The sequence below is a fragment of the Sciurus carolinensis genome, chromosome 16 (assembly GCF_902686445.1).
Source record: "Sciurus carolinensis chromosome 16, mSciCar1.2, whole genome shotgun sequence".
Taxonomy (NCBI): Eukaryota; Metazoa; Chordata; class Mammalia; order Rodentia; family Sciuridae; genus Sciurus; species Sciurus carolinensis.
This window is the reverse complement of record NC_062228.1, coordinates 13,503,507-13,575,595: the sequence shown is the minus strand read 5'-3', so window position 1 is coordinate 13,575,595 and position 72,089 is coordinate 13,503,507. Positions and strand designations below refer to the sequence as shown.

Genomic DNA, 72,089 nt, shown 5'->3' with positions numbered 1-72,089 from the left:
TAGCAGGACAATTCGCCAGTTAGAGGACAGCGCTTCCTTACCTAGCCAGAGGGAACTTGTGCTGGGTTAAAATCCCTGATAGGAGCTAGCAGGAGGGCTCTCCCGGAGGGTACCTTGTCACCCCTCTTGGGAGATGGGAAGTGTGGGATGAGGCTCTTGACAAACCTTTCCAGAACTCGGTCACACCAGGGCGGGTGCGGAGCCATGTGCACTACCGACAGCTTGGCGTGTGGTTTTCTTTCTCCGGGTCCAAACGTCACACTGCCGATACAAAATTCATTGCAAAGATTCTCTCCATTTCCTCTCTGGCTGCTTCTCTTTCGCAGGCTCTGTGAAGATTTCCATAGTTACCACATTTTCTGTGTGGAGTCAGCTCCGACCGCCAGCCGCCTGTCGTAATTCCATGCTGCCCTTCCCTCTCCTTGGGTGTCTCTCCACACTTCCGATTCCAGTCGTGTTAGAACAATGGCTTGATGCTGGCTGAGTGACTTTCAACTCCATCCCCACCCTACTATTGCAGGAACCTACCTGCTTAACTAGGCCAGACCTTTCCAATAAATTCCCTATGTTTTAAAGGTTCTTTTTACTTGACCTTCAACATGGACTTTCTGAGAGCTAGACTCTGCCCTGTCTCCATTTAGCTATTCAAGCAGGTTTTACATCTTTTTAAAAGTGACATTCATAAAGTGGGGAGGTCACTGGAGGGCTAGGGCCATGCAAAGACTGTGAGCCAGGGAGGACACCGCCTCCTGCCTTGGAACACAGGCCGACTGCTGACAACACCTGAACCTACGGGGGAGAGGTGACCTTGGGCCAGAAACAAAGGGCTAAGCCCTGGAAGCTTGCTTCCTAGTTCCCTGCAACGACATCACAACTCACCCTGGGCAGCGCAAGAGAGCAGAAAACAAAGGCTCATTTGGCATCTCTGATATCATCTTTGGAAGTGAATAAGACAAATAACTTAAAAGGGGCAGGGGAGATCGATGACGCTGCTAACTTGAGACCGTCCGTATGAGAGACTCTGATTTATCAGCCTTCATAGAAGCTGATAAGCTCCCGAAATGAGTGTTCTGTGATCGGAGGCTGTACCTTCTGGTCGTCTGTGTTGCTCTCCTGATTGGGGGGTGGGGCGAGGTGACCATGATGGGGACGGAAAATACACACTCTGATTTCATTATTCACTGATCCGTGGGGTTTGCCTTATTATGATGGGGACGTTGGTTGTGGCATTCCAAGGGGTAGCCGAAGCTGGCAGGAATTATATTGCAGAACAGGTTTGGGGAAGGGGAGGGGAAAAATACAACTCTTGCTGACAGTGGAGACCTGTGGTGTTTTATGGGTGTTATCATGAAGTCTGTGTTCCTTGTGTCGGCGGATGGAGCCAGAGACTCCGCGCAGCCATTCGGAAAGGAGGAGGGCAGTTCTCCCCAGGGCAGGGGGACGTGCGGGATCCAGCAGGGAGAGGGAAGCTATTATTAAAAATAAGAATAAGAAAATAGAGCTGTGAAGTGGGTGAGTAGCCGGACTGAATATTGGTGTGAACAGTGTCTGAGCACCGGCTGGGGCTGCCTGAGTAAGATTAAAATCTGCAGGGAAATTTTGTTCCTTAGTACTGGCAGAAATTAGGAATAAATTCAATTGCATTCTGCACAATAGCTGGAAGCGATTGAGGTTAAGTGGCCTCGCTCTCTGATGTGTTAGTATTACTGAGCACTCTCTGCTCACGTGACTTGGTGCGATCTGCTCTTGGAACATGTCGCCATGGCAACTGATGATTTCTATTACAGTACATTCAAGTTCACATTCTAGGCCTGTCATACGCTTGGAAATTTCCAGTTAAAATATTTATTTATGAAAAAGGCAAAAAAAAGGGGGGGGGAAGGAAAGGAAAAGTCACCCCCAGACTCTTTCAGGGATAGAAAACAAAAAGATGCCGCTGATGCAGAATGATTTATCTGCAGACAAGGAGAGAATGATGCATTTTCTCTTAGCTATTGCCACCAAACAAAAAATTTCCCATGGGGTGGTCAACTCTGCTGGGGAGGGGGCACGTTGAAATCTTACCTACCGTGGTTTGGTGTGCAGGCATGATCTCAGACTGAATGCAGAGCGACAGAAGTGGCCTAGAAAAGCTGCAGATCAGAGTTTCCATTTGACTCTCGAGGAAGGTTCTGCAGCACTTTATCTTAGTCAGCCCTCAGTTGGAAAAGAGTCACCCTCCCCTCTCATCTCTGAAGAAGGGGGAAAGGGATTTTTCATGGGGCGGGTCCATATTCTGGGGTCCCCAAGGATTCTCAAGGCTAACTCCAGGAAAAGTGGAGGGCAAATTGGGACAGGATGGCAGACTGCTGTCACGGAAGGCAAAGCCTAGCTGCGTGACAGAGTTCCACGTGGCTTTTTATGTACTTCTTCCAGGTGCTGCCATGGGGCCCCAGAGAGACCAGCTCTTTTAGGAAGGCTTATTTATACATGCCCACTGGCTTCTCCCTGGAGAAAGACAACCACAGGTTAAAATAAACCCTTCCTGAGAAAGGAATTGTTATTTCTTAGCCATGCACTATACAGGGATATGTTGCTAACAAGGCCTTCATATACTTTTTCCCCTTAGTCCAGCATTTTAATATGTTAATAAAAGATTCCCTAATGCTTCCTCTATCAGAAGCTTCCAGGTGGCTACAGTGACCCTACGTGCCCAATTACCTGCCAAGGGCATCCCCCGACTCACAAATGGTTCTCTGACTATTAAAATCTCCAGGATCTCTTTTGCACTGTGTCTCTGCTGAGTCTGATTGGAATCATGCTATCTCATAGCTAGAACCCACTTTGTATAGTGGGACAGTGTTTCCTGAACTTTCCTAACCATAAGAGCCACTGGGCTGATGGTTTAAACTATATATTTGAAAGTGTACCTCAGACCAACTCAGTCAGAACCTCCAGATTGGAAGCCCAATAATCTGTTTTCTTACAATCAAGCAAATTTAACTAGCACAGCACTTGGGTTGTGGAGCCTACCAGCAATATTAGAGCTATTTTTCAAAAATTATCATGCTGATATCCTCATTTCTCTTTATAAGGAACTGGAAAATTCCTAACTATTATTGATGTAAAATGAGACAGAAATAATGGGACACTATTTTTAAAAATGTAAATAAGGGGTTGATAGAAAAAAAAAAAAAGAAAGGGGTTGACGATTGTGGTTCTAGAGATTCCTATATTGAAAGCATGGATGAATTCAGTCCTGTTAATATCAATGTATTATCTATACCACCGAATAATCATCTCCTGCATAAGAAAATAATTTCTTAAACTCAGATTAACCAATGTGCCGATCCAGCCTTCTCCAAGACATGAGGACTGTGCATCTAGAATGGATATGATTGATTAGCTGCGGGACTGAATTTCAGGGTTAAATTTTTAGCCCCACTCAGCATCTTTGTCCGTGAGGATTTACAAGACAGGTGTTATGTTTACAGATTGCTGACGGCGCATGGAAGAGGCATAGGAGAGGCAGCATCAAAGATGGCAGCATGAAAGTCAGGAGCCTGGCCAGAGACACGTCTGTTCTGTGTTCAGCAAGGAAAACACCAAGCAGAGAAGAAACCCTGTTCCCTGTGCTCAGTCTCCCTATGCTACTAGCACAAGTGCATGATGCTTGGACATGCAGCTCTTTTGAGGGACTCTAGATAAAGCCTTTCATGTCAGTACCCTTCAAATTAGTCTTTCTCCCATGTCTGGGGCATGAGGTGGGGCTTTGGGGACTTTCACTTGTTCTGTTGATGCAAAGGTGCAAGCAGCCATGTTAGGTGAACTGGGGGTCACTTAGAGAAATTAGAGCAACCACTGACTATCATTGCTTCACACACATACACACACACACACACACACCACTGTAAGCTCTAAGAGAATACGAGATTGATTTAACCTACTCTTCTAGAGTCCAGAGAGTCCAGAATTCTCTATCTGGAAGTTGTTTCTTCAGATGCTAGAGCGGATTATAGACCTGCAGGCCCTATTCAGTCAGGGAAAGACAGGACCCCAAGCCAGGATGACTCTGGCCAAGCCCAGCTGAGGCTGCTGCCTTTGTGTGGGGCAGCAGCATCACCTAGTGATGCAGTGGTTTAAGTACAGCTCTTTTCCTACGAACCATGCAATTTGATTAAACTGTAAGAAGATCAATTATCCATATTAATGAATGAGAGGAGTAGTAGCATTACAATCCCAAACTGGAGGCGACCCCCAATCCATTTCATTTAGCCTAGAAGGCACCCTGTGACCATATCACATTTGGGGTTTCCATAAAGTCACATGAAAGCATGTGTGGCTGAGCTTACACCAGGCAGAATGGATGGGGAGGCAGGAGAGGTTAGCAAGGTTAAAAGGAGGCTGGGCTCTTATGTCAGTTCAGGTCCTCCAAGAAGCAGATGCTGAGGCAGCATCAGAAGTGCAGGAGATTCAGTGAGAGATAAAGCAGAGAGGGATCAGGGTAGGCAGGGAGAGCCTTCATTCTGCCGTGCAGGTCTGACATCTGTCAAAAAGAGAGGGGGAAGGAAGGAGATGAGGCAGGAAGAGCCTCAAACTGCGGCGCAGCTCAGAGAACAGAGGGGCCGTCCCCACAGGGCAATCTGGTGCACAGAGCACCAGTGGAGAAGTCCTGCACTGGTGGAAGGGGTAGGCCCTGGTCCCAATGTTGTGCCTGGTCGTAGACCAAGCTGTCCTGAGACATTGGAGGACAGAGGCTAACTGCACCTCTGGTGGCAGTTCTCTCGAGGGAGACCAGAAGAGCATGCTTCCAGGTCGCTGTAGGCTTGAGGGCAGCTGTCCCTGGAGCACAGGTTTACCTGCAGGTCCCCACGTGTGCATGCTAGGAAAGGGAACGCTGGATCAATGCCTCTCGGTTGATGAGTGTGACTCTAGCATCCTTCTCTGATTTCATTAACTAATGGGAGCCAGAAAGAGGACGCACCGAGCACCATTTACCCGTCTTGCCTTCTAAACTGCAAGCTCTCTGCCTTCCACGGTGTGTTCTCTGCCCAGGAAACCAAGCTCAACGTCAACAAGCAGGAACGCCAACGGCACTTATGCGTCTTTGTGGAGGACACATTTGGGTCTGAAAATGTCTGTATCCTGCCCAAGGCATGAGCAGTGACCTCACATCTCTACCGATTCTCTCCTGCCCATAAATGGTCTTTGATACTATTGACCATGAGACACCGCTGCCCAGGTGAGATGACCTGATCGCTGTCTTTGAAAACATTAAGGAGCTTGCTCAAGTTCAAGGATTTTTAGAAACCCAATTTAGGTGAATTAAGAAACCCAGATAGCACTACAGGCAAGGGCACAAAGTTTTCAAATCACAGTTAAGCCACAAAGGCCCAGGATGTCTTGAATGAAAAACGCAAGGAGCTGCTTGACAAAGAACCTCGCGAAGATCTAAGGGTGGAAGAAAGCCCACTGCGGAAACAGAGAGAGAATGAGGACGAGCAAAAAAGTAAACGCACCAAGTCTTTCTAAGGCTTGTCAAGGAAAGAAAGAGAAGAGCAGAAGAGGAAGGAGATGTTAACCCCGCCTGGGAGGTGAGAACCAAGCGCAGGGAGGAGGCGTGGGCAAATAAGAAGGGGAGAGAAATTAACGCTGCTTCTGAGAAGTAGAGACACCAACTGCTCTTTTAAATTGGTCTTTCACAAGAAAAATAAAGACAGGGAGCATAGATAATTAGGATGTAATGAAGCCCTTTAAACACAGAAGTTGAAGTAAACCAGGTAAGCGCATCCTTGAAATCATGGCACACTAGGTAAAGCGTCGGGTCCAGGTAATGCACATTCCCCAACCTTAAGGGAATTTGTTAATGAACTTGACAAACTACTGGCCATTATTTTCAAAGGCTCCACGACACCACGTTCCCTTTCCTAGCATGAAAATATTGGATGAGTTCTTTACCAAATAAAGTGACTTTGGTAATTAGTATACCTGCCAAGACACACCCTCCTCCCCATGCCCTCATTGGGATGTTGGAATGGCAAATGGAATGAGAAATATTAAAACACCTGGAGGAAATCACAGGTGAGCAGGGAGCTGGCCATGGTACACGGGCTGCCTGCAGATGGACCAGAACCCAGGCAGAGGAGATGAGCCTTGAGTTCGTGTTCAGGGGAATGCGACTGGTGTTGCATATTTATATTTCTGTTTTTTTAGGCTGATATGAAATCAGTTTGCATCCCCAGAGAGCACAGCAAGGGAGAAAAAGTCTTTGGAGTAGGTATCAATCTATAACATCGTGCTTTCCAAAGATGATCCACGGATGGATAATGGAGTATAGGCAGCCTCAGACACCTCCAGGCATCCCGTTTAATAAATAGACAAGTTATTCTTTATCAGAATAAGTTACACACTATTCTTGTAGAAAAACAAAAAATATACCCAGGCAATGATAATCACAGTCATCTAAAATCCATCCGCTGCTTATAAAATTTGGTGTATTTGCATCTGTAACTTTTCCCATGAATATAAATATAGAGGTTATTTTTATACAAATCAGACGGTCCTAAAATAGCGTGGTTCATATGCATATTATATAACTGGTTCTTTCCTACTGACTATGACATACACATCCTTTCATTTTAAATTGCTGCATAGTTATTTCACCAACAACCTTTGGACATTTTGATTATTTCTCCCTTTTTCCTTCTTGCTACTTTCAGTAACTCTGCTGGTAGCATCCTTAAACAAACATCTTCATTTACCTATCCTTTTCTTCCCTTAGAATAAAATCCTGTAGGGGGAATTGCTGAGCCAATTATACTTTTGGGGGGACTTTTGTTCCATATTGCTAAATTACTTTCAAGAAAGAAAGCAATTAACACTCCACAAACAATAAATGAAACTGCAGTCTCCTCATATGCACACCAACTGGATTTAATATATTTTTTAATCTTTCAATACAGGAACATTTTTAACACCCTACAGATAGAATAAAAAACCTGAGGAAATGTGTATATTTTCTATACTGGTCTTAAAGTAGTCAAGGGAAGTGTGTGTGTGTGTGTGTGTCTCCCTCCTCCCCTTCAGGGTATACTTACATATTCAATAAAAGTATTTTTTCACTGGATAAATAATAAACACGAAATTCAGAATGGTGGTTACCTCTGAGGGGAGAGCAAGGGTCAGAGAAATGCAGAGTGGGGACACTTGGGTGCCACAATACCAGTAATGTTGGTTCTTAGAGGATCACACCTCCGTGTTACTGTCCTGCTTCATAACTCGCCTATGTTATAAGCATCTGCATGGATCAGCTTCTTAGAGGGGATTATGAATTGTACACTCAGTACTTAGCAAATTTCATTTCCTAGCACATCAAAGAGTGTTCCAATGTCCCCAAAGAGCATAAGCGGTTTTTTGCTGCTAAAACCAGGCCTGATGCCTTAATGTCTGGGTGCCTGCCATTGAGAAAACAGTACAGAGCCTCTCTAGAGAGTTCCACAAGCCCCCAGAGAAGGGGCTGGGCCCCCAGACCTCAAGTGGAGAATTCTTCCCCTCTGGAGAATCAGGAAGGGAGAGAAATGAATCAGAATGTACCATAGATGCAACTTCTAGAGAAATTCCCTAAGGTTCCTGACTGTGACCTTGCCATTCTCAGTTCCTCTTCTAAAAATAGATCCCCAATTCTGGTAAACTATTAGAGGAAAATAGCCTATTTTTAAAGGAGAGGTCCTAAATAGCTAAATCATTTTGCTTAAGCAATGAGCCAAGTCGCTTCTAATGAGGTTGTAGCATTACTGGAAATAAAAGATATATTTAAATAAATAGTCCATACATTACCCAAATAAATCACTTGAAAGATATTCTCCAATGTTTTAAATGTATTTTTAGTGGCATGTGCCTGACCTTTCAGGAAGAAGAAAGATAACACTGGAACATTTGGAGAATAAACATTTATCCAAATTAGTAGTCAAGACACTAGTAAAATTGTTTTACATTTTCTTAACACCTTTATCTATCTCCTATGCCTCAGAAATCATTTGGGTTTTTTTTTTTCCCCCTACCTTTAATAAAATAGAGAATCTGTCTGTACAGTGGCAGAATGTGAGGGCAGAAACTTTTCTGATGACCCAGTGAGAAATCCCCTAATGGTCCTATTACTCAGGGCCCGGGGCGGGATGGATATGTGTATTCGCCACATTTCCTAAAATGACTCACAAGGCTATAAAATTTTAGTTTTTTTATGACTGTGTTTCCAAGTACTTTAAAATCAGTGCCATATTCTTGTTTTATAATATTCACAATAAAAATGTAAATAAGACCCATTTATTCAACAAATGCGCTAAGAACCTGCGCCTGCCTGGTAATCTGTGGGGGGTGCACGGGGCACCCTCAGACCCCGCAGCCTGGGGTGTCTTAGGAGGGCCCTGCGTTGGGTCTGGGTGGGAACCTTGGTATGCCAGCCCCACTGCCTGAAAGAAATAACAAGTGCATTATCATTATGATTAATTATTATTATTATTACTTATTATGCTCCAGAGATGCTAAGGTCGGAGGTCAGAGGACGGAATTCCGTGCCCGGTGCTCCACCGCCCGCGCCCCACCTCTCAGCCCTGCCTCCGCGTCTCTGCCTCACCCGGCAGCGCTGCCCTCTTCCTTCCCCCGTTTCGCTCCCTCTCTTTCCCTTTCCTTCCTCTGTCTCCCCGCAGCCCTGTACCGGCAGCTCCCAGGAACACAGCCACACCACTCCGCCTCCCAGCAGCTCCTCAGCCCTGGCCCACCACCCTGTGATCATGGCCTCTGATCAGGAGTGGCCTCTGATCTCCCCAGGGAGGGCGTCCTTCTCCTCCTCTCCGTCAGCAGCGGCTCTGGGTCCTGCCTCCACGCTGCCCTACCCTTGTCGAGGCCCCTCCTCGGGTTTCTCTTCTGTGGGCTCCTTGTGTGGCTCTTTGCCGGCTCCCCTTTCTCTGCCATCCCTCCAGGCTTGGCCACACTCCCAAGGTGCTCCCGCTTGTCCCTCTGCTCCGACCCCTGGGGTTCTCCTCATCAGTTACACTTAGTCACTCCTCGGTGCCTTTGGATGAGCTGGTCCCTGTGCCTGCAATGCTGTCCCTGATGTCTTCCTCTTACTCCTTTTCCTTTTCTCCATCTTCCTGAATTCCACTCATCTTTCAGGACCTGGCTTAAAGGGAACAGATAGTGACTGAGGCCATAGACTCTAGAGACAGATGGTGTGTGGTCAAATCCAGACTCTGCATTGATGAACTGTGTGACCTTGGGTGAGTTACTTAACCTCTCTGTGGCTTAGTTTCCTCAACGATAGAATGAAGATGATAACAGTATCCGTCTCTGGAGGTTGGCAGAATTAATGAGTCAATATTTGTAAAGACCATGAAGTGGCACCTGGCTTATTATAAATACTTCATATGTTTAAGGAAAAAAGTCAACATTAGAAGTGTTTTCCAAGGGCCCAAGCTTCTGATCACCTCTTACTAGCCCATTACTATACTTTTTTACGAGTGTCTCCCGTGCACACTTTGAGCTCCATTGCTCAGGGACCCTGTTCCCGCCACCACTGTATCCCAGCCTGGCAGAAGGTAGCTCTCAGCAAATGTTTGCTGAGCAAGTGGGAAATCATAAGGGCTGAGTTTTCCATGACGAATTAGAGATCGTGGGTCTAGAATTTCCTCAGGAGGTATCTTGGCAGGAGATGAGGTTGGGGTACTGTTAGTCACCAGCGCTTTCCATTCCCAGTAAACTGAGAGGGTGTCAGGAGCCCTGCCAGTGCCAAGCCCAATTAATCCAGACCAGAATGGCAGGCACGTGTCACATCAGTTGAGTTTTATTTTCCATCCTCCGTACCTGTTTCCTTTTCCCTGTGTGTTAATAAGCTTCATATTTAAAACATGAAAAGCCAATAAAACATGAAAACCACAAATCAACAGTGCTGTGTTCAAGAATATCCTATTTAATCAAAACACCTTCCCAAGCAACGCACTCAGTTCATCCACCAGGTGCCAGGTGGCAGAGGGTGTTTTTAAAAGGGCATGTCGGGGGAGCACGCCACAGAGGAGAGCTGTGTTCCCGGCGGCTCACAATGCCGTATAGGGTTAGAACATGGTCCCCCTCCTAGGCAAGCATCTTCAGAAACCAAAGATGTCCCCATACCCCATGAATGTATCTGTACCTTTAATTAGCCCAGTCGCGCAGATAACTCGCTGGAGTCTCTCACCTCTTTTGCTCCTTTCAACTAATCTCTGAACGCTTCATTTTCTCTAGGAAGCTTTCACTGCATAACAAGCGGTAATGAAACGACCAATATTAACCCATTGTTAGATTAAACAAAGTACACCATTGGCTGATGGTGGAGTCTCTGATATCGGGGTTTGAAATGGGTCCTAGCCTATGATGAAAACATTTGGTATTTGCCTAATGAGACCAATCTTGTACCTACGAAGGGAAAAAAAAGACATTGTATTAAAACATTGCGTGTTAACGACGGCACGTTCAGCACCTCGGCTCCAACCGCGTCTGCGGGTTAGGCAGGTTTCTCGGTGTTAGATGCTGCAGTCCGACCCATATTCTCAGCGAGGTGTCTGATTGGCTACTCCCCAAATATAACTTAAATTGGCTTAAAATAGAACAATCACATGCTAACCCGGTAGCATTAGCAACTCTATTAACAGCCAATTTCACATCCACACCAGAGGGAGTAAAAGGTAATTTGCTCATTATCAACACCCTCCGGCAGTGGAAGGAAATGACTGTTCATCAAAAAGTATTTTCCAACATAACAATAGCAGCACCCATATGTAACCACCTCCCTCTCCCTTCCCTGCCACCACCTGATCACTGAGGAACAGCCATGAGGAAAAAGGCTTCCAGAGAGTAAACCACCCTTCATCTCTTCTTGACCTTCAGGGTTACAAGGGAATTTTGGCAAAAGAAATGCGACAGGGCACAGGGTACATCCTAGTACAATAGGAATTGCTTAGACCGAGAAGGTTTGCAAGTCCCGACTGCTTGACTAGTACTTCCAACTACTTTAACCCAACCAGGTGAATACAGTTGGTTCTTGGAGCCCAATGTAGTAGTCCTCATATGTAAACTCACCCAGTGATTAAAGAAAAAGAGCCATTCCAAAGGACTGTATTATCCCAATGATGATTTAAATCTCACTCACCAGTCGTTTTCATTTAGTTAATAGTTCTGCAAAAATTAAGTTCCTTTGTTTCCTTGCTTTTATTCAGTGCTTAATAAGCTTCCACAGGATGTGCTTATCTATTTGGGTATAATAGTATACTACTATAGTGACAAGTGAAAGAAATTGATTTATTGCATGTTACTCTGATCAATTAGCTGTTTTTCTTCTTTTTTTTGGGGGGGGGGGGTGTACTGAGGATTGAACCCAGGGGCACTTTACCACTAAGTCACACACCCTCAGCTATTTTAAATTTTTTATTTGGAGACAGGGTTTCACTAAGTTCCTCAATTGTCCAGGCTGGCCTTGAATTTGCACTCCTCCTGCCTCAGCCCACAGAGTCTCTGGCATTATAAGCAAGTGCCACTGCACCCAACTGACTGAAGCAACATTTTTTTTTTTCTTTTTTTGGTACTGGGATTGAACCCAGTGGCACTTTACCTCTGAGTTACATCCCCAGACCTTTCTTATTTTAAATTTTGAGCCAGGGTCTCACTAAATTGCTTAGGGCCTCACTAAATTGTTGAGATTGGCCTCAAACTTGTGATCCTCCTGTCTCTGCCTCTGTTGTCACTAGGATTACAGGCAGACACCACTGTGCCCATCCTGAAGCAACTTTTGATGTATCTTTCCCAAGTTCAAAAACCTTTCAGGGCTCCCTATTACCTCTAGACAAATTCCACACTCCAAATCCTAGTACCTAAGGTTCTTCCTAGTCCTGCCTCTCCTACTCTTCTAGCTCCAGTTGATTTCTCTTGTTTATCTACCTTTGAAAAGAAAGCATGCTGGTCATGTAGACTAAGAGCATTCCAGTTTCTGTGACGATTTCTTACTATACATTGGTTCATTGGTTCTTCATTCTTTCAATAAGTATGATTGGGTATCTATCTCCTATAGCCAGATACTTATCTATTCATTTGAGATAAGATGGTAAATGAGAAAGATACAATCCCTTCATCTGTGGCGTCTACAGTCTAGAGGGAAGCACAGAGGAGTGTGCCCAAAGATGACGAGAGTGTGATGGCTGCCAAGGAATGGAGGTTCAGGGAGGATGGGACGATGGCTTGGAAGAAGAACCCAGGCCTGGGGAGCCAGAGGTGACTTTGTAGAGGAAATGATATTTCCCCTGAGTCCTTGAGGGATCAGCTGGAGTTAGCCTAGAGACGTGGGGAGAGGGGCAGGGTGGTGCATGCAGCTGAAGCAGCACAGGCCAGAGACTGGGGTGTGTTCTAAACACCAAGCGCTGTTCAGTAGAGCTGTGGTAGGGCGCGTGAAGAAGGTCAGGAGGAGGGCCAGAAAAGAGCACGTAGACGAAGGAAGACCAATGCACCATTTTACCTGAACTTCATCTGAACTTTATTACTGAAAAGTAAACAAGGATTGACATGATCATTTCCTGGCTGCTGGAAGAATAGGTATGGCTTTGGGGATGAAGAGAGCCAATAAGAGATTTATTTAGAAGATACAATTGGCAGGACTTAGTGAGTGATGGAATGAACGTACTGGGGGTTGAAAAGAGAGAAATCAAGATGGCACTCAGATTTATGGACTTGAACACACAGCGTGGGAGTGGGTGCCTTTCAGTGAGGGAGCATGCGTAGTGGTTATGGGTACCACTCCAGAGTTGGGCTGCCTGGGTTTCAACCCCTGTTTTATCACCTACTACTGTCAAGTCCTGGACCTCCTAGTGTTTCTCATCAATGATAAAAATAACCAGAGTGCCTGTATCATGGATGAGTCAGTTAATAGTGATGTGTTCAGAATATGCCTGATACACAATAAATGTTATGTGTTTGTTAAATAAATAAGTGACGCAGGAGGAGAAACAGGCTTAGAGAAGAGGATTATGGATTTAGTTTTAGAGGTTGAAGTGCAGAAATCTGAAACAATCTAGTATAGCCATCTCGAAGGCAGTTGTGTCTACACATCAGGAACTCCAGGTTTTTTCTTAGGGGACCCATCCTCATTTGAATGGTAACTGATATCAAGACTGTGCACACAGTGGGCCAGAGAGGGTATAAAATGAGAAAGGGGAGGACAAGACAAGGAGAGAAACTTTGAGACCATTTGATGACAATAGGTACTTGCCGAGGAGACTGCAGAGCAGTCAAAAAAAAAAAAAAAAAAACAGGAGGAAAACAGGGAAAGGGTCTCAGGAACCAAGGACAGTGTTTCTAAGAGGAGGAAGTGTTTTTAGAAAATTATTCTAAAAGTAGTCACTGATGTCAAGTTTGCTAAATACAATAAAAACCAAAAAGAGCCCACGGGATCTGACAATAAAAATTTGATCCTGAACTATCAGAGGTTTCCAGGTGAGGTGGGAAGCAGTTGGTGGAGAAACCATCAAGAAAAAGCAAGTGTAGACAAGTCATTCATGAACACAAGTGGTGAGAAGAGGGGAGGTGTTGTGGTTTAGATGTGAGCTGTCCCCCAAAATCTCACTTGTGAGACAATGCAAGGTTTGGAGGAGAAAATATTGAGTTAGAGCCTTAACCTAATCAGTAAATTAATACCTGATGGGGTTAACTGAGTGGTAACTGGAGGCAGGTGGGGTGTGGCTGGAGGAAGTGGTTCATTGGAGGCGTGGCTGTGACACAGGAAGAGAAACAGGCTTAGAGATGGATTTAGTTTTAGAGGTTGTTTGTATATTTTGTATCTAGAGAGTGGAGTCTCTTGCTGCTTCCTGATCATCGCGTGAGCTGCTTCCCTCTGCCACACTCTTCCGCCATGCTGTTCCTGCCTCACCTGGAGCCCTGAGGAATGAAGCTGCTGTCTATGGACAGACAGCACTGAAACTGTGAGTTCCCAAATAAATTGTTCCTTCTCTACAATTGTTCTGGTTGGGTCTTTTAGTCACAGCAACAAAAAAGTTGACTAAAACAGGAGGGGAGAAGAGAGGAGATGAGAGCAAGGAGCAGGAAGAGGTCAAAAAGAATTTCTTAATGCATAAGAGAAGACACTTGAGCATATTTCACTACTGTTATGAATTGAATTGTGTCTCCCCAAATTCACATATCAAAGTCCTAACCCTCAGTACCTGAGAATGACCTTATCTGGAAATGGGCCATTGCCACCACAATTAATTAAGATGAGATCATACTGGGGTAGGCTAGTCCCCCATTCTATATGACTGATGTCCTTACAAAAGGCAAAATTTGGACACAGGCGGGCACACAGGGAAAATGCCATGTAAACACAAAGGCAAAGACAAGAGTGATGGGCAGAGGCAGCAAATAAGGCCAAACTTTTTCAGCAAATCACCACACGCCAGGGGAGACCACACCAGACTCTGTCTCAGCCCATAGACGGAACCACGCCTGCTGACACCCTGATCACAACCTCTGCAGCTCTGAGACGATAAACTTCTGTTGTTAAGTCCCCTGCTTTGTTACAGCATCCCTAGGAAATGAATCCAATTGCTAATGAGACTTTCCACCATTTACCTTATGCATCAGGGTCCAGGCTGGTGATTTGTGGAATGTCTCACAAAGGGGTGGGCATGCAGCCTTGACCACCTCCAGCTCCCAGGGGCCAGAGGAGAACAGAGTTGAAATGCCTAACGGAGCAACGGCACAGAGAGGCCCCTGGGAGAGGCAGTCTCAGTCACTCCTGGGGACTGCCGGGCAGGAGCGGAGGGCACACATGCAAAGGGCTGCAGTTCTCCCTCCCCCGACCTCCTGCTGGTGCTCTGCTTGGCCACAACAGAGGCCAGTGGGCAAGAAAGCTGCAGGACAGAGTCCACCTCAGGGGCACAGAGCTGAGGACAGAACGGGGATGTGAGGAGCCATTGCAAACCCAGCCAATGCCTTTTCACATTTGGAACTCATGAATACATTACACATTCAACTGTTTAAACTTTAGAAATGATAAGAAGAACCATTCGAGGGGGCGGGGCTACCAGTTACCAGGCAGCCCTGGGCAAGGCTGCCTACAGGAAGCAAGTGGGCTGTTATCTCTGGTGCCAATATTCTCCTAGTTATAGTTGTCATTGTACACTTCTGCCCTTGGCTAATGCACATTGGGTTTCAGTATTTATGAATTTCTGAATAAATTAATAGTTTTAGTCTCGTTTTCTCTTTTTCCATCATTGGAAATAGCCATTGAGAGGGACATTTCCTGCTCTCACCTACGGTCCTGACTTTTGAAGTGACTAAAGGGCATCTCCCTTTCTCCTATGCTAGAGATACACCAGTGACCATGAGGAGAAAAGGTCTGATTTGAAGTATGGGCTCATATCCAAGACGAGCTTTTGTGCAATCAGTGAGAACCACTTCTTTTATCCATAATTATAAACTGTATTTAAGTACACCTATACTAAAGACCATATATTAATAAAGCTAACAAGATGTTAACATGCTAGCCTTTTAATATACCAGAGTTAGCCAGTGCTTTGTTTCAAATAAAATTGCAATTCATTTCAGAAGTTATCAGGACTATCATTGATAAGAATAACAGCTCATTTATAGTGAAGGCTAGTATTTACATGTTCGTACCACTTCACCTTTGGGTGTTGCAACTTCGAAGAATCTTTTAACCCCATGAAGGAGGACCAGCCACGTGATAGTCTTTTGAATCCCTGGCCTGGTTTTTCCCAAATGAAATCAGGGATCTTCTTTAAAACATCCCACTCTAAAGGTCTTGAGCTTCTCATTCCATAGCCACAGTTTTCGTCTATTGGTTCACCAGTTCTTGTAACAAAAAGTTCAAATTTGGAAATCAGGCTAATCCTTGTGAATATCTGCACACTGTATTTTTTTATATATCTGGTGAAAAAAAAGGACACAATAAAAGATAGAATTTTTCATAATGTAAGAAGGCTGCTCATGGGCAAATCATTTGAAGAAAATCAGAATTGAGTTTTGACCTAATTTCTTTCTCATATGAATAATGGGATTAAGGAGATGAGCAAAAACAGGCCTCACAGAACATCCAGGGTGGCAAAGGAGGAAATCAGGTAGGTCAGAGAAATAATAGGTAATTCAGAGATGCAGGGTTCAGAATCTTCCTAGGAGGAGGTATTTGGAAGTTGGACAGAATCCTGGGAGGAAAACTTGGGAAGCAATGAGAAAATGAGATAGGTAAGAATTTTACATTATGTGCACACATCGAAAAGCAATCCACCAAGTGGAGAGGAAGGGAGGAGATCCCACGGTCCACGCTGTCTTCCAATAAAACACCCACTTCCGTGATGGTCAGTAATTCTTGTAGAGTATTTATAATTCTTTTTTTAAAAAAGTCACACCCGGATGCCACGATGCACAGAAATCTTTTTGTTTCTTCCATTCATTTTGGGGACAGAAATTCCCTTTGAAGTCTCCTTGTTATCAGGAACCACGGGAGCACAGGGACGTCCTCTCTGGTCACCACCTGTGCAGTTGATGCGCTCTGAGTTACAAAGCACGGGACGGCTGCCGCCTTCAGTCAATCCGTTTAGCCGAAGGCCTCTGATTTGTTCACATTTACTACAACACAGACAGAGGGAAGGAGGATTTTTTTTTTTTTTTTTACTATTGATCTGGTGCTTTAAGAGGGGAAAAAATCTCCTTGGCTGTCTAAACACTATCGATCCCTGCTTGGGAGTCGCAGCAGAAGTGTAGAAAGGGCGTGGATGAATTGAAATTTCATTTCCGACAACTTGTTCCTGTTATTTTTACCCTTTTGGATGGGGAGAAACACGTTGCCGCGGCTGCAGTCAATGTGGTCGATAGCTCCACTGAGAAACTCAACACGGCTTCTGCCAGAGGTTTGGCAATGAGACATGATGTTGGATTTAGAGTGTATGAAACTGAAGGACGCTGCTGAAACGCAGGAGGTCTTAACACCAACCAGTGGCAAAACAAGTGGCTTTGGGCTCAAGATGGCCTACAGGAGCCTGGGCTTTGGAGAAAAAAAAGGATTACGGAGAATAATAACACTGGCATTGGGGAAGGGGGCCCTGGGTGTTGCCAGTGCATGGCTTTCTGACTCTTGGCTGGCTTTCTGTAACAATCAAGGATGAGAGGGCTCATCAGAGCTGTTTTAGGCCTCAGAGAAGAGCATCGTGTTGAGCATTTACAGGAAGTTGCTCACGAGCCCTCTGGGAAAGGACACATGCAGAGCCTGGAGCTGCAGGTCAGTAGGGAACTAGAGGCAGCCACCAGGTATGCAAGGGTACGCACACATCTGCGGCCCGCGGCCTGGGGAAGCGCTCGAGCCCTTAAGCTCACGGACTAGGAGATGTGGTTTGGTGCCAGCAGCACCAGCTTTGTTCTTTTATTAGATGTTCAAAGAATACAGGAGAGAACCAGGCTCCTTCTTAATGGCGACATCTGGCATTTATGTAGCCGTGCACCTTTGATCCTGAAAGATCCCAAAGCTCTTTACAACCTGCTGCCGTGTTAATGGCCACAGCAGCAATCTTAGAGCAAACGTGGCCACGGAGCCCCCAAAACAGTCCCCCTTCTCAGTTTTTTGCAGTGTACACAGTTCATCCTTCTGGAAGGGAAAATTGTAGTTTGGATCCCAAATACTCCTTTTGTTCGTCTTTTTTTTTTTTTTTCAAAGTTTGTTCAGGATTGCTCTTTTTTTTTTTTTCTTTTAACAGAAAGTATTCAATAACTGTTCTTAATAAACAGTACTTCATTTACATTTCCAATTCTTTTCTCGGCCCATTTCTGCCCCATCCATCCCATTGCAGAGAGAGATGGAAATGTTCTCTCCTGGGAGCCAAGAATCTGCATTGCCGATGAGGTTGCAAATTCAGACACAATAAACAGAATTAAGAAAAACTGAGCTGGCATTTGACAGAAATTGTAAAATGACACTCAGAAATGTTGCTCTTGTGGAAATTACTGATATTAAAATATAAATCAGTGTCTTGTGTTTCCCGTAGCACCAGGGGCTCTATTAGGTTATGCAGTTTGATTGCTGAGCTGAACGCAGGAGACTTGGCAGTTCAGTGCTGAAGTTATCACAAAGTATTTAACCCTTGCACTGCTGGAGAACAGGCACCTAGGAGGATGCCCGTTGGTACTATGGCCTCCAAAAGACCTTGACTTTTTACTGAACTCTTTGAAACCAGGAGAAGTCTTCAAAGATGAGGAGAGAAGATTTTTAAAAACTGGAAAATTCTTTCTCAAAACAAGAGTTTTGTTGCACAGTGTGAGGCAGAAGGCAGCTAAGAGCAGCTCAAAAAGCAAAATCCACCCTCCAAAAGGCAAAGAAGAAAAGCCCACTAAAAATGTTAAAATATTGCACATGGTATGCATATGTTATTTATTTAATTCTCATTATAACCCTGTGAAGTATTTTTATTGCAATTGTTTCCAAGTGAGGAGACTGAGACTCCAAAAACTTAACTTGTCCACTGTCACATGATTTGAACCAAAATGTGATCCCTGGCTCCATGAAGAAGTGGCTGGGACAGGAAAATGCTAGATTAGCCTGGAGGACGCTGTGGGGCCAGGAAGTGTGGAAGTGTTCCAAAAAGGATAGGGGCTATGGAAGGGCCCAGGAACCAATGTGACAGAGCTCCAACAGCCAACGTCGGGACAACTGGGCAACCATAGGAAGACTAGTATTACATTATAACCAATGTTAACATGGATATCCACGAGGTCATACCAATATGAACAAATAATTAAATGGGGAGAAGGAGCAACTCTTCCTTCCAGAAGAATTTCCATGAACAAATGTAGAAGGAATAAGAGAAATAGGAAATTTTCATTGGAATGTCATCGTAATAATTTTTGCAGGCAAAATCCACCTTGATAATAGCAGGTGAAAATTCAAGGAAAAACAGTGTATTTGTATATTCTTAAAGTATCTCCCCTCAAAGTATTTATTAATCATAATGGGGAAATAGGAACTTTATAGTAGATGAACCCAGTGGACACCAAATAACCAGTGACTCTAGGTTAACATCATCAGTGACAAAGATATATTGACATCAGGTATCCCCTGCTATGATTCACTAAGCGCGCGTAGTTGATATACCTGCCCCAAATGCACAGCATGAGGAAACAGAAGGCTCATCCAAATTGAAAGTCATCCTTTTAAGACAACTGACCACTGTTCTTCAACACTATTCTTCAACACTGTCCAGGTTATGGAAGACAAGGAAAACCTGAAGAACCAATCACAGTTTGGAGGAATCTAAAGAGACAAAGAGCAACAAAGTGCATTGTGGGATCCTGGATTGGATCCTAGAGCAGATAAAAAGGACATCAACAATAAAACTGGTAGCATTATTCTAATAGAGTCTGTCATTTTTTTTTTAATAGTTTTGGATCAAAAACTTAGTTCTGTTCCCTGTACTTTTATGAAAGATGCTAACACTGGGGAAACTAGAAAAGGGATATATAAGAATTCTCTGTACTATCTTTGCAACTTTTCTGGAAATCTAAAATTATTTCCAAAAGTTCTATATGTTCCTGTTATTTCACCTGAGCAGACACTGCTGAAGAGAAAAGCAAATCAATGACATCCTTAGTAAAGGCCAAGAGTTAGTCCATACCAAAATCAGATTTCCCAAAATGTACCATCTATTGTGCATTTTGCAGCTAGTGGGAGTGCTAGAAATGAAGAGTGAATTGTAAAGAGGTCTCTTTGAGGGTACTTTGTCCATTTGCATAAAATTTATCTGCATGAAACAGAAAGAACAAAATAACAGTGACTTAAATGAGATAGAAAAGTATTCTGGGTTGGACTTGGTAGTTCTACATTGTTGGGGCCCGAGCTCCTTCCATCTCTATGAGCATCAACTTGTGTTCCAAATGGTTTCTGAAGCACCAGGCATTAAATTAGCACTGCAGGCAATTAGGAAGGAGGAAAGGAACCAAAATTTGTGCATCACACCTCTTTAAGATTTCCTTAGAAAAGTCCTTACATCTCCCTGGCCAAAACTTCAACGTAGCCATACCTAGCTGCAAGAGGAGCTGAAGGTGTAGACACTCCACTATATTCAGGGTTCTGTTACTAAGGAAGGTAAGAGGATGGATATCAGAGCAGGCTGTTAGCAACCTCTGTGAATGGTACCAAAAGGGAGAGCCCAGGAAGAGATTTTCGCATAGGACAGTGAGTCTAATAAATCCTGGAACTCCTTTTTGGCTCCTCCAGGCCCCTCATTTCTTCTATCATCCCAAAGTCTTTTGGGGGGGACTCAACCAGCCCTACTTTCTCTCCAGAAGCACATCAGTCCTGGGGTTGGACTGTGACCCAGTTGGTGCCTTCAGTATCAAGTTCCTATTCCCTGTCACTATACAGGATCCCAGACCCTCCTTCTACGTCCCCCATCAGTCAGGCCCCACAAGACCAAGGAATTTTTTTTTTTCAGAGACTGGTTGGAATCCAAATAGGTGAACTCTCTTCATGCCAGGCTCTGGACTCTATAGCTCCACTCGCACATCCAAAGTAGAAAAAAAAAATGTATTCTACCAGGAGCATCTTAATCCATCCATGGTGCTCACCTATCTTTAAAAATAAAGGAAATGTTGAAGATCTTCTCATCATTTCAATAATTCAGAGTGCTGGGATTCATCACACTTTTTGTTGGTAGGAAGTAGAACATTGAAGAAAACTCCGAAACCTGCCATAGGTAAATCTATGTTTTGATTAGCCTCTGAGGATAGCTTCAACTTTAAACTTAATAACATCTCTTTCCCTGAAAACCCTGAAACTGTTTTAGATGAGGAAAAACAGATGCTTGATATTCTTCTATCCAGATCCAAAAGGAAAAGGAATAGCCCATGTTGTTGGACGACCAGTCCACTGTCCACCCAGGCAGTTACCATTCCCTGGGGAGACAGTCACCAATCCACGGTGGTGGGCTTTGCGGAACCCGCCGTGCTTCTAATCCTGACCTGCTCAGCTTGGGTTTCACTGAACTTGTTCTGCACCCTTTATCCTTCCTCACCCCAAGACTAAACAAAGACCCTCTGAGTTAGGAAAAAGAAGGGATTGAGGGATTGAAATATAAGCAAGAGAATTAGACCCTGGTGAGATCTCTAACATGCAGCAAAAGCAGAGGAAAATGTTATGTGCTACGTAGGCTTAGCAACCCAGGGGCAGAGGCACCTTGATCAACATCAAGAGAGTGAGCAAGATCCTTGCATTCTGTCTACTTTCCAAGGCAAAGCATAGAATTTTGGCGGGACAAGTGTAAGAGGAGAGGCCCTGAGAATGTGCATGTGCATGCCCGATCACACCAGGAGCGGGGAAAGATGACTTCCTAGAGGGAGAGAGGATCCGCTGAACCAAGGCTCAGGTAGGGAGAAGATGTCTCCCTAGTGGAAAAAAATTCAGCTCTGACTTATTTTACTTAGGAAAATCCAGTATATTTTCATTCAAATATTGGAACCTTTGTCTTCCACTTTTCCTTTGAAATGCTCTTGAGCCTTGCATTGGTAGCGCCATAGTGGATGAAGCCATTACAGTCTAGAAGATCCTCTGTGTGAGTGTGTGTGTGTGTTTGGATAAGATTTGACTTAGGAAGCATCTGCTGATTATCCAGTGGGTCTGCTGCAGAGAGATATCTTCTCAAGGATACATTTGTTTCATTACAACTTCCGTATAATTGTTTTAAGTTTAAAGTTCCTACTGAAGAAAGACGTCCATCATGTTATAACACTGAATTGGTAAGCCTTAGAGCTAGGACAGACCTTAAAGGTCAGTTTCCAGAGGCAGAAAAAAAGGCTCAGAGAGATGAAGACCTTCCCAAAGACACTCTTCAAACTGAGTACCGCAGGTGTAGAAGCTGCACCAGGGTCCTGTTAGGGTTCCCTTCTGCCACTCTATTTTCAGTCTTCTCACTTGCCTAGTGTGAAATTAGTTTGTGACACTTGGCAATATTTTCTTGAAGGACAAAGGAAGTTAGGCATGGTCACGTGATTTCTTTTGGCCAGTGAAATGTGAGCGGCAGTGAAGTGTTTCACTTCCACTTTAAGAACCAGTATGTAATTCACCAAGTTCCCTTTTGGCTGCCATGGCAACAGGTCACATATTAGATAATAGAAGTTCCACCAGCTGAGGACAATGAGGAGCAGAGAGGGACAATGTGGTACAGAGCCCTAGATGACTCATAAAGGACATGACATGAGTGAAAAATCAACCTTCATAGCTTTAAGCCACTGGGATTTGGGGGTTGTTTGTTACTGCGACATCACCTAGCCTATCCCTATCAGGTAAGCCTGATCTACATCATTACTCCCATAATGCATCTCTGTGCATGGAGACCTAGGAGGGTCCACAATACAGAAAATCAGAATACAACTCCATAACACATTCCAAATTCCATGGATCACCAGCATTCTTTCTTCCTCTTGGCTTATATTAAGGGTGGGGGATGTGGTTCATTACAAAGAATGAGTATTTTGATAGCTTCTCATTCTTGGAAGTATTCTGCAGGTAAGTGCCTGGTGAAAATTTTCTCTAGTTCTAGAGTTTAAAATAGTGAATTCGATTATTTTAATACGTTTAGTGCATTATGACCTCAAATGCATCATCCTGTACTTACACATACATGTGCAAAAATCTTTGGTTTCCTTGGAGGCTTTTTATCTAGATAATTCTCAACGCTTTACAAAGTTTCCTGACTTCATAAGCACCAGCATTATGGCAAGTTGATGCTTCAAAAACCTCACATCATCAGACATTTCAGATCAATAGTTATAAAATGAATGGGAGATCTTTGTGGAGTAGGGGAGAGCCTTGTGACCTTGAGTAAGTCACTTAGTCTCTCTGGGCCTCAGCTTCCTCCTCTATAAAATGAGGGGAGAGTAGAAGTACTTGTCTCCAGAATTCTTGTGAGAATGAAGTTGGGTCATGCACATCCTGTCTGGTTCATAATTAAGTACACAATGTCAACTCCATCTGAGCCTTAAGAATACTTAGAAATCTAGAAAATAAGTTAAATTCAGCGTTTTTGCTTCCCAAGAAGGGTGAATTCGGAAACTATTTGGTCCACCGAGTGATGATTTTTCTGGGAAAAGATATAAAAAACATGGTCCTGCCTCCCCTGGTGAAGGTTTTTAACACATTTTTGAAAACACAAACAGATGGGTAGGAAAGTAAGTACAGCTAACAGTTTAGGAAAATTTTTCCAAACCCCCTGCTGAGGGCATAGATCCAGCTGAAAAATTGTTAAAGGGTTAGACTCATTTATACTTTTTCCATCTTAAACACTTGGACTTTTCCAGGTTTATAACAAAGCTCAGAAAATGCTAAAGCTTAAAGGAGAATTGAGTGCTGCCAAGGAACTGAAAGATGAGGTAAGGCTCCTAAACTTGTCCACTCACATGGAGTTGAAACTGAGTTACAAGGGACTTCTTTTCTTTTTAAGTCTCATGACTCAAATTCCAGGGATAAGCATCACAAAATATCACAGACAGAAATGAACCGCCAAGTGTAGAGTTTAAGAGCTCAGACTAGAGCTAGGTGGGTCTGGGTTCGCATCTCATTACAGAATGATTTGTGGATGTGACTTTCTCTGAACTTCCTTTGCTTCATCCAGAAAATATGAGTGAAAAGCACCTATTTCAAAGGCTTGCTAGCAGGGTCATGAGATATGATGTGAAAACAGCACTTAATAAGTATTTATTATGGTTGCTAACATTCTTTTTTATCTGGAATGATATGGAAACAGGGTGCTATGATTTGTCTAACATTTTGATCAAACTGTATGTGTATTTCCTGACTTTTTCCAGAAAGGATTGTAGGGGGCTATTTTGGTTAGTACAGTAGTATTCCACATGACTTAGGTTTTAACCCTCCTACCAAGAGGTGAGCAACTCCTGCCCCTTGCCTACTGGATTAGGAACCACAAGGGATTTGCTGACAGTTTTGCAGGAAACCAGGATCTGGTGTGAATTTTCTAGAAGTCCATTCCTTCATTTCACTGATCTCTCTTGGAACACCTTTACCATGCTAGGCATTTTCCTAGGAGCTGGGGAGAGAGAGGAGAACAGCATAAAGACCCCTGCTCTCATGGAGCTTACCTTCTAATGGAATGACGGATATGATGGTAAAATGATGTTTGCCCAAGTGCCAACTAAAGTCAGCCCACCTTCCAAAGGTGGCCCATCTCCACCATACATCATGTGCAATCTAAACTACATAGTTAGACAGAGTGCCAATGCTAAAAAGAATTTAGAGTCCAACAAAATATTCTTATTCTTCACTATATGAACATAATTTGTTCCAAAATTCTTGCTCACAGGCAAAACCTTGTATGAGTATCCATTAATTTCCATCATATGTAATGTGAAATCTGTGATGTTTCCATAAATGTGAAAGTAACTTGGAAATCTGGTGATATCAAAATCAGTTTTGAAATTACTGTAGATAACTATAAACTCTATCATTACACAAGTAAAATGTAATGATTCCTGAAGCATGATTAGTTTTAAAGGTTCCCAGTACAGTAAAGCATGTTCTCTCCATAAATTGAAATCTGTTGAATAGCTGTGGTCTTAGTGATAGTTTAAAAAGAAATGGTTTTCCATTGTTTATTGAAGATTTGTCCTTATCTCAAATAATTTCTCAAAGATGATAACCCTTACAGTGTTGTTGGTTAACTCAAAAATTACTCTGGAAACTGTTCCACCAAGCTTTCTTGTTCAAGTACCAAACCCCTGGGAGTGCTGCCATTTTGAATCTTTGTAGAGCTCTTGAGCTCTCAAAGTGCTACTGAGTCCCCAGCTTTAATTTAACATCAACTCCTCCTCAAGAAGAAATATGAAACTACCCTTTGGAGACTAGAGCATAAAGTCTTCTCTTTTGAAATATGTTTGAGAAGGCATGTTCTTTGACAAAAGAGTCATTTAATCAATACAGAAATTCACCTCAGCAAATAATCTGTTTTCTCTCTTCATGAGTATGGTAGCAACTGCAGAATCAGTACTCACCCTTTTGCCTGTGGGTTGTTAGCTCTGCTGGTGTCACATGCTTCTAAACAGAATGACCAGGTTCTACCCTTATATAAGCAAACGTGGGTATCTAAATATATGACTTGCCTGGATGAAACCCACCTAGCAGCAGGGACTTGTGATTTCAGCCATCGCTAATGACTTCAGATCCAGGATAGGATCAGGTGGTGCCTGAGGGGTCAGCATTATGCCTCTCAGTTCATCTCATGCCTCGGTCCTGGTTGCAGAGTTATGATTGATGAAATGTCAGATTAAATCCATTCCTACTGCATATTGACACTGAAAAGGTATCCGCCTAGAATTTCGCCTTCATAAAGTAGATAGGATTATAAATAGTTCACAGCTAAAATCTGTGCAAGATATTAGCAGGAAATTAAATTTACTGGACTCCAGAATAATTTTCCTTCTGGAGTTCCAAGGTCAGCACAGCTTCCTCTAACAACTACCTGTAGTTACAAATGGAACACGGTTCAGGGAAGTCAGCACACTGCTCAAGCACTTCGACTCCTGTTCTGGGGCTTCAGAACTCCTTTATGGTTTGGTCTGTAGGAACAAATGGTTGGGTTTCGATTTCAAATGCAGATTTCATCTGACATTCAGCAAGAGACATTTGTTATTCAACTGGTTTAGGGAATCTTCAAAGAAAGATGATTTATTCCAAGTCTCTTGTTTTATGAATGAAGAAATTTCCTCAGAGACTCTGAGCCAGTGCTAAATATCCAAATCAGATGAGATCATCTCCATTAAAGATCCAATTCTGAAGTCCTCATGGTATAAAAGAATATGGCTAGTAGACCTTTTACTCAGAGGACATCCAAAACTGGAGCGAGGGGACATTTTTTTTAGCCTGCGAGAGAACATTTAACTGTTGACTTAGAGGTTCAAGTTGTACAGCATTTAGTATTTTGCTAGTGAGACCTCAGTATACTAGGCACCATGTGAAGCAAACTGGTGATATGGTGCTCTCCTTAAGACACATGTATTCAGCACTGAGCACAGGGGATTAAGTTCTCCAGCCGGTAGGCATGTGTCATCACCTAATCCACTCACTGATGCCAAAGAAACATGGCTCAGTGACAAGAGCCAAAGGGATCCTAGGGCCCCACTCCCACCCAAGTGAGGTTCCATAGCCTATTCCCAAGCACTTGAATCAAACTGCTACTTCTTATTGGGTCAAGGATTTTGTTTCCAAGTTAGAAAACAGCCTCTGCACATTATTTCTTTTAACCACTCTACACGTATTCTCTTAAGAGAGTCCCTGGTAATTGTCTTAATGGTAATTACATGCTTGGGGCAGTTGACATTCACTGTTATTTTTCTGAAAGTGAGGAACAAGGGACAGAAGCAAGAGAGGAGGAGGGAGAGTTTTGAGATAATGAAATCCTTTTAATGACAGAGCCATGCCGTTAACCTAATTAAATTGTAAAGTGGTAAAAAAAAAAAAAAAAGATCCAGGTACTAAATGGAAATGAAGAAATAAATCAGCTGAGACAGCAGCGCTTCTGGGAAACCTTCTGAATTCCGAACACTCTGACATTGCAGTGTCCGGTTCTCACGTTGTTCTCTGGCCCCCTTTGGCCTTGTACAGAGGTCTCTTAAACTGACCTGTCCAGTAGGACTTGATTTATGATGTCCGTATCAGGTCTCCAGTTCCCCTGGGAATGCATTTCACGTAGCTCACATATTTCAAAAGCCAGGCGGGTCTGTAAGATACGGTGGCAGAGCAGTGGCGGTAGGGATGGGAAAAAGGCACTTTCCTGGCTCTACTACTAACCAGGTAGGGGATACCTGGGACATTGTGGCTCAGATCCCTGCACTCATTTATGTAGACCCATCCCTGACTTCTCTCTTAGAAGAACTGCCCTGAGACTATTGAAGTCACTTTGCCTACAGGGTCAAGAGTTGGAAAACCTCGGGAACTTACCTCCCAGGGGGCAGCCCTCAGCCATTAACTGACTGACGCTGAGCTTGCAGCCCAGCATTAACTGCCACAACTCAGGGCAGACTCTGAGACACAGCTTACACTCCGGAATTCCCAGAGTTCAGGCTAAAGTGATCCACAAGGACACTGTCTGAAAGTGTCCCCTGCATGGCTTCTTCTCCTGCCCTTTCTGCCTCCAGGTCCTTTCTGTTGGTTTCTCTTGGAGCTTGTCTTTAATAGATGCCACAAATCTGCATGCAAGAAGCCTCTTCTAGGGAGTCTGACCTCAAAGACAAGCATTTCCTATACATGCAACAGTCCAAAGTCTAAAAGTCATAGATTATGGCAATGCCTGTCCCCATTAGTGAGGAAAAGCCAGCAGTGATAGTATAGGCAAAGTGATAGGATCCTACAGGCAAAGTGACTTCAGTAGTCTCGTGGGAGTCTTTCTGAGAGAGAAGGCAGGGATGGGCTTCCAAATTCCTTTTCATACTGCTGCCACCTATAACAGAGAGTGGAAAGGGACATCGTGATGTGACAGAGGGCCCACCCATCCATCACTGCTCTGCCTCCCCACTGCACCCCACCCAAGTTGCTGCACTCCACAGTCTCTATTTTGACCTCCATCACTATTTTCCACTCCAACCTAGCAACAATTAGCTAATCCTTTTCACTCATAATCAAAGACATGAATCTTACCCAATCAGCCCAGGGATTTCACTGTGGTTCCCACTGGGGAAATCCTGTAAAGAAAACCACAAGGTTTGTAGATGTGGGAGATTTGGAATAACAGATAAAGTTGATCCATTATACTTCTATGGGACTTCAGAATCACACATCAACTCCATCACTGAGTCACTCAAGTCTTGACGAGCTCATTTGACATCTCAATGTGTTCATTTCATCGGTGGCAGAACCATTAATATTTATAGACAATTCACTGGGTGCCTGGAATTATTCTAGGTGCTGACTTCCTTTTGAAAAGCAGGGAAATTGTCTGAGGCACCCACAGTAGTGTGGTGAAGATTAATTAATATAAATAAATAATTGACTGAATAATGCAGAGCACTCAGACACCTCGCAAATGGATGCTGTGTAAATGTTACACAGGATGAGTAATAATTGTAAAGGCTTGATGGACAAATTTCCAGCAAATTTAAAGTCTCTTGTCAACCTCATAAGTGAATGAAAGTAAGCATTTTCTTGATGGTTTATAATTGATGCTTTTGTTTTTCCTGTTGCCTAGGCGGAGGAGAGAGACAGAGAAGTGAGCAACCTGAGCAGCAAGCTCCTGAGCCTGCAACTTGACATCAAGAACCTTCACGATGTCTGCAAGAGACAGGGGAAGACCTTGCAAGAAAACCAGCTCTGCGTGGAGGAGGCCATGATGAACAACAGCCACGTAAGGAACTGGGCAGCTGCTACCTGCTGCTGCTCCCTTGAGCAGGAGCAGTGGAAAGTTCTTTCATGGGTCATTTAAGACTACTTATTGAGCAAGTGATGAGGGACAATGAAACGGACACACCCTAACACACAAAAATGCCACTCCTGCCCTCCGGATGTTTCACTCTAGCTGTTTCCAAGATCATCTGCCTCCTGGGTGTGCTGTGTTTTCCTTATCTGACCTTTCACAGGTTGGTAGCCCATTGCCCTGAAAATACCAGATCACAGGGATAAAAGGAGAGTAGCATCTCCTAATGGCTCTTAGACACACTTCTACATCAGCCCTGAGAATAAAAGCCATCGCAACTGCTCAGGGGTGTCACTCTTCATCAGTGCCACCGGTGCTCCTTATGGCCACGCCTGCCTCTCGCTGCCTTTGAGACGTTCTTCTGGAGGCCAGAACCCAATCACAGAACAAGCTAAAAGGTTGAAGAAGAAATGCCCGTAGGCGCAGAACCCAACCAGTAGCAAATCAGGAGATGGTTGATTACATAACCTATCCTCCTTCCTCCTGTGTCGGGGTTAACTCTACACCCGCTCTTAGCTCTCTCCCAGAATTCTTCAAGGGCACCGGGCCCAGTTGCCCTCAGTGGTAACTAACTCGATGACACACCCTCCGTCAGCTTCCTTCCCTCCCCATCTCAGTTCCTGGCTCCTCTAGCAGAGCTTCCTACAGTCTCCTCCTGCATAAACTACTAGTTGACCGTCACTCAGTTCCTTGTTCCAGGGCCTGCTTTATTTCAGGGTGCCCAAACCAAGACACTCAGTGCCATTTACCCTGCCCGCATGTGAATGGTTAGGCCCCCTGGCAGGACTATCTTTCTGGAGTGATTTTGAACGAATACTGATCTAGGAATCCACCAGCTGAGGTGGTTTTATTTCAGCCCTGAGGTTCTTTCTCTTTGGAAACTCTAAAACTAAGGTCTTAAAAACCACTCTCTAAACTTATCCACACACTGGAGAGCCGACTGGGTTATATTTTCTAAAAACTGAATTTCCAAGAATTTCTTACTTGCAGTCTTTATTTCCATCTAGTGACTTGAGTTCTACGCAAACAGAAAGCAGATAGTGGTTGCACAGTTCTTTGCTGAACCCCAGGTGCTGTGTAAGCAATCACTGTGTTTCTTGAGGTCAGGGATCTGGTTTCTCTCGTGGTATCTCTTAGAGTTCCCCCAGGACTTATCACCTCACTATGGAAACCAAAACTGTTCTCTGTCATGCCCAAAAAATGCCACCAACAAAGCAATTCTACCCTAACCTCCCAAGCACTGCTATCCTTTCCTCAGGAAGTCGTGAATATAGACAAATCTTTGGTTTCCCTAAATGGATCTTGGGAAGAAGATGATCATAATTTACTTCTTTCTAAATATTAACATTCTAGGATGTTTTCACTGTCCTCGGCTGTCGTGGATTTACTTAGTCCCCCAGTCAGGGAAAGCCATGTGCTTATAAATGTACCTGGCAACTTGAAAGGAGAAAAGTATTAAATTGCATTTTATTATTCTAATTGCCTAGAAGAAGGTCTAACAGCTTGAAACAAGCTTTAAAACAAGCTCTTTTTTTCCTAGCACTTAGTGCAAAATTTAAATTGCAGACTATGCATACAAATACACAATTACATGTAGCCCTACACTCATCTACTCAGAACATCCCTTTCAAATCCGCTTTGCACAAGGAAATGTAATATGAAAGAGAGCCATCACCGTGTGGAGGAAACCATGATTTACAGCAGCCACGGAAGGAAGCTGGCACCTGCTGCCTACCCCTGCTCCTTTGACTACCTTGAGCAAGAACAATAGAAAGCTCTCCCATTGGTCACTCAAGAGTACTTGTAGAGCAAACAATGAGAGAGAACTAAACATAAACACCGTAACAGTGAAAATGCCTCTCCTACTCTCAGGACTTTTCACTGTAGCTATTTTCAAGGTCATCTACATCCAGGGATGAAACCTAAGACTTTCTGGAATTTTTGCTAATATCTGAAAGGAGCAGGGGAAAGAAGCACAAGGTCCTGGTTCAGGATCACAGCAAATTGCATCAGATGTCACTGGTAACAAAAGAAATGGAAGGGACAGTGTTTGATAGGAAAGAAAATGATCTGACCTTATTCATCAAGAACAATTCATTATGCTCTAAACCCCCAGAACAGAGCCAGCTAGGTGCTCCTGGTGCAGAATTTATGGGCACTGGCTCTTCAGTGCCAACCTGCACTTGCCTGATCCCGAGACTGAGTGCCTCCTTAAAATCTGCACCTTGCTTCCCTCACGCCAGTCCTGGCCCTGCCCAGGAATCAAAAGAAAACCTCAAAATGAAAGGAGAAAAAGAACAAGAGAGGAATCGCAATAAAATGAGGACCAAATCAGAAATGGAAGGGTCTTTTTGAATAATTTTTCCAGGCCCCATTCCCTGTGGAAGCTTGGGTAGTGTACCCTGACATTCAGTTGAACTCAGGTTGTCAAACTAAGCTGTGAGTTAGTTTTAGGATAAAACTGCATAGTGGAACTTTTAATCCTACAGATGAAAGTCATTAGTTGAATATGTAAAGATTAGTAGTCCTGATGGACATTATCACACAGTGTCATTTTGGATTATTTTTCATCCTTTTTTAAAATGTTTTCCATAATTTTTCTTGGTGCATAATGATTGTACACAATGGTGGGATTTGTTGTTGCATGTTTGTAGTTTCACACAATATAACAATATAATTTGACCAATTGCATTCCCCAGTATTTTTCTTTATCCTCCTCTCTTCCCCACCCCCAACCCTTTCCTCTACTCTACTGATCTCCCTTCAATTTTCAAGAGATCCCCTCCCCCACACATACTTTTATTTTCCTTTTTTGCTCCCCAGCTTCCACATATAAGAGGAAACATGAGACCGTTGACTTTCTGAGTTTGGCTTATTTCACTTAACATAATGTTCTCAAATTCCATCCATTTTTCTGCACATGACATAATTCCATTCTTCATGACCAAGTAAAACTCCATGGTGTATATATACCACATTTTCCTTTTCCATTCATTCATCGAAGGACACCTAGACTGGTTCCATAGTTTGGCTGCACATCATTGATAATGAAAAATAAGAATTTTTAAGTGAATCTGCTAAATGTAATAAGGAATCCTGGGTTGGATGATCGTAGAACAGAAAAAAAAATTACATTAGTAAAAAATCTGACAAAATTCATCCAGTTTCATTCATAATCATCTAACAACATTAATTTTTAGTTTGGGCAAATGTGTAACATTATGTGAGAAGTCAACTTTAGGGAAAGCTGGATGAAAACTCTATAGGAACTCTCTTTGCTACTTTTGAACTTTTTCCATAAATTGAAAATCATTCCAAAATAGTAAATGTTTTTAAAGTGAATCTCAGGTAAACAGAGGTCACTGGTGAAAAGAAGGTCAAAGTCACAGATGCAAGCAAAAGAAATGCAGGTCAGTTAAGCACACAGTTCTATGTGCTAACAGTACTTGAAAAATACAAGGAATATAATTGAGAGAAAACCTAAGAAGTAGCAGATCAACCTATCTGGTGATTTAAAGCTAACATACCTCCCAAGAAAACTCACTAGGCCTCAAAGATAGGAGAAGAAGTTTATAACAATGATTATAAAAAGATAAGGAGACTTTCAGTTCTTAAATGGAAAAAAAATCATCAGAAATCCAGTCATCAGAACAATGACAACTTGTGACAGAAGAGCATGCAAACTAGAGTAGGGAATAAAAGGGTTAAAAAGTATTTTGAAAAGCCGGCTTTAGGCAAATCAGCAGGGCCTGATGACATTCTTCTAAGAGTACTTAAGGAATTGGCAGGTGTTATTACATAGCTGCTAGTGATTATTTTTGAGAACTCAAGAGGATAAAGAAAGTCCCTGTAGACTGAAAAAGGGTAAATGAAGTGCTCATCTTTTAAAAAAGGGAAAAAGGACAATCCTGGTAATTATAGACCTGTCAGCTTAACTTCAATATCAGGGAAAATATAGAACTTAACATCAATCAATTAGCATCAACTTGAAAAGCACAAAGTATTGGGTGGAAACCAACGTGACTTTTCAAAAGGCAAATCATGCCAGGCCAATTAATTTCCTTCTGTGATCAAGTGGCCACATAGGCAAGGAAGGAGCAATAGCTATAATCTCTTTGACCACAAGTAGGGCTGAAAGGTTGACTAAATATGGGAACAAGTTCCTTGGGTGGCCAGCACTCTCCATGTCAAGCACCTGATACCAGGATAGAAATCTAGCTGAGAAACCTGGTAGACCAGAAGGCCCCCAGAATCACCCATCTCTGGATGGTCACCTTAAGAATTAATCTTACTTCCATAAAAATTGTTTCTATCATTTCTAACGTGCTCATTTTCTCCAGATCTCAGTTTAGAAGTCAAAGAAAAATGCAAAAATTAAAAAAAAAAAAAACTATGTCTTCACTAGGAAAAAAACTTTTCAAAAAGAAGACCAAAAAAAGAAATGTTTTGGTGCCTTTATGAAACTGTTCTGTTCCTTAGCACATATAAAGGTAAATGTAAATTTCATAGCATGTGAAATGGATTAATAGCATATTATTTTCTATTCACTTAGAATTAATAAAAATAAACTTTTGAATTCATAAGGATAAATAAGTGGAAATGTAGCAAGTCTTAAGTAAGTTTAGGCATTTTTCCAAGTCTTGAAAATTTGATTCCTCCAAACCCATAGGTTTCTGTAGTACACAAATACTTATATTCCCATCCAAGAAAACTCCTCTTTCTCTGTAGATATAGGCAGTTTGGGGAACTTTATACTCAGGCAAATTAGGACTGGTACTGGAAAAGTTGAGAGATCTCTCATCATCTGGCTGGTCCATCATGTTACCTCAGACCAAAATTAAATCCAGAGACTCAACATGACCTCTAGGAAGAGAAATTATTAGTGGTTCATCAGAATCACTGCCAGGCTGGGAAGCTCTCTACACCCCATTCAGGAAAGACACTCTTTACCCACAGGAAACTTTAAAGCTGAAGAGCAATTCTGAGCACACCTAAGTATGGGTGATATACCAGATACAAGGAGCTGAAACCCTGAAGTTTGACTTCTTTTAAACATATAGTGTTTCTCTCATTCTGTTGGGCAATTAAGAGAATGTGGGCACATGGAAAGGAGGAGAAGCAAAGAAAGAATACACATGAGAAGAGCACAGCTGAGGTTTCAACTGGGTCATACATGTCCGTGGTGGGAGGCAGTTCCACATCAGAAGCACATGAGCACTGGAAGCACCAGGAATCCAGCTTCTTAACCCTCAGAGACCATTAAGTGAAGACAAGAGAAAAAGATTTTGACAAAAATAATAAGGATTTTTGCCAGGTGTGGTAGTACACACCTGTAATCCCAGCAATTCAGGAGGCTGAAGCAGGAGGAGCTCAAGTTCAAAGCCAGCCTTAGCAACTTATGGAAGCCCTAAGCAAGTAAGTGAGACCCTGTCTCAAAATAAAACACAAAAAAGGTTGGGGATATAGCTCAGTGGTCAAATGCCCCTGGGTTTAATTTCCAGTACCCCCCCCCCAAAATCCTTAGTAGTAGCAATAATGGTACTAGTAGTCACAGTAGGCAGCTGCAGCGCTTCATCACTAAGCTACATCCCAAACCCTCTTTAATTTTTATTTTGAGACAGTAAATTGCCCAGGCTGTCCTCAAACTTGTGATCCTCCTGCCTCAGCCTCCCAAATCACTGGGATTATAGGCACCCCATAATAATAAGAATTTTATTGGGTAGTTGCTTCACTAAAACAGCTGTTCTGAATTAACCCCATCCCTGGGTATTTATGCCTTTGCTTTAGTTCTGCCCACATTGAGCGCTTATTCGTGACCATGTGTCTTCCAAGTAGCTCCTCATCCCCTGGCAGTGGCTTCACTGCTACCTCTGTGTACACAGGAAGATTTGGGCTCCTGAGCATCTTCCTACACACACACACACACACACACACACACACACATTCTCTCTCTCTCTCTCTCTTTCAGTTCTTCCAAGTCCTTTCTCTCCAAACCTCAACCAGAAATGGGTTGTAAGAATAGCAGTATTCTTATCTTGGAAAGAAGGAAAGCGCTCAATAACATCTAACATAAATGCTGACAATCAGAACTACACAGAGTAAATACAAAATCCAACTTCACTCAGCTTAGAAGGGCTCGTGAACTTCCCTCTAGCCATATACACTAGGTTTTTAGGCCAAGAGTTCAGTTTGTCTCTGCTAGGATTTCCTTTACCCGATGACTACAGTGGTCCATTTTCTCTGTCAATTCCGAGGCATTCAGGATGAGATAAACTTCCAGGGGAACTGGAAAAGACGAGTTCAGATTGAACTGGCACAACCAACCCTAGTCTTTCTGGTTCTGAGCTGGGCTGAGCCTCCTCTACCTTATCTGTGCTGCCACCACCCACTCTCACTAAAGAAGATTCTTCTCTTTCAATTCTCAGCTTAATCCCACTAAAATGCCACCTCTCCAGTGATCTCAGGCCCCAACCTTGCAGTCATCCTGTTATGGATGACCAGCATTACCCACCCTCCAACATCTTCCTCAGCAGTAAATTCTGTAGACTCTACTTTCAAAACATGTCTAGAAGCCAGACATTCCTACCAGCCTCCACTGCTACCACATTGGTCTGCACCGCCATCTTTTCCTGCCTTCAGTAGCCTCATGTCTGCTATCCCTGCTTCTGTCTTTGCCAGAGAACATGAACCACTGTTGCTATCAGTTGATTTTCAACAGAACAATCAGTGTGTCCTTCGTAAAATCTGAAGGCCATCATGTCGCTCCCCTGCTCAGCAGCCCTGCAGTGGCCTTTCATCTACGTGAGCCTTTGTAGTCTTTAAAATGGCCCTTAAGGCCCTGAAAGGACCTCACTCCTTTGTCTTTTTCCCCTCATCTGGCACCTCTTGTCCCCTTTACTTTCTCTACTCCAAATAGAACAGAGGGCCGGGATCCTCACATGCCACCAGGCACATGGCCCCTCTGTCTTTGTACTTGCTGTTACCTCCCTCAGGAGCATTCCTGCTACAGATTCCCACCAGGTCCCTTCTCCTGCCGCCAGTGGTCACCTCACCAATGTGGACCTCCATAGAAACAGTACAAACTCCCTCCTGGCAGTCCTGTCTTGCTCCCTGCTTTCCCCCTTCTCTGTAGCACTTTCACCTCCTGGTACTCGCCATGACTTACTGGCTTGTCTTGCTTTCTCTCTCTGTTCCATGCAGACTCCATGGAGGGCAGGTATCTTTCTGTCTTAAACAGTTACCTCCATTACCTAATACAGGGCCTGATAGAGCAAGTGCATTGTAATACTGGCTGAACAAATGAACTAAATAAAAACACAAAGACTAGTATATTTATGTTCATAGTGGCATTATTCACAATAGCCAAAACTGAAACAGTTCAGACACCCATCAATGGGTAGATCTTTTTATCCACCATAAAAAGGAACAGAACACTGATTCTTGCTGCAACCTGGATGAACCTCAAAAACTTAACACCAAGTGAAAGAATTCAGACACAAAACATGATGCGTTGTACAATTCCATGTATGAAACACCTACAAAAGGCAAATCCATAGAGGCAGAAAGCAGATTAGTGGCTGCCTGGAGGTGGGGGAGCAGTAGTGACTGCAAATTCTCATGAGAGAATTTTAGGGATGATGGAAATGTTCTACAACTAGAATTGTAATGATAACTGCATAATCCTATAAATGGATTACAAATTACTGAACTGCATACACAACAATGATGGAATATCATGATTAATTTATTTGACATAAAATGACATTATAGGATGGTAACAGGGTGAGTTTAGCAGCATTTCAGGTAAGTTGTGGATTGGCAGGTGGAGGGCACACCACACACACACACACACACACACACACACAAACACACACACACTCAGCATCCCCAAGGTCACCCCTTCAGGAGGTAGAGACAGAGGCAGTGCCTAGATGGGGACAGTATCTCTCTCTCCATCCCATTTTCCAGTATTCTAGAACCCCCAAGAACTTAACCCTTGACTCCTTTCAATATTCCTTTACCCAGGTATTCCAAATGTGGTCCAAGAAACATGACCCCAAAACCCATTTCCTTCCAAGTCAAATCTTATCTTTACATGTGAAGGTCAAAAGATAAGCATGTTATTACACACCTCTCTCTAGATCCTTTATACACATGTGTTTTTCTTGCCTAACTAACCTTTCTGACAGGTAAGAACCATCTTTTTTTTCTCCTTTTGAATCCTTCTTACAGAGTGGGAATACGAAATGATATCTCTCCTTGTGAACAGAATGAAATGTTTAGTAAGTTCTCTGTGGATGACAGGGTGGATGGGTGGATGTGAACAGTTGAACAGATGAAAAACTGCATCCTTAGTGATGTGCTAAAGCCTTTTCTGTACACCCTCTCTGTACCACAGAACAAGAAGCAAGCCCAGGTGCTGGCATTCGAGGACGCACTGATGGAGTTCGGGTCCACTAAAGAGTGTCATCTGAGACAACTCCAGCAACTGAAGAAAAAATTGCTGGCCCTTCAGCGAGAACTGGAGTTTCGCACCGATGAATTACAGACTTCCTACTGCTCTCTCCTGCAGTACCAATCCATCCTGGAGAAGCAGACTTCCGACCTGGTTATTCTTCACCATCACTGCAAGCTGAAAGAAGATGAGGTACCGCTAGCTTAACTACAGAAATGCAGAAATCAGGTCACCCCCGCCAGAAAGCAACCCTGGACTTACAGGGGAGAGCTTGGCAACATCTCGAGCAGGTTTTATAAACTCTCCCTCTTTAACTCTTGATCTTCTGAAACTGAGCAGAAGGAAACTGAGCAGTGGCCTAGGTGAATGAGAGCACCAGGATTAGCACAGGTGTGGTCTGTGGGATGCGTGCGTGGGTGGCGCATCCATTGGAGCCCCTCTTCTTCATTCTGTTAACCATCCGCAATTAAAATGAAAAAGACTCTGGGTCACTGAGGGTTATTAAAGAGAAAAAAAGATACGAGGTTCATTAAATCAACTATTTTTTAGCAAAGTCAGGTTCTGATGATATGAATTTCTGGCATCTACCCAGTTGATAAGATAACCAGACCCTGGATCTGATTCCATCACTGAGAGTTTTAGATCCTATAAACTTAGCTTAAGTATATTCTGGACATATTATAACTATAAATTCATGTTCCAGGATAGTATCTTTTCAACCAAAGAATAGCATCCCTGTACAATCCCAAGACTCAAAACTAAGAACTAAAGCCAGTCACACTAACAGCAACAGAATCGTTCTGTGTAATGGGACGGGCAGACTCATATATAAGATATATATAAGATATAGTATATATATCTGGGGGTTTCCCCTTGGCACTGTCTTCCTCCAGATTTAAAGAAAATTCCAAGAAGTGTTTTAGACAGTGCTGTTGCTTAAGGACTATCTCCAGGGGTTTTATGAGGGAACTTAGAGACACAGAATTTTTTAAAAGGGATTATTGTGAGAATTTGCTGAAAAGAATTGAGAAGGGAAGGACAAAGAAGAGGGTATTCTACAATATACAGTTTGGAACAAAGGCTGTGAGCATAAATCATGGTTCAATAAAGCTTAAGTGGAACTGTGTTAAAATTGACTGGTTCCACAAAAGATTCTGGTTTCGCCATCGCGTCTCCTGAAAGCTTCCATTGTCTAAGTCACCTGCTGTGATGGTGGAGCTCTGACCATCACATCCCTGTTCCACATAATCCAGAGGAAGGGGAGGATGGGAAGAAAGGCACACTACTTCCTTTTAAGGACACTTTCCAGAAACTCTACGCAGCACTTTCATTTGTGTATCATTGGACAGAAGTTGTCACATGGCTACTGCTAGTTCTTAGGAAGTCTGGGAAAAGTGGAGCTTTTAGAGGTCTATCGATGCACCAATAAAGTTAAGTTCTGCTACTAAGGAGGAGGAGGAGGAGGAAAGAGATGGAATTTGCCAAGTAGCAGACACTGCCACTGACCCCACACTGAGGAAGTGCTGGAAAATTTACTTGAGGCCTTCTGCCAAGTTTCCCTAGTGCTTTGTTACACAGAAGCATCAGACTCTGCCTAAGGTCCAATTCAGCCAACAGTTGAACCCTAAGACAAGGATATGAATCTACAAATGTAGTTAGCTCGGGAGGCACATCGAGAGACAAGTCGAATAAGGCCAGGAAGCCCATGAGCTTAATGGCTTACACTAGTGGATGTGTTCTACCAGTACTGGGTTACTGGAACCAGCATGAAGTCTTCCATGATGACTCTCCTCAGCACTCCTGTAACAAGCAGTTCCAGCCATACAATGTAGCACACACTAAACTGTATACAGTTGTCTGCTAATTTTAAATCTTTCTCCCCAAGACTGTGAGAGTTTTTAACTCTTTGAGAAATGAGTCTGTCTCATATGTATATATCCCTCTGCACCCAAGCAGTGTTTATGAGTATTCAATAAATATCTGTCAGATGGATGACTAATTAAATGATTAGAAAGAAAAGGAACCTAAATAAGGATCATGAAAATCTCAGAGGATCTTTAGCTGGCACTTCTCCACTGTCTCTTGGGAACTTTGCCAATGTGGTCCAGGGTACATGAGGGGTTCTACATTTTCCAAATTAGATCTCTGGAGAACACCTAGGGAAGAAAGAATACTGGCATTTCAAGCCCGTAAAAAACATGGAAGAGTACAAATCCATTCCTGCTAATCAACGAGTATTTTTTTGAGTTCTTACCACATGGCAGACGAGGAGACAATAGGCATGGTCCCTGGTTCCAAATAGGACAGTCTTCTATTTCTAATCATTCCCATTCTGATATCACACACAGCTTTTAGATCCTCACTGCGCCTATTCCCTTCATCCGGGTTTCTAGTTCAGACTTAGGAATGCTTTGCCTAGAGTCTTATAACCATGCCCTTTACTCATTAGATGCTTCATGGGTTCTATGTGGTTTCGTTTCTCCACTAACAGGTGATTCTCTACGAGGAGGAAATAGGAACTCATAATGAGAACACAGGGGAGAAGCTCCATTTGGCACAGGAGCAGCTTGCCTTGGCGGGGGACAAGATCGTCTCCCTAGAAAGGAGCTTGAGCCTCTACAGGGATAAATACCAGACTTCCCTGAGCAACATCGAGTTGCTGGAGTGCCAAGTGAAGATGCTGGAAGGCGAGCTCAGGGGGCTCATCAACCAGGTAGGACTCAAACCAGACTGCTCAGTCCAGAGGTCAGCAAGCAGACAGGCTCCCACGTGGTTCCCTTTAATGGCCCTTCACCAGAAACCAAGACCCTCAAACAGATGTCCGCTCCTGCCCTTGAATTTTGTAGCTCTCAGTTTTTTAATTTCCAGCTTTCATGTTTTCTTTAGGGTTACGCCTTAGCTCTTCTGGGGTTCCCTGATTAGTATAAAGAGCCACCACTTCCAATAAAGCAGAAAGAGAATTGCCAGTGAGCTCCCCAGTCTTTCATCTCCTCATGGAGGTCTGGTAGTGAGTTCTTCCAGGTCCCAGGACTCGTGCAACCATGTCTCCAGGACCAAACAGGAGGAAAAGGCCATGAAACGTGAGAAGGAAGAACTAAGGAAGGCTTGGACTTGTTTCTTTTCTCATTATTTTTTTTTAATTACACGAGTAACACAATGATATAGACTCTCTGTGCAGAAGGATGGAGACTAAATGTGAAAGTCTGACGTCAACCTGCTCCCCCCACCCTTCAGTCACTGTCCTGGGAACCCAGTGCTTCGGTGACGTGGTTACATATAGGAATGGCTAGGGCTCTCTTTTCTCATAAATGGGCATTATAAATGTGGTTTTATAACTTGCTTTTAAAAGGCGTATCTTAACAAATTTAGTTACTACTTGTATTCTATAGGATGAATGTACCATCTACTGACTTTTTTATTTTCTGTTACAAACAAGTTGTCCTTATTTCCACAGGGTAATTCTGAAGTGTGATTGTTGGGTCATGGGACATGCTTATTTTTAATGTTTAAAAATACTGCTAAATTATATATCCCGAAAATGTTTACGCTTTTGTCAACAATAATTAAGAGAGTTTTTTCTCCCTCCACACCTACCCCCACTGTTGTCAATCTTTTTTAAGTTGTGCTAAACTGAGGACTGGGGCAGGAGGGAGTTTTCTCATTATTTATTGTATCATTTTCACTTCATTAGTTACAATAGTCACAGGTTGGGTTCCCCAGGAAGGAGACTCCAAACAGATGAGCATTCAGGATATTTAGGGATAACTGGTGCTATTAATGCCCGAGAATAAGGGGAAGGAAGCAGAGATGGGTAGAGAGAAGCAGGCTGTTTTGTCTCAACAAAGGCTCGCTGACCCCATGGGGAATCGTGGGACTGGATGCAACCCTAGAGCGCCTTAAGCTGAGGGAAAGGGACCTGGTTTTGCACCTCCTTGTTGATCACTTATTGGATGTGGGCTGCCCCTGGAAAAGGTGTGACCTTCGGCAAAGCAATCTTCTTCAGCCCAGGCAGTCCCCAGAAAAGGCCGATTCCCGGTAGCAGCCCTTATAACTGCTGGGCCAGTAAGTTCTTCCCTGCCAAAAGGGGGTCTGGCTGACACATGGGTCACCACAGGCAGGGACGTGCTGACCACTATTCATATGGGTGATAGGGAGCTTTGTTTTACAAATCACTTCTTTTAATCCCTAACCCATTTTCTTACTGGGTTGTTAGTTTTTTTGTGTGTTCATTTATAGGAACTTCTTAATCTATTATGAGTAATAATGCTTCATTATGAATGCTGGAAATATTTTTTCTCATGATCCACAACTTTTCATTTTACTTTATGAATGGAACTTTTCACTGTACAGAAGTTTTATAATTTTTATAGAGTTGAATCTGCCAGTCCTTTTTATAGATTCTAGGTTTTATGTCTTGCTTTGGAGGGCTTCTCTACTCCCAAGATTATGAAAGTTTATCTCATATTTTCTTTTTGTACTTTTATAAATTTTGCATCTTTATGTTTTTATTCTTAGTCCACCTGGAATATATATCTCATATACATATTTATCATCGTATATAATTAGATGTCTCTATTTTTTATCTAAACAGATCTCTACTGGCCCCCAAACCATTAGATGAACATCCCAACTTCCCACTGATTTGAGTACCAATTCATAATACTGATTGTTTCATACACAGAGCTCTTTCTGGGCACCTTTCTTTGCTCTGCTTTCTAGAAAGTTCCTATACCAGTTTCAGAGGTTTTAGTGACTTTAACTGCTAACATGTTTTAGAGCTCCTTTTAGGATCAGTCCTCCTTCATGAGTATATTTCAGATTTTTCCTAGTCATTTGTGTACATCCCTTCATGATGAAATTTAGACTTTTGTTGACTGACTTGCACATTATATATTTAACTTGGGGGAAAGTAGTATGCCTAAGAATGTGACATACTTCTTGTTTTATTCTGATTTGGGATGTACCCTTTTACTAAGATTTTACACTTTTTTTTTTTATAAATCTCACATACCTCTTGGTGAGTTTATGCCTAGATATATTACAGTTGCCATTAGTTTTATGAGTAAGAACTTTTATATATTTAATCTTAAGAATTACTACTGAGGTGTAGGAAACCTTCTCTCTTACCCTGCCACCTTACTAAACTCTCTTAGGGGGTTTTCAGTTGAACATCTTAGATTTGTCTAAATTGATTTCACTTTATAAGTTTATACAACTTATTTTCTATCTCATTGGACCAACTAGAACCTCCGGAACAATGTAAAATCACAGTTATCTTTGTTTTGCTCCTTACTTTAAAGGAAATGTTTCTAGTATTTCACTATTAAGCATAAATGCCATAGTTGCTAAGTAATGTGATTCTTGAGTTTACAGATTTAAAAACTATCACTGAAAGGTTAAAGTATCTACTATTTTTATGAAATCAAACTTAGCACATTGACTCTACTTCATGTACAAGAGAAACAAGTTTACCCCATTTGTTTACAATGAATCAAAATAAATAAATTTATTTAAAAAAAAAAAACTTAGTTCTGTGTCAGAAATCCCGGTACTGAAATTGTACCATGGAAGTAAAGAGATCAGTATGAAATAGTGGTGAGTCCATGATTTTAAAAAAGGTCAGTTTGTAGAAAGCCATAAGAAGAAAAGGTTATTGGAATAGTTACTCAACAGCACATTCACTCTCTAAAGTAGTCTCATATAGGTTGGATTTTAAAGATCAGATTATCATAATTTTGATCTTTGGTCAAAATTTTATACCTTAGAATACTTACAGTCAGATTTAACACCATGTGACTTTTTCTACTACAGATATGTGGAAATGCCACCAAATATGTTATTCTCTAAAAGTAACTTTCTCTTATTGATTGAAAAATACAGTTCTTATAAACAAAACCCATATATAAATATACACATAAATTAATTTTATTGCAGAAGCTTGGAAGTTATAATTATGGCAGTTGAGTGTGTATTTGACAAGTAAGCACTATGCTTTTCAAATGATTTGAAAATCACATTTATTTGCCTCTTTATTTTGGTGATGGTTTGATTTTTTTTTTTTTTTTTAATTTTTAAGTAAAATCACTAAACTTGTGCGATGTTAGCATGGAAGTTATCTGAAGTGTCTTTGCATGATTGTGCTTTAACCAGGGTGGGACATAGCTTAAATTATAAAAACTAAAGATTAAAGTACAACAAAGCACAAGTTCATGCTGCCTACTTCTAAGAGAACTTTGTTCTTCATAACTAAATAGCATGTCACTGATTCATAGGGGGTTTAAATTAATTCTGTGGGTTAGAATACCAGAGTTACTAGTGTCCATTTTCATCTAAGATCTTTATTCTCTAACATTCTTGGTCCTTTTGAAACATTTCAGTATTCAAAAATACTGCAATGTTGAGAAAAAAGACATTGTCATATCCATATGTATGCTGGTCATCATGATCAGTGTGGTACAATTTAAAAAAAAAACTATCATGCCCTTCAAAAAAAAAAAGGCCTAATGCCTGTTGTGTCTTTTTGTTTAATGTCCTTTTTCAGGTTGGAAGCATGACTTATATCTAGCTTATCAAGAATGTTTATCAGAAATGAATTTTGAATTTTACCAGATGTATTTATGAGCATCAATCCTTTAATGAAGGAGATTATATCAACAGATTTTCATATACAGAATAATCTGTGTTCCTGGAATAAATTCTACTCATAATGTGGTATTTTAATAAACTGCTTTACTTAGGATTAAATGTGTTAAATTTTTATTTTTTAATTATTTCAGAAATGGAATTATTTTGTGCTCTCATCTCATCCAGATGTCTGAATTATGCTATCCTCCTATGAAGAAAAGCTTTTCACCCGTGTTTAAAATATCTGGAGCTGTTCCTATAACATATAAAATATCTATTCTTAAGATCACAAATAAACTCAACTTATATACCTTAACTGTGCTGGGCAGTGTACTATCCCTCTTCGCATTATTGGACTTTTCCTTTTGCTGTAATAATTTCTTCTTAATTCTTTCAGAAACAATTGTGAGTGAAATTTTTCTCCACACTATGACTGGACAAGGTTTTGTTTTGACATCATCTTGAATGCTAATTTAGCTGGCTAGATAAACTTTCAAAAGCACCTTCCCCTAAGTCTTTGAAGACACTTCTGCCTGTGTCTTACCACCCAGTACTGAAGATCAGTTTGGGGGTGTCGTTCTGTTGTCTGTAGGTCATCTATCTTATCTCTCTGACGTTTTTAGGCTAAGGATGTTTTATCTTTCATTAAGCCTCTCAAAATACTTAACTGACTTTTAATCCAAAGATCTACACTTTTCTTTGATTCAGAGAATTTTTCTTCTATTACTTTTAAAATCAATTTCCTTTTTTCTTCCCAAAGCATTAAAAGATATTAAAACCTACAGATATCTTCTTCTAGTTTCTTAACTTTCCTGTTATATTTTCGATGCCTTTGCCCTCTTAGACACTAAATTATTTACACAAATGTCATTTGTGGTTAATTTTAGATTCATGATGGCCTTTCTGCAGCTTGCTCACGGGCAGCTTTCACGCTCAATGAACATGAACTATTTCTAACTTGGCCTGAAAGGCCCAGGTAGAGAGGAGGTTTAATGGGCAAAGGAATCTACCATGCAAACTAGAACTCTTGCTCTTTTTTTTTTTTTTTTCTATGTGCATCAGTTCACCCCATTATTAATGCAGACAAATGGGAAGGTAGTGACCTTCATGCATGATTTCAGATGATCTAAGGAAAGATATTTTTAAAACAAAAAATACAGTTCTCGGAAAGATTGATCGGTGTCTATTCTTTTTTTTTAATATAACTTTATTTTATTTCGTTTTTTCATATGTGGTGCTAAGGATGGAACCCAGGGCCTCATGCATGCTAGGCAAGCACTCCACCACTGAGCCACAACCAGCCCTGGGTGTCTATTCTTACAGCTTCTTTTGAAGGACACTTTTGCAACATCTAAGTTTTAAATATGAAGCAGCAGTCCTACATCTACAGATATAATCTGCACAGTTGCCAAAATAAATACTCAAAGATTTATTACAAAAGTAATCATTTCAGTTTCATATTAGAAATAACCTATATTACCATCAGTAAGAACCTGGATAAATACATATAAAGGCAATTAAAAGGACAAAAGAGAAGCATTAGTACCCAATTTGGATAAGTCCCTAAAATATCTTGTAAAGTTAAAAAATCCATTCTATACGTCACAAAGCCAACATAATCCATATTCTGTAGCTTCATTTATGGTAGGTAAACATATAGATAAGGTTCTAGAAGGATATGCACCATTTGTCATCTCTGGAAAGCAGAGAGGGATAAGGGAGAGGCGTAATGGTCAAAGAAAATTTAGTCTTGATGGTACTTTAGAATGTTTTAGAAAGATAATATAGACATGGTGACTTGTTTGATTTGGACTTAATTTTTAAAGTATAAGACGATAGATCTAAAAATACTGATGTGAAAAATATCCTAAGGACAAAGTTTGAATTTCCAAACGCAAAGTTCGGAATAGTATGTAGAAGACTCTTTTGCGTAAGGGAACGAGAGGGGTCATATAAATACACACCTGTGCAGGCACAAATATCATAGAGTACCCCTGGAGGGCCCAGAAGCCTGGTGACACAGACAGTCACCGAGGAGAGGCCCGAGTCCCCAAGGCTGACATTGCCTATGAACTGTTTGGACTTTGGCCTCACGTCTGCACTAGTGCTGTTTTTTTCTTTTGTTGGGGAAACCACGCTTCCCATACGTGAACGGGGTACTTTCAGAACCTAGGTCTAGAGAGTTTCCATACTCATGGACTTCTGAAGTAATTCACAAATTACAAACAAAACTAACTCATCATTTTTAAATATCCCAGGAGCCTGAGAACAAGGGTGACCATTCAAAGGTGCGGTATATACCCTTCTCCCTGCATGATTCAGAGCACCAGGAGACCATGAAGCGACTGTCTGAAGTTTGGCAGAAGGTCTCTGAGCAGGATGATCTGATCCAGGAGCTTCGAAATAAGCTAGCCTGCAGTAATGCTTTGGTAAGTTCCTCATTCTAGAACATTTTTCTGAGAGATCCATAATGAACCCATGAGGAAAGAAAGGAGAAAGTCACTCTAAATTAATCTTTCATTAAGAATCCTCAAAATGTCATACATACTTGACCCCACCTTTTGTTCATATTCTCTGTGGCATGCTATTAGGGAGCTATCTGTATTAAGTTTGAGAGTCTAAAGAGACAATGTCTCAACAACCTCAGTGCCCATCAGTAGGTAATGGTTAAAGAGTTTAAGAGAAATGCTGGAAGAGTTATGCTTGTTATGGAATAATATGCAGTGAGTAAAAAGGATGAAGCGATCTTTGTGATACGATGTTGAGAATAAGTTACAGAATCCCGTTTCTTTAAATCTCTGATCATAGGGCTGAGGAGATAGCTCAGCTGGTAGAGTGCTTGCCTTGCAAGCACAAGGCCCTGAGTTCGATCCCCAGCACCCAAAAACAAAACAAAACAAAAAAAAGACAGTCACTGTAAATCTCTGATCATAATGCAGAAGTATACACTGTAAGTTTTCAATCATGTCCTCCCTCCCTTTCTGGGAGTGGGAGAGGACAGCAGAAATAATGATATTTTCACATCTTTCAATGTTTGGGTTTTGTTTGAATTATTTTCAACAACTTCAAAAAATCATGGCAATGAAACAAAAATTTTATTTTTTTTCTTGATTTTCAAAGAAAAAAGTACATATGCTTTCATCCACTCCCTAAGAAACTTCCTTCCTTAATCTCAAGCCCTGAATCTGGTCCTCTGATTGATTAGACACCGGTCTCCACTGCAGCCTCCAAGAACCATCTTCTGCCTCATAAAGTGGAGCCCACAAGCAGTTCAGGATGGAGTCCCAAACATGGCTGCCGATGCACTTGATGCAGGTCACTCTCTGTGCCTAGATAACCTTGATAAAAGATTGAGAGCATAATTTCTTCTCCTACCCAGCCCACAGGAAGTGCATGATAATCACAGAACAATGCAACAGACAGGCTGCCGAAAGGGACGCCCCGCAAAGACAGCAACGACGGCCAGGTGCGACGTCACGCATTCACCCTGACTTGTGCTCGCTTGCAGGTTCTGGAGCGGGGAAGAGGCTTTGATCAAATTACAAGCAGACTTTGCTTCTTACACAGCCACCCACAGACCTCCTCCCTGCTCCGCAGAAGACTGTGAGGACATCAAAAAGGTGGGACACTTCGGTTTATTGTGCCTGGTGGCAGAAGGTTGAACAGGGCTTTCCTGATTATCTTTTATGTTTATATTATAATTTATATTTATTTTATATTTTGGGACCCTTGGTTGGCCCTGCCACAAGGATAATGGGAATATTCTATGCCAAGTCCCAAAGATTGTGGCAGCATTCGACTTTGGAATTGCACCTATCTCTACCTGTTTCTAACAGAGCAGCTAACAGCACTCCTGTTGGCTTGGCAGATTGGAAAGACCATCCAGCCTTTTAGTGTCTGGCCAGAGTTCAAAAGTTACAAAATTTAGGGAAGATTATTAATGCAAGTTCATTACCTTTTCTTGAAGATTCTGTAAACTTCAAAGCAGTGTCAAAGGTTGGTTCTAATAATGAATAAGCATTTACACCATGTAAACAAACCGCAAAATCTAATGAACCAACAGTCAAAACTTAGTTGGGGACTGGGGCTGTAGCTCAGAGGCAGAGCGCTTGCCTGGCTTGTGTGAGGCACTGGGTTCAATCCTTAGCACCACATAAAATAAACAAATACAATAAAGGCGTGCTGTCTATTTACAACTCCAAAAATTTTTTTTTAAAAAACTTAGGGTTCCCCCAGGCGAGGTCAGACCTGAACTTAAAGTATATAACAAAACCAGTCACTCAAGACTATGCCGGTGGCAGGTGGTGACAAGCCGCTCAGGCCAGGACAGGATGCTGCGGTGGGGCAGCGGGGGCAGACAGGGTAAAGAACACAGGGACACTCGCCAAGGGATCCCCTGGACAGTGAGGCACAGCTCTTCTCTTCCCGGGACTTCCTGATCCCAGAAAGTTGGAGGAATGAAGGGATGGATATTAAACTTTGCAGTTCTTCCTTGGAACTACAAATATCTGACAACATGTACTTTAAAGGTCAGCTCCATGTTATTCACATCCTGACCCACAGCACGATCTCCTAACACCCATCTTTTGCAATGATTCAAAACTTCCCTGTAAAATGGACTATTCCTTCCCCCACCTTTCCTGTCCACAGGACTTCACGCTACCTGATGTTCTAGGTTTTGTTGGTTTGTTTTTAATGGTGCTGGGGATTGAACCCAGGGCCTTGTGCATGCGAGGCAAGTGCTCTACCCACTGAGCTACGCCCCCAGCCCTACCTGATGAAACGATATCACCTGACTCTTCCAACGGCCCTCTCCTCCCCCTCCGCGCCACAGGCCAGTGTGAGCCTTCGCATCCCTGCAGTGCCCACGCTGGGTCACTCGGGGATGGTCCTGTGGTTCTCCTGCCGCCGCCTCCTGTCTCCACGCTGGGGCTCTCCTTTCTGTCAACTCCAAAACCCTCCCAGCATCCTCTGATGCCCACACGGCCAACTGCTGCTCCTCAGTCCTCCTCTGGGTCGGGAAGAAGGCTCTCCCTGAACTCCAGCAGAAAAGCCAAAGTCCCCGCGGAGGGACTCTAAGCGCCACCCCAAGTGACCACCCAGGGCTCCCTCACCTACTCCTCCTATCCTCGGTCCCTCGCCCCGTTCTAAGCCCACTGGCCTACCCATGTCCTCCCTGCAGGAACTTGTCACCAGCTGGTCCCTCTGCGGCAAAGCCCTCCCCTCAGACACCTACAGCATGGCTCAACTCCGCTCCTCTAGCAGGTCCCTGCTCAGAGGCCACATCCAGGAGGCCGAGGCAGCTCCTAAACTCGCAACTCACATGACTGCCCGGCCCCAGCACCTCTGTGTCCCCAGCTCTCCTGGGTCTCCCAGGCGCTTATCAATATTTAATTTTCCTTCGTCCCACCCCACCAGAAGGCCAGAAGTGTGCCTGGGTCCTTTGCGCCACTGTCCTCAGCACCTAGACCAGGCCTGGCACATAGTAGCTGCTCCATGCATTGACTGGCCCGGGCGGGGAGGAAGGACTAGTTCTTTTGTGCACATTCTGTGTGAGCATGAGCAGTCTGCCATCTTCTTTTTTAAATTATTCTTTTTAAAAACTTTTCAAAATGAGATATAATGGACAAGCCATAAAATCTGCCTCTGTGTGTGTGTGTGTGTGTGTGTGTGTAGCACAGGACGTGGGCGGCCAGCGCCGCTATCTCATTTCAGAACATTTTCACCCCCTCCCCAGCCTCCAGCAGCTGCCCACCCTCTCTGCTTCCTGTCTCTCCTGGTCGTTCGGACCTCTGGCATTTTATTTTGTTATATTTTATTTTGGTGCTGGGGATTGAACCCAGGGCCTGGGGCTTGCGAGGCACGCGCTCTGCCACTGAGCTTCGCCCCAGGCTGGCCTTCAGGAGGCCCTGGTCTGTGTCCTCACCCGCCCACTCTTCACTGCCAGATTCTGAAGCACTTGCAGGAACAGAAGGACAGCCAGTGCCTGCACGTGGAGGAGTACCGGGGCCTGGTCAAGGACCTGAGCGTGGAGCTGGAGTCCGTGTCCGAGCAGAAGAAGAACATCATGAAGGGTAAAGCCGGGGCGGGCGGCGGGTGCCAGGGAGCGGGCCTCCTCTGAGCAAGCCGCCCGCCCCGTGCAGACATGATGAAGCTGGAGCTGGACCTGCACGGGCTGCGGGAGGAGACGTCCACCCACATGGAGAGGAAGGACAAGGAGTCCGCCGTCCTGCAGCACCGGCTGCAGGAGCTGCAGCTGCAGTTCACGGAGACCCAGAATCTCGCTATCTTGAAAGAAAAGGTGAGGCGGGTTACCTGGAGCCACCAGGGCAGGTGTGAGGCCAGGCCTTGGCTCCACCTGGCCAGCCATCTCCACCGCGGGGACTGCTTCAGGAGCTTCAGCAGGGACAGGCCGAGGGCTCCCGGGGCCCAGGCGCGGATCCAGGGCGTCCTTGGTATTTCCTCTGCACATCAGAAGGGGACATGACTATGCAGGGACCATAACAGAGACACCGACTCTGTAAGATCTTCCCCAGCACCGTGAGGTTGAGACCCCTTATTTTAACACCTGAGAGTGGAAGAAAATGCTATGAAATAATGTGTAGCTTTAATAAGGATTCAAGTGAGTTTCACCTTTTAAAATTATAAATATCTTAAGAATACACAGATCGGGTAGTTTGAAAATGTCAGTGGAGCTCTGCCCTAGAAGATCTGTCATTGCCAACATAAATCAAGTTTCCGGAAGAGCCTGGAAATGGAACTCAAAACAGAAAGGTCGTGAAGCCAGTGCAAGCTTTCATAGCCAGCACTACCCCAACTCTGAACTTTCATCAGAGCTCTCAAAAATAACCCAGCTGACGGACTGGACAGTCATTAAAACTTTGTGTTTCCAGGTATAGAGTAAATCCACTAGTCAAAATGGAGGGGTCTGGAGAGATGGCCAGATTAAACAAGGAGTCATCCATTCAAAAATATTCTTGAGGGGCTAGGGAGATAGCTCAGTCGGTAGAGTGCTTGCCTTGTAAGCAGAAGGCCCTAGGTTTGATCCCCAGCACCAAAAAATATATATATATTCTTGAAAAAATAACGTTCTTGAGCACTACAATATGCCAAGCACTGTTCTAGGCACAGAGCGTGTAACAGAGCACACAGCGCACCTGCCACCATGGAGTCTACATCCTAAAGTGGGGAGGCAGACAACAAATAACAAAATTAAAGTGTAATACTGATATGTGGAAGTTAAGGACTGATAATTTCTCCAACAGTGTGGTGACTGTTTTACCCCAGTGTGGCAAAGGAAGGCCTCTCTGATAAGGTGACATTAGGGCAGATTTGAAGAAATGAGGGAGGCACCCAGGCTAGGTCTTGAGGAAGAATATTCCAGGCAGGAAGCATAGCAAAGTCCAAAGGCCCCACGGTAGGTCTGCTTGGAGCACTCAGGAGGTCCCTGAAGCGGCCAGGGGTAGGGCGGCAGGAGGTGAGGCCAGACACGTAGCCAAGGCAGGACCAGATCGTCCACGTCCCAGGAGGTGGTTGTAAGGACTTAGGCCTTTTTCTAAGATGGAAGGCAGTGGAAGGTTTTGAGCAGAGGCAGAAGAACATCTAACTGCGTTGGGAGCAGCCTGAGGGGACCCCTGGTGGTGACTGGGAGCACAGAGGTGGTCACTGGGAGCACAGAGGGAGGACCCTGCGCTAGCTGGGCTGGGGATAACAGTGGCTTGGACGAGGGCTCAGGACATTCTCGACCTGACTCCCTGCTGCTGCTCCTGGCCCTTCTCAGCGTCCCCACTTTGCTCTCCTCAGTTACTCCCAAGATAAGGACGAAATGCTGAACGAGCTGGAGAAGAAGCTGACGCAGGTGCAGAACAGCCTCCTGAAGAAGGAGGTGGAGATGGAGGAGCAGCATTGCCTGATGAGAGAACTCGAAATGACCTTCAAGGACAAGGCCAGGATAGAGTACGGGGCCCTGAGGGCCGAGATCGAGAAGCTGAGCGACGCTCTTGAGGAGACCAAACAGCAGCACAGGCTGGCAGGTGAGCCCCCACAGGCGCTGCCCCACCACGCTGCAGCCCCCCGCGTCTCACGGCCCCCTGAATGCCCCACTCTCCCCAAGCTCACCTCCTCTCTGAAGCCACCGCAGCTGGAACAGCAGCTGCTGAACTCACACTGCCACCGCGCTCTCCGCCATCTTGTGAAAGCCCTGCCTCTTCCCGGCCTCAGGGAGGTCAGGTCCTGTCCTCGCTTGTTGGTGTCACGTTCTTCTTCATTTTCTGCGGCCCCTCCCCGCACAGTTCAGCCTCCCACCCTGGTTTTCAACGCCCTCTCTTCTTTCGGCCTCCAAACACGCTCTTCTGCACTGCTTGCCCTGGGTCAGAGGCCCTCTGAGGACACTGCTTTCTCAGGTCACCAATAGCTTCTTGCCTTGGGCACAGGGTTTCTTTGGAGGTGATGAAATGTTCTGGAATTGGATATTGGTGATGGTTACACAGCCTCGTGAGTATCCTAAAACCCACTGAATCGTGCACGTTAAAATGGTGAATTTTATGTCACGGAAATTCCTTTCAATTTCAACCGAAGATCCACAGCTGCTTGTTCCCCACCCTCCTTTAACACTGTGTCTCCAGAGGCCATTAGCGGCCACGCCCAACCCCTCATTTCCCAGCAGTTTTTCTCCTGTCCTTCTACAAATCTCACCGTTGTTTTCTCTTTTTCCCCTGCTCTAACGAAAGCCGTCCATCCCTGAAGAGTCTCCCTCTGCTCCACTTTTCTCCTCCTCCTCTTTATGCTTTCTTTGTGAGCTGCCCTCTTCCTCCAGAGCTATGTTTCTCTGCTGATGATTCCAAAACTTAGAGCCCCTACCCTGACTCGCTCTGTGTTGAGTCTCGTCTTTGGAGAACTTCCGAGAGCCACCCACCTCCTCTCTCTAGGCCTTTCCAAACGACTTATCTCTCCAACTCTTTTTTTCTTCCAGTGCTGGGATGGAACCCAGGGCCTTGCACATGTGAGGTGATCAATCTACCACTGAGCTACGTTCCCCAGCCCTTTCCAATGCTTTCCAAAATCCTCCTCCCTCCTTCTTCCAAGGAGTGTCTTTATTTCGGCAGTAAGGCCATCCTTCTTCCAGGACCCCAGGCTAGGGACCTTGGAAGAGGGAATGAGAGAATGATGTTCAGGGTGAAGGAATATACTTAGCATAAAGGACCCACAGTGAGGACCCACTTGGGTGCTTCTCCCAAGTAGGCACTGGGTGCCGCCCTGTGGAGCGAGGGTCTGGGGCGAAGGGATGTTACTGGAAGGCTCTCCTCTGAAGCATTCCCATCTTCCCCTTGTGTTAGGTCCCTGCTCACTGAATCGAGTTTAGCCACTTCTCTCAGCCTCTCAGGGTGCTCCAGAGCTCCCTCTAATCCACCGCATTACTCAACTCCATCACCCCATTCCTCCCTGTTTCCTTTCTGATCAAACTGCCCTTCCTGTTCTCCCCCCACATGCCTCCTCCATCCTGGTCCATTCAGTCTACCTATCCTGCACCTGGAACTCTCCTCTGCCTTCCTCTAAGGCCCAGCCAACTTCTGTCCCTCCACAGGTCCATCTACAAATGTCCCAACCCCCGTGGCTCCCTCTTCCTGTGTCCCTTTCTGGTGTTCTCTAGCTGGGGGTGTAGCTCAAGGACAGAGCCCGTGCTCAGCATGTCCAGGACCTGCGTTCAATGCCCAGCACTGATCTTCTTGGCAGGTGGGCTGGTATGCCTCCCTCGACGACGACACCCCAGACAGGTTGGGAGGGGTCACGCAGGAGATACTGAGCCATTTTTACCAATTTATTTCACTTTAGTCCAGAAGAGCCCATGGCTAGAGGGTGGTTGAAGACAGATAGATGAACAGAGCTCCTTAGGACCGATAATGAAATGGACAGAAGTGAGGACAGATTGGGACTTGAAGTAGGTCACAAAATGAAAAAACAGACTTTTTAGGCAATCTTATTTGAGAGTCCGATCTTGACACACACTCGTCCTCCAGTGGACATGCCCCAGCTTGTCTCCTGGCTTCTGCAGCTCAGCAAGCAGCCCAGTACAAGGAAGAGGCCTTGCAGACGGGGAGCACTCTGGAGGATACCCAGAGGAAGCTGCAGGACTGCCTTTTTCTGGACCAGCAGAAAGCAGACACCATCCAGGATCTGCAGAGAGAGGTTCAGAAGCTGCAGACGGAATCCGTGGCAGCTGGAGAGGAGCTGACAAGCAACAGGTACCTTCCACACACCTCCAGAGAACCCTGTCCCCGTGAAACAACCACTGTGAGCCACCACCTGGGGTGGGACCTCAGAGACTCCCCGTGGGGCCAGCTCCATAGTCAGACAACACAGGCACTGAACTCCATCCCCCTGTTGTCCCTGTGCTTTAGGAAACAGATAGACGAACTGACATCAGAACTCTCTGATACCCTGGGGAAGCTGGAAAACTCAGACAAGGAAAAGAAGCAGTTTCAGAAGACAGCCGAAGAGCAGGACCAAAAAATAAATGACATGCAGGACCAGATCAAACTCGTTCAGTACCAGGTATGCAGGGCCGGCAGGCAGCCAGCTCCAGCTCTGCCCGGCTTAAGGTGAAATATATGGGTCCTTATTTGAGAAGATGTTGCCATCAACCCATGCGAACTAATTGTCCAGAATTTGTGTGAATGCTACACCAGTCACCAGTTCCCAAGTTTTTTCAAGGGTTAGACTCAAAAATAGTCAAAAAACAGTGTTGTTCTTACTAGGATTCAAAAGCTATCCTTGTCAGCCAATTTAAAGTCTTTGATCTCTGAATTAATCTTTTTGCACTTTACTAAGATTGTTTAAAACTTTATTCAAAGAGGTTTTTATGTGAAAAGATTTAGGGAGTAAGTGGGAAAGAAGGCTGGCCCTGTCGGAATTGGATCTATAAGTGAAATAAATTGGTCTATTTAGTTAAACAAAGAAGAAATGTTGCAGAGCATTGACGCAGACTTTTTTGTTACATATGCTGTCAAACTAAGGGACCATCATGAACAGTGTTTCCCTGGGTGCAACTGCCTGCGTATCTTTTCCCTGATATGATATAGTGTAAGTCTGTCTTCCAGCCCATTCTTTGTGTTCTCAGCACAAGGAGCTATTAGGAGCCAAAAACAAGCTAGAAGAGGAGATACCAGAGCTAACAAAGTCACTGAAGGACAAACGGGATCAGCTGAAAAAGAGCAAAGAAAAGGAGAAGTTTTTGGAGGATGAACTTGAAACTCTGCGACAGGAAGACAAGAAGAAGGAAAAGATGGTGAGAAGGAGAATGTCGGAAGAGTTGGGTCATGAATCTGGGCATGGACATGGACGGAACTGGGCCAGGAGGGATGCAGAGGCCAGGGATGCCCAGAGCTTAGGAGACAAAGGGAAAGTCGGAAAGCCAGTCAGTGGGGGGGGGGGGGGGGGGGGGGGGGCTGGGGGTACCACGGGGCAGAGAAGGGGGCCCTGGGGAGGGAAGGAGGAGGGGACTCTAACAGTGGCTAACTCGTCTTTCTGGGGCTTTGCTCTTTAATGGGTGAGCAGTTGAAAGATAACTTGAAGAGGCAGGAGGAGGAAAAGGGAAATCTCCAAGAAGAGCTGAAGCATTGTGCTACACAGCTGGAATGTTCTCTCAGCAAATACAATGCCTCCCAGCAACTCATCCAAGAGCTAAACTTAGAGGTAAGTGGATGTGAGCCCCAAAGGGGCCAGGAACTTGGACCCTGTGACCCCGGCCTTGAAATCTGTACCTGTCTCTCCATTGCCACAGCAAGGCCACAAACGGGCTCAGCCAACTGTGCCTCCTGTGGCACCCACAGCTTGAAGTGGGTTAACACTTCGGAACCTGGTTTCTGAGGCAGACACGTTTCTCCCTGTGGAAGGCTTCATTTCCTACTTAGTGGAGCCCCAAAACTATCTGGGTTGCAGCATCAAGTCTTCCAATACTGCATTTTAGACCAGTGTTGGGTGAGTTAGTGGTTTAGGACCATTTGTTAGGGAACACTTCCAAAATTGTGGCAAAGCACAAAAAGGGGGTGAAGGGGAGACAGCCCACTGCAGTTTTTTCATTGCATGAATAAAATAAGGAGAAACTGTTAAGTGGCATCTGACATGATAGGCCCTGTGCCTAAGTTCAGTCATTTATTTAATGTCTGCTTAAGCTCTTTACATACCTTCCATCTGCTTTACTCTCAACAAGGTACATTACTGTGATTCCCCCATTTCCAAATGAAAGAAAGGCTGAAGCCAAAGTCACCGAGCAGAGAACACTGGGATGAGCCTGCGTTTGAACCTGGGCCACCCAGCTCTGATACCTACCCTCTCCATCATTGAGCAGCAACACCCTTCCAACTGAGTACATTCCATCTTTCTGGGCAAGAAAAAATATGTAGTATCTTGGGAGATAGTGCCTTGGGTTATAAATGAAGGACCAAGCAGGTCTTACTCCTTCATAATCTATTTTAAATTTTAAAATAGTTTGACTATTCTATGAATAGCACTGGCCAATAGAACCTTCTGCCTTTTGTGATGATGGAAAAGTTGTACATCTGAGTTGCTAATACTGTAACCACTAGCCACCTACCTCTCCACACAGAAGGGTGCTGCCTATGAATTCTAAACGGGCCTGTCGTCATGTTGGCCAAGAGATTTCCATGTAAATTTGGAAGCCAAAGCACTCATTTCAGAATTCTTTAACAGGAAGATTTTTCTTTTTTGATGTGTAAGCATGTTCAACATTTTGAAAAGCATACCTCCCATGTAGACTTATTGAATCAATTGAAATAGCCATTAGAAAGAGAATTAGTTTTGCTTTCTAAAATGCACTTCCTTTAATCAATATTCCATATATTGATATAAAAATTCCCCATCTGATAGAGTTGGAGAATATCATGCTAAGTGAGATAAGCCAATCCCAAAAAACCAAAGGCAGAATGATTTCTCTGATAAGTGGATGATGATACATAACAGGGGGTGGGAGGGAGGTAAGAATGGAGGAAGGATGGATTGTATAGAGGAAAATGAGGGATGGGGAGGGGGTGGGGGGAGGAAAAATAACAAACTCAGACAATCATCATTACCCTATGTACATGTATGATTACGCAAATGGTGGGACTCTACTTCATGTACAACCAGAGAAATGAAAGTTGTACCCCATTTGTATACAATGAACCAAAATAAATAAAAAATTCCCCATCTGAACACAAAGCACTATTTTATAGAATCCTTTCAATTATTTGACTTAGTGTATTTTTCCACTGTTGTTTAATTTATTACTGTTAATAGGAAAGTTCATTCACATTTTTTGGTATAGAGAGTTTATATAATCAACATTTATTTCTCTGAATTACACACATACCTTGGATTTGTATTCAAATAGTCTACCTTCACATCATCTAAATAAAACTGAACAACTCTGGTGTGACCAGAAGTGAAGTCATTTCAGTACAGGAAAACTACCCTCTGGAAATCTACAGACGATTCATCCTGTCACGCCTCAACATTTCCCCTAAAATCTAGCCCCACCTGGCACGACGGAAACCTATTAACTAATGTAGACTATATTAGTTTTTTGCCTTTATTGCCTACCTAATTCTCTACTGGTAGTATTGACTCTCAAATAAGTTGTCTGCTTTCTAATTCTTGTCTCAGGATCTACTTCAAATATAGTAGTGTCACTAATTTTCTATGTGACACAATAAAAATTTTGAATTGCATTTTATCAAAAATTGGAAAGACCTACTTATACTTAATGCCATAAGCAATTCCAAAACTATAATTTTTTTGGAGACCCAGCTTTGCCAGAAATTAGCAGATGCACAGGCATTCCTGATTAGCTAACTAAAGAATAGGAGTTAAATCCTTTTTTTTTTTTTTAGGTATAGTTATAGCATGGCTTTTTCCAGAAGTTCATAATACCAAGTCAAAGTTCAGCCTGAAGTACAACAGAAGGAAAGCATGCTAGTTTCTGAGTGAAAATTGCAAGCCAAATTATTAATCCAAAAATTAGAGCTAGAGACAGTAGTAATCTCTTCAAAAGACCTACACAAATAAGACATAAATTGGACATGGACCAAATGTAGACAGAACGGGCAATCATTCATTTTTATCTCAGAAGGAAGTCAAAAAGAACAATCACCAACTTCTCCTATAGATGGGTCCATTTTGCAAACTATAATTGAGTTCTTGCCCAAATATGCTTCTTTTTTTTCCTTTCACTTTTATATATTGATTCTGAATTTGGACATCTTATTGAGCTCACTTATAATCTGTAATAGTTTCTTGGTTGATTCTCATGGATTTTTCTAAGTAGATTATTATATCACTTGCAAACAGAAGTTATATAAATTTTCCTTTGCAATACGTACATTTATTTTTCTTGCCTTGTTGCACTAGACAGTACCTCCTATATGCTGTTCAGTGGCAGCAGTGTTAGCAGGCATTTTTTTCTTGTTCTAAACTTTAATGGAATGCATCTGTTTCAGCTTTTGTAGGTTTCTTATTGCTATCCTTTATCAAGTTTCTTTGATTCTTCAGTTACTAAGAATTTTATTAGTAGATGTTGAATTGTCTCAAGTACTTTTTTTAAAAGTACGATCATATCTTTGTTTCAAAACAGTAATGTGGTAAATTAAATTAATTAACTGATCCTAATTTGGGCCCTTCCTTGCATTTCTAGTATAAATCCTGATTGTGTATCTTGTATCACTTTTAATACACACTTGGCCCTTAGGACACTCTTAGTGAAATAAGGCCAGCATTAGTGAAGTGTACTTATTAAGGGAGACTTATCTTGTTGGTGTAAGATGAGAAAATTAGGCAGGGACAGACAGTATGGCTTTTGTTAAGTAATTTGGGATTTTATACTCATATAGGTCTTAATCTGATAAGATTTCCTCAAAAGGACAAGAGAGATGATTCAATCTGATTTCAGTTTTCAAATACAACTGTAGTGTGCAGAAGTAGATTTGGAAAGGAGTCCGGTTAGGAACCTGTTCCTGCCCAGGCTGGAGTGTGGTCAGTGAAGAACTTAGTGCCAAGATTGACCAGACTTGCTGATGGAATAACTGTGAGAAAAAAGAAAGGATTCGAGGATGACTTCATGTAAGGCACCTATAATGCCATTTATACCTAACTAGAGCCTGCCTTTGGCAGGAGACTGTGTAGGTCTTGTATGAGAACCTTCATTAGAACTCCTTGGATCTGTAACTTACATCTCAGTTTTTAGCATTTTTCTAACCTAAATCACTCATGTTATCAAAGCTTCCATTTTAGCATCATCATGATTTTCTTTAGCGCCCTTCTTTCTGCTGCCTCACCTCTATCGTGACATTTCTCAGCTCAGCCACCACTCATCAAACACACGAAACTGTATTTCCCTAATGACTTCTCTAGGTTACTGGGAGACTCAGCTGACTCCACATTTTTTAGAAATCCCCAGAAAGAAAAGCACTGAAGTTCCAGTTTGCATCTTTGGGAACAATTTCACCACCAGGACTTGAAAAATATAGAGTAAGAAGTCCAATGCTTTCCATCTCCCTGATTCCTAGGGTTGATGATACTCTAAATTCCATCTGAAAAAGTAACAGACTTTATCCCAAGTGGTTCAGGAGGCTGAGGCAGGAGGATTGCAAATTCAAAGCCAGCCTCAGCAACTTAGAGAGATCCTTTCTCTAAATAAAATATAAAAAAGGACTGGGGATGTGGCTCAGTGGTTAAGTTCCCCTGAGCTCAATCCCCAGTATCATAAAAAAAAAAAAAAAATGATAAACTTCAAGCACTGAACAGTTATTGGAGATAAAGCAAGAAAACCCAAAAGAGTGTATTTCTGTGGTGTATGTGACCAGCTTAGGACACAGGTGTACTAGAGTACCAAAGAACACAAATCAGGCACACATATTTTTGAGATTTCCCTCCTGCTCTGTCCTGGACTTAAAATATATGAGATGACACTCCCTTGTGCCTGATAGTAACTCACCATCATATGACAATCTATACCTTTAAAAGGGGTTTTAACCTTTTAACATACACCTTCTCATTTAGTCATCATGAAAACTGTATAAAACAATTGAAATTATTCCAATTTATGGAAGCAGAAAGTGAGGTCAGAGTAACAATGACAGACCTCAACCCAAAACATCTGACCTCATATCTCAACTCCCTTTTAACCACACTATGAATACTCATTACAAAGTTTAAGACATAAAGTTGCTTTTAAAGGTACTTCTGCCCAAATTTTGTGTTCAATTGATCCCTGACTTCAAACAATATTCATAACCCTAACTAAGAACAATGCAAAATATAACATTTCCTGTGTACCTTTTATGCACCATGCTCTGAGTTACAGCAATAAAGAACAACCAGCAAAGTACACTTGGGGTCCTGCTTACATGGTGTCTCAAGTCTAATAAATTGAATTAAGTGAGGTTAAAAAAATAAATAAATGTTGTATCATGTCTACCAACCTAGAATTGGATTCCAGGTCTTTATCAACGGCTGCAGAGTCTGGGGAAGGGACTTTTACACATTTGGCATATCACACCTAGTACTTCTGGTACTCCTTGTATTTGGGGGATATACTAACTCAAAGGAGGAAACGTGGGTGGAGGGGTGCGGAAGGGCCTGGAAAGACAGCTCTGCCTTTGAAACCTAGCACAGACTGCTCTGCAGGTTACTGCAGAGAGAAGAGCCCAGCCAGCCCCTGTCCGTTTCCTATGGTCAGAGAGGGCAGCTCTCGGGCCAGGAGCTGGACCTGACAGTGACGCGCTCACTCCCTATAGATAGCCCAACACAAGGAGGCCATAGAGAATCTGCAAGCCCAGCTGGAAAAGGCTGTTCAGAAAGAGAAACACTGCATGCAGACCATGGTGGCTAAAGAAATCTATGACAACTTATGCCGGAAGTCAACCACCTGCCAGGATGACCTGACGCAAGCCCTGGAGAAGGTGAGGCAACACCTTCTCATCTGCAGGGGGGTTTTCAGACAAGCAAAAATGCCAGGGCGATGTGAGCAGTGCAGGAGCTGGCTTCCAGCAATTTCAGGGCATCTCAAACCCTTGCCTGGGTTGGGCGGTCTGTCCAGAGAGGGACTGCTTCTTCTCGGTGAGGCTTTTATTTTGAGGGGAGAGGAAAAGATGGGAGCCAAGGCTAACAAGTCTTTCTGCCCAGGGATGACTCGGGGCAAGGTTTTCCCAAGCCGGGATTGTCAGGGAAATTTGTGTCCATCCCTGAGCTGATCATGCCTATAGATCAATTATCACACTGGAAAGAGAAGAAGCAGGGGAGGGAACGGAGGCCTGAGGGGAGGTCTGCAGAACAGCAGGCGCTGTCACTAGGAAGGTAACCACCTGCACCACCCTGGGCAGAGGACAGGGAGGGACCGGAACCCTTATCCATTCGAGACTCAGCAGAGAGGGTCAAAAGGTCCCATGGCCACTCTCGTCCCTTTATCTTTACCGGAAGCTCAATCAAGTGACCTCAGAGACCAAGAGCCTGCAGCGAAGCTTGTTACAGGCCCAAGACAAGAAAGCTCACCTGGAGGATGAAATCCTTGCTTATGAGGACAGGATGAAAAAGCTCAATGTGGAATTAAAAAAACTTCAGGGCTTCCACCAGCAGAGCGAGCTAGAGGTGAGCAGAAGCCTGGTGCTCAAGCTGCGTCCTGTTAGGAGTCCACAAGGTCACAGTTGGCACGCAGAATTATTTAGCGCTAAGCGTGCCCTCTGGCTAAGGGGTTCCCTCTACCACCTTGGCTCCTGGAACTTTAGGCAGAGGCAGCAAAGATCAGAGCAGGGGTGCCCTCTGCTGGCCGCTGGAAATAAAATACCCCAACACGTCTTCCAAGGCTGAAGGCACCCTCTGCCCACCCTTGGGGTCCCCTCCTCACTTTCCATTCCTGAGTAGGTGCATGCCTTCGACAAGAAGCTAGAGGAGATGAGCAACCAGGTGCTGCAGTGGCAGAAACAGCACCAGAACGACCTCAAGATGCTGGCGGCCAAAGAGATGCAGCTCAGGGAGTTCCAGGAGGAAATGGCCACGCTGAAAGAGAACCTCCTTGCAGATGAGAAGGAGGTGGGCACTCCTCATCCTCTGTCACTTCCTATCAGTCCATCCCAGCCAGACAGCCCTTGGTGAGGTGGGGGTGCGGGGAGAAAAGACAGGAACCCCCCACACCTCCATTCAGCATGAAGCAGGGGCTGGGTCCTCCAGGGCCACCGTGGCTGTCCCGGCCCACCTATGTTTAAGGCTGTGGACCAGAACAAAGGCCCCATTCCAGTCTCAGGTACGTCAGACACCCCTGACTCAGACGACCCGCTGGGCAGTCCCCTTCTGGAGTAAGTTTGGCAGCCCATTCAGCAGCCCGCCCCTGCTGTAGAACTGGCTAACTGAACGTGCCCTGTGCCCAACGCCCTGAGCAGCGGAGGTCATGGCAGGAGACCTCGGGACATCCTGAGGTAGCGACGAAGCCTTTGTTAAAATTAGAACGAAGCCATCTCTTCCTCTGGATATTGTCCCCCCATCTGTTAAAATATACTGCTTTGTTAGAACAGGTCACTTTGTTAGAATTGGTCACTTCAATGCCTTTGGCCATTATTAGTTCAGATCTATTGTCTCTGCTACAAATAAGCACCATAAGTAGTGCCTCCTCAGAGATGTCACCTTTGGGTAGAATGCGGCTGGAGGTGAATGGTGTGACAACTCCGATCTTGGGTTAGACAGAAGAGCTGACTTTTCTTCTCCCAGGAAGAGAGAAGAGACCAGGCTTAGGGAAAAGGAAGTGTTGGTCCTGATCCCATCCCCTTACTGTCTCGTTTTCTTCTTGTATGGAAGCCCTGCTGCCTGTCCCAGCGGTCTGTGCCCAAAGACCCGTGTAGGCTCCACCGAGAGAATGATCAGATTATGTGCAACATGGAACAGTGGGCAAAAGAGCAGAAGTAAGTAAAGCAGAAACAGGGAAGCAGGTCCCAGGGTCGAGACTGAGCTGAGGAGCCACATGTGTGCCAATTAGTCACACGCAGCCTGCTGCCATGGGAAACTGATCCAGTCTCAGCCCACTCCCACAGGTTGGGATCAGATGGAGGGGGCCCAGCTCTTGAAGAAAGCTAGGAAAGTCCTGTTGACTTAAGAATAGGGCAGAGTCAAGATTGAAGGGATGCTTTGCTGGGGCTCAAGTTTCCTCTTCCCAACTTGGTGTCTGGCTTCACCTGGATTTTCCTTAAACTCATTCCTTTGACCTCCCCTGGGGATCACAGTGACTCTGCACAGCACTTAAGTACAGAGAGTCCCCTTAGTTGCCAAGTGCTAGGGAGACTCTAGCTCTAGGGACAGGATGATGCATGGGGGTCTGGGATCCAGTAGGAGCCTTGCTGAGAAAACCCAGTGCCCTATCCAGCCAGCCTGCGCCCTTGCTCACAGGAGGCTGGGGAACCAGCCACTCTTTCCCATTGTGGATTTTATTACAGGATCGCCAACGAGAAACTAGGAAACAAGCTCCGTGAGCAGGTCAAATACATCGCCAAGCTGACTGGTGAAAAGGAGTAAGCCATCCCGCACTACCCTGGCTGCTCCCTGGGACCTATTGAGAAGGGCTGGCAAGCAGCCAGGGCTGGTCTTATCATTTTATGTGGATCAGTCCCAGGAAAGGCCTGGAACTTTGGAAAGCCCCTTGAGTCCTGAACCTGCATCTCCATGACACTGGGCACATCCCTGGGCCTCCCTGGCCCTCATCCTCTCGCAGCAATAGAAAGAGGTTTAATAGTCCTCACGCTCCTTCCTCTCTCACCTCTGTGATTCTCCAAGGTCGAGAATGCTGAGAAGAGACCGGAAGGGGAACTGAAAGGCTTTAGTTAGGGTGGGGCCGAACTGCTGAAAAGAGATTCCAAAGGAGGAGTCCAGAAGGAGCAGGTCTTCATGGGAAGGTCTGAGGCCAACAGCCCCGGCTGGGGATCCTCTCTTCCTCCTGGCCATCGGGGACCTAGGTTCCTCGTACCTGGGGCTCCACGCTCCCCTGTGGTCTCGCTTCACCTGCAGGTCAAAGCGAGGTCTGCTGAGAGTGAGTTGTGGGAGCAGCATAAGAACCTCAAAATGAGAGGTGAAGGGGTAAAAGGCTAAAGCTGAGACCTGGGAGGTGGCAAAGTGACAGGCAACAATGAGCCCTAGACACTGCACCCCCAGCTTTTGTCAGGCACGTTGGGAGCGCTGAGCCTGCTTTGCACAAAGTTGACCGAGCAGCAGCTGCCCCAAACCCTACCCCAAGAATGGAGGGCATCGGTGCCACAGCATGCCTGGACCCCATTCATGGCTTCAAGTCCCAGAGCTCCATCCTAGGCTTTGATCTCAGACGAGGGACAGAGGTTAAGCTGAAGGGAAGGACAAGACCACAGAGTTCAAGGACCCAAGAGGCCAGGACTTGGACAGGCCGTACGGGATATTGAAGGCATCAGGGGTGCTGGCGACAGGGCACCAGAGAGAATGACAGCGAGCCAGGGGACAGGGGCAGTGCCAGGACCCCCCTCCAGCCCAGGGGGAGTGAGGGGCGACAGGAAGAGGTGGCTTAAGGCATGTGGAGAGCAGAGGGTAGAGCGTAGGCCCAAAGAAGAGCTGAGGATTCACTGTGATTTCCTCTAGAAAGGACCATGACATTCTTTACTGGACAGAAACAGGGATTGCACAAAAGAAAAGTTGTCAGAATCTGGAAAATAGCAAATAACTTCAGGCTTTTCTTAGAGAGCATCAAGTTGCAGAAATCCCGTTTCACAAAGGAGTCATTTTTGAGTCTGCCTGATCCTATTTGAAAAAAAAAATCTTAATAATAGCTCAACTAACATTCCCTGTTCCGCATGTGCGATGACTGTTCTAAGCACTTTGCAGGTTACTCTTCCTACAACCATGAGTTCAGCATGCAGCTGCTCCTCAACCTGAGATGGAGTTATGTGTGAATAAACCCATTAGAAGTTGAAAATGTTAATAAGTCAAAGTGCATTCAGTGCCCCCAACCTACCTGTGCCCTGCAGAGCAGCGTCTGACTCCCCGCGGCATCCGGGGGCTGCCTGGGAGCTGTAACTTGCTGCCTCTGCCTGTAGGAAGGACTGTACTACATATCGCCAGCCCAGAGAAAAGGTCCAAACACAAAATGCTAAGTAGGGTTTCTACTGAACGTGTATTGTTTTCACACCACTGTGAAGTAAAGAAAAGAAAATTGTAAGTCAAACCATCACAAGTCAGGGATTGTCTGTAGGTATTGACACCATTTACAGATGAGCCAAGAGAGGAACCAAAAGGCTCCATCACTTGCCTCTGGCCTCACAGCTAGCAAGTGGCAGAGCCAGAATTCCAACTCCAGAAGTCCTGTTTCGGAACCCACTGTGATCCATTGTTCCCAACATTAGTTTGGAGAAATGCAACTACTAAAAATAACTACCATTTACTGAGTCATGAGGAAAAGGCTGTTATTTTCCCTTCACTGACATCACAGCCTCCATTTCCTCATCTGTGAAATAGGAATAAGGAATTTGTCCAAATTCTCAACAGGGCCAGGATCCCCTGTGCTCCCTGCTCTTTAGCAAAGGGAGGCTGAAAAAACTAGGGCTTTGGCATTGTGCTGGGTGAAAGTACTCCCCAGGCACAGTCATGAGAACCCAAGGACACGTAATCACAATTGTTCAGAAGAGCCTACTGGCTTTTCAAATCAAATTTCTATCGTTTGTCAACAGGATCTTTCCATGAACCCCAACAGGCAGATCAGACTTGATTTTCCCCATTGAACAGATAAGGCAACAGGCCCACAGCCGACAGAATGGTCAGAAGTCCTAGTTCTGTGTCCTCCCAACCAGGCCTGGGCTGCTTCTAAGGGACACACGCAGGCCTCCATTTCCAGAGTGTATAATAAGAACGCAGCTCTGAAAGGCACTGGGCCTTCATGCCTCTTTCCTGTGACACCCTTATCAGTTCTTTCCAGCAAGGAACCAAGCCAATGACATAACCCGAACACCCACGTGCCCCTCCTTCTCCTTTCCACAGCCACCTCCACAATGTGATGGTCCATCTGCAGCAAGAAAACAAGAAGCTGAAGAACGAGATAGAGGAGAAGATGATGGTTGGGAACACAAAGATGTGCGCCAAAGCCCTGGGCCCAAGCAAACTGGAGCCCACGCAGCGGGGGAAAATGTGTGGCCTAATGGGCCCGAAAATGGACCTCGCCAAGATCATGGGGATGCCTCACTGCCCGGGTACGTCTGCCATTTGTCTTTTGCTACTGTTAGGTCTTCTTTCTTAGTCCCACGTGCCAAAACAACAACTGTATGATATTGTTTCAAAGATCATCAGATGGGAAATTCACAAAGGGAGAAGACAGGTTATTCTTGACCTCGGTTCATTTGCTTAGCTACCCTGGACCAGTGATACAGCCTCCACATCTGATGATGGAGGAGGCAAATTAAAGACCCATTCTGACCTAAGAATTTTGTTGATATCCAAGTACCTCAGATATTAGACCGCCCCCGTCCCCTGACTTGGTTCCTCTGGGGAGTGCAGGGGAAGGGAGCATAGGCATCTTCCTCCAGTCAAGTGACTGCAAATCCCACAAGAGCACTGCAGTTCCCCACTCAGCCTGGGTCCTGCCATCTTGAAACTACACGTGGCCTCAGAGGGAAGGCGGCCCCACGACAGAGCTGCCTGACCCTGAGGCCAGTCCTTGAGGAATCACCTCTTTCATTTCTTCTCAAATCAAACTCCATTTCCTCTCTGTTCCCTCAGGTTCCTCATACTGCTAAAATCCGCACCTTGCCCTGAGCATCCTTTCCACGCACGTTTGCAGAGGACAGCGAGTTCCCATCCCTCTCTCCTGGCTTGGATCAGCTCCTAGGGGAATATCAAGGCCCCGGCCTATTTTGCAAGATGCTAACATGTTGTTGAGTTTTGTCCACTTCCTGCAGTGGAGTGAGCCTGGGAACCATACTTCCACCTCCAGGTCCAAATTCTGAAATAAAGACATGAGCACAGCAGCCTCGGTGAGTGCCTGGTATCTTGAAGACATCTTCACCCTACAAGCCCCAGCAACGTGCTCATCCCTGTTTTCTCTGGATCCTAAAGGAGATTGGTCTCTTTCACTCATGTAAGGGAGCTACCATTCCCAAAGCAAGCTTCCAGATTGCCTGGAGTAATCTTTAAGCCAATGAGAGCTTGATTGGTTTATTTTTCTTTTTCTCTCTCTTGGGAATTTTAAATAGGAAAAAAAAAAAAAAAAACTAGACCTTTTTTCCAAAAAGGAAAGTAATCCTGAAACCCAAAAGAAAGTAAAAGAAGTGATGAATTTTCCAAGTGGGGGAGCAAGAGCAAGCCATCTGCTTCCTCCTTGGCCACCATATTACATTCCTCCTTCTAACCATTTTATTTTTCTCCCCAGCCACCTCAATACAGGTAAAATTCCATTATCACCAACTCCAAGGACAACTAAAGTATTTTATTGTGGATTTTGTTAAACTGAGCACATGTCTAGAATTTATATTTCTAGTCTGTAGGTAATGCAGACAAATAGCTACTAGGGTAAAGTAAGAGAAGGAAATGAAAGAGCTTGCATTTCTGAGGGGGTAGGGACAGTGAAGGAAGAAACCCTTGGTTGGTGACGATTTTAAATACTCTTGACTCCTTCCCGGGGCAAATAAAGGCCAAGAAAATCCACTGCTAACAGCGACTCCTTTCGTGGGTGCCCCTGCTATGATGGGAAGGTCATGTGAGGGGAGGGATGAGTCTCTGGTAGTTTCTGTCCCGATGATTGATGTCTGTTTATGCTTTTGACTATTTCCCTCCAATTGTTTAGAATAAGGATTTATTTTCTAGAGAAAACTAAAACTGAAAAACCTGGTACTGATGAAATTGCTTCCTAGTCCTAACCATGGCCTAGTTATTCAAACAAAAGCACAATGTCATTAAAATCCCAAATCTAGTCTACTAAAAACACATTTTCTCTCTATAATTTTCAAAAAGGCTTCATATACATTGGCCAAAATTATAATCTCTGCATTCTATGACTATTGTACATTTTTTTCCAAGTTGACTCACTTCTTGAGGGGTGACACACCAAAGCAAAGCACGTCACATATTATAGGAAGCAAAGAGGTAGAAGAATATTGGTATGTCACCCAGCCACCAGGCTGTGAAAGCCCAGCTGGGCAGACCTGAAAGAGGGGATGAGTCAGAGAAATGCAGTTTCTCCAGAGACAAAAGGAAGGCTGGGAAGCTGAGTGTTGCCTGCCTGTAGCTTTTTAAGAAATAACCAAAGAAGTGAGGTCCCAAAAAAAGCAGTTTGAGGGCTGGGGCTGTAGCTCAGTGGTAGAGCGCGTGCCTAGCATGTCTGAGGCACTGGGTTCAAGTCTCAGCACCACATCTAAATAAATGAATAAAATAAAGGTCTAGCAACATCTAAAAAAATGTATTTTAAAAAAGTAGTTTGGACATGATATTAAAAAGAAATTAATACAATACTTTTTCATGATTAAAACACACAAATAACAAGGAACAGAAGTAAACTACCTCAATATACAGAAAAACCCACAGTAGACATCATACTCAGCAGTGAAAGAGTGAACGCTTTCCCCTAAGATCAGGAACAAGGCAAGAATGCCCACTTTTGCCACTTCTATTCGACAATTAGTACTAGAAGGTCTAGCCAGAGTAATTAGGCAGGGAAAAAAAATGAAAGGCATCCAAATTAGAAAAGAAGAAGTAAAATTATCTCTTTTCACAGACAATAGGATCTTAAGTGCAAAAACCCTAAATACTCCACACTAGACATTGTTAGAACTAACAAACAAATTCGCCAAAGTATTAGGATACAAAATCAACACACAACAATTGGTTGTATCTCTATATATTAATAGAGAACAATATGAAAACACAATTACAAAAATAATTCCATTTATAATAGCATCAAAGAGAATCAAATACTTAGGAATTACCAAGGAGGTGAACAACTTATAAAATGAAAACTGTAAAATATCACTGAAAGAAATTAAGACATAAATGGAAACACATCCCATGTTCATTAGAAGACTTAATATTAAAATATCAATTCTACCCAAGTGATCTAAAGATTCAATGCAATCTCTATCAAAATCCCAATGATATCTTTTGTAGAAATAGAAAAACTCATCCTAAAATTTACATGGAACTTCAAGGGGCCACCCAGTAGCCAAAACAATCTTTAAAAAGAAGAACAAAGATAAAGAATTCACATGCTTGATTTCAAAGCTTTCTTCAAAGCTACAGTAATCAAAACAATTGGTAATAGCATCAATCCCAACAGGATCAAAGACCTAAACATAAGACTGAAAACTAGAAAACTCTTAGGGAAAAAAACTAAGGCAAAGCTTCACGGCATTGGATTTAGCAGTGATTTCTTGGATATGACACCAAATGCACAATCAACTAAAGAAAAACAAATTGGATTTCATCAAAGTTGTAAATTGATTTGCATCAAAAGACAAAATTAACAGAGTTCAAAGGCAATCCACAGAATGAGAGAAAGTATTTGCAAATCACAAATAATGATTAATATCTGGAATATATAGAGAATTTGTGAAACTCAAAAAAGAAAAACCCAATTCAAAAATAGGCAAAGAACTTGAACAGACATTTCTTCAAAGAAGATATTCAAATGGCCAATAAGCACATGAACAGATGCTCCATTGACATCACTAATTAGAGAAATACAAATCAAAACTACAGAAAGAAACCATCCATTAGGATGGTTGCTAAAAAGAATACAGAAAATAAGTGTCAGAATATGGAAAAATTGGAACCTTTGTGCACAGTTGGTGGGAATATCAAATGATGCTGCCACTATGGAAAGGAATATGGTTAGTTCCTCAAAAAATCAAAAACAGTCGCCAAGGGAGGCAGCACACACCTGTGGTCCCAGTCACTGGGAGGATGACAAAGGAGGACCATAAGCTTGAGGCCCCTGAGCCTTAGTGAGACCCTGTCTTTTAAAAGAGATGGACTGGGAAAGTAGCAGGATAAAAAATCAACACCCATGAATCAACTGCATTCCTAGACATCAGCAATGAATTGACTCAAAGAGTAATCAGGAAAACTACCCCAATTCACAACAGCCTCAAAAAAAATATTTGGGAATCAATCTAACAAAAGAGGTGACGGACCCCTACAATGAAAAATACAGAGCACTAAAGAAGGAAATTGAAGAAGACCTCAGAAAATAGATCTCCCATGTTCTTCAATAGGCAGAATTAAAATTGTCAAAATGGCCACACTAACAAGAGCACTATATAGATTTAATGCAATTCCTGTTAAAATTCCAATGATGTTCTTCATAGAAATAGAAAAAGCAGTCATGAAACTCATTTGGAAAAATAAGAGACCCAGAATAGCAGAAGTAATCTTTAGCAAGAAAAGTGAAGCAGGAGGCATCACAAAACACAGACCTTAAACTATACTACAGAGTCACAGTAACAAAAAAGGCATGGTATTGGCACCAAAACAGACATGTTGACCAATAGTACAAAATAGAAGACACAGAGACAAATCCACATGAATATAGTTATCTCATACGGGACAAAGCAGCCAAAAACATACATTGGAGAAAAGATACCCTCTTCAACAAATGGTGCTGGGAAAACTGGAAATCCATATGTAGCAAAATGAAATTAAACTCCTCTCTCTCACCCTGCATAAAAATCAACTCAAAGTAGATCAAGGAGCTAGGCATTAAACCCTGCACCAAAGAGAAGAAAAAAGTAGGCCCAAATCTACATCATGTCAGCTTAAGAACTGACTTCCTTAACAAGACTTCTAAAGCATAAGAAGTAAAATCAAGGGCTGGGGTTGTGGCTCAATTGTAGAGCACTTGCCTAGCATGTGTGAGACACTGGGTTCAATTCTCAGCACCACATATAAATAAATGAATAAAATAAAGGTACATCAACAACTAAAAGAAAATATATTTTAAAAAAGAAGTAAAATCAAGAATCAACAAATGGGAGGAATCAAACTAAAAAGCTTCACCCACAAAAGAAAGAAACAAGAATGTGAAGAGAAAGCCTACAGAATGGGAAAAAAATCTTTGCACCTGCACCTCAGATAGAGCATTAATCTCCAGGCTATATAAAGAACTCAAGGGGCTGGGGTTGTAGCCCAGTGGTAAAGTGCCTGCCTAGCATGTGTGAGGCACTGGGTTTGATTCTCAGCACCACATAAAAATAAATAAAGGTTCATCAATAACTAATAAAAATATTTTTAAAGAAAATAACTCAAAAAACTTAACAAAAAAACCAAATAACCAAATCAAATAAATAGGGAAAGGAACTGAAGAGGTACTTCACAGAAGAAATATGATCAGTCAACAAATATATGAAAAAAATGTTCAACATCTCTAGCAATTAGAGAAATGCATATTAAAACCACATAGATTTCATCTCACTCCAGTTAGAATGGCAATTGTCAAGAATACAAGTAACAATAAATGTTGGTGAGGATGTGGGGAAAAGTTACACTCATATATTGCTGATGGAACTGCAAATGGGTGCAACCACTCAGGTCTGGAAAGCAGTCTGGGGATTCCTCAGGAAACTTGTAATAGAACCACCATTTGACCCAGTTATCCCACTAGTCAGTGTATACCCAAAGGACTTAAAATTAGCATACTATAGTAATGCAGCCAGGTCAATATTTAAAGCAGCTCAATTCACAATAGGCAAACTACGGAATTAGCCTAGAGGTCCTTCAACAGATGAATGGATAAAGAAAATGTGGTATATATACATAGTGGAATATTACTCAGCTGTGAAAAAAGAATGCAATTATGGCATTTGATGGTAAATGAATGGAACTGAAAAATATGCTAAGTGAAATAAGCCAATCCCAAAAACCCAAAGGTCAAATGTTCTGTCTGATATGTGGATGCTAACTCAAATGAGGGAGAATAGTAGTAGGGAAGAATAGAAGTATTTTGGATTAGACAAAGGGGAATGAAGGGAAGGGAGGGGGAATGGGACTAGGAAAAAGTAGAATGAATCAGACTCAACTTTCCCATGTTCATATATGAATACACAACCAATGTAATTCCACATCATGAACAACCAGAAGAATGGGAAGCTGTACTCCATGTACATATAATATGTCAAAATATATTCTGTCATGTATAACTAAAAAGAACAAGTTAAAAATTATTTTTAAAAAAAGGATGGGCTGGGGATGTGGCTCAGTGGTAATGCTTTCCAAGCATGCAGAAGGCCCTTGTTTAATTCCCAGAACCACACACACACACACACACACACACACACACACACCCAAAAAAAAAAAACAAAAAAAAAAAAAAACAAACTTGAGAATAGATTACCATATGATCTGAGTATTTACCCAAGAGAATTAAAAACAGAGAGCTGGAAAGGGCTCTTTGTACACACATGTTCATAGCAGCATTGTCCACAATCACTAAAATGTGAGTCCCCAGTGTCCAGGAACAGATGAATGGAGAAGCAAAATATGGTAGATACATAGAGTAGATGTTATCCAACCTT

General features: G+C 43.5%; 1 protein-coding gene across 1 annotated transcript; it reads left to right on the top strand.

Annotated features, from left to right (window-relative positions):
- The first annotated feature begins 23,370 nt into the window (after positions 1-23,370).
- Pmfbp1 (polyamine modulated factor 1 binding protein 1) lies at positions 23,371-66,428 on the top strand. Its single transcript, XM_047528488.1, is given in 21 exon segments — positions 23,371-23,421; positions 28,245-28,400; positions 36,868-37,116; positions 39,416-39,637; positions 45,807-45,977; positions 47,057-47,068; positions 47,070-47,168; positions 49,496-49,622; positions 49,692-49,854; positions 51,352-51,581; positions 53,600-53,789; positions 53,946-54,099; positions 54,665-54,832; positions 55,102-55,239; positions 60,336-60,500; positions 61,018-61,185; positions 61,459-61,626; positions 62,386-62,489; positions 63,018-63,092; positions 65,575-65,783; positions 66,310-66,428. Coding segments are annotated over 21 exon segments (3,036 nt in total). The 3' UTR covers positions 66,327-66,428.
- The last annotated feature ends 5,661 nt before the right edge of the window (positions 66,429-72,089 follow it).